The 71450-nt window shown below is 50.5% G+C and overlaps 2 protein-coding genes across 2 annotated transcripts; both read right to left on the bottom strand.

Moving 5' to 3' along the window:
- Nucleotides 1-43101: 43101 nt before the first annotated feature.
- copb2 (COPI coat complex subunit beta 2) lies at nt 43102-51482 on the bottom strand. The gene is made up of 22 exons (XM_048980998.1): nt 51324-51482; nt 49938-50075; nt 49756-49842; nt 49544-49670; nt 49266-49414; nt 48943-49089; nt 48740-48839; nt 48503-48645; nt 48160-48359; nt 46905-47015; nt 46724-46812; nt 46532-46638; nt 46299-46442; nt 46041-46171; nt 45746-45953; nt 45539-45649; nt 45224-45438; nt 44569-44661; nt 44294-44474; nt 43943-44014; nt 43661-43816; nt 43102-43444 (listed from the first exon to the last, which is right to left on the bottom strand). The coding sequence occupies exons 1-22, from the start codon at nt 51324-51326 to the stop codon at nt 43349-43351; spliced, it is 2808 nt and encodes a 935-aa protein (XP_048836955.1). The 5' UTR covers nt 51327-51482; the 3' UTR covers nt 43102-43348.
- Nucleotides 51483-52922: 1440 nt separating this feature from the next.
- Nucleotides 52923-54702, bottom strand: LOC125711756 (retinol-binding protein 2-like). The gene is made up of 4 exons (XM_048980997.1): nt 54569-54702; nt 53744-53922; nt 53348-53449; nt 52923-53179 (listed from the first exon to the last, which is right to left on the bottom strand). Exons 1-4 carry the CDS (start codon nt 54639-54641, stop codon nt 53129-53131), a joined length of 405 nt encoding a protein of 134 aa, XP_048836954.1. The 5' UTR covers nt 54642-54702; the 3' UTR covers nt 52923-53128.
- Between the last annotated feature and the right edge of the window lie 16748 nt (nt 54703-71450).

Raw genomic sequence — 71450 nt, 5'->3', positions numbered from 1 at the left:
TAAATAATACATTTGTAAACAACAACAATAATAATAATAATCTAAAGGATACATTTATTATTTGCATTATAGCTGGTTTATTCAAGGGCGTGTTTACAGTCCGCGCTCAGAACACCGCAAATATCAAGCACATTTTTTCACTCCACATAATTTTGCCTTTTAACTACATGCAAGAGACTTCATTTTCAATATGATGACATTTGTATTTTCAAACCAAAATGATAACCTCTTTATCCAATACACAATTTCTATAACCTCAATAAATACTCGTAATTTTCCCAGCGGATTTCCTTGCAAAAACGTAACAAATATTTTTTTTCCGAACCACTTCAACTACTGTTTCATAGCATTTGTATCTTTCCTTCTGACTCCGTGATTTCCATTGAGTTTAAAGCCCACTGGCCAATAAGAGGATGCATGAAACGGGAGGTGACTTCGCTCACCTGGCCGCGGCATCTGGGCCAGATTGACTTCGTAACGTCACGACAAGCAGTAAATAAACACGTTAAGCATGTCAAAGCGAGCGGGACGCGAGCGTGAAACCCGAACTCATCTTGCATTAGTGCCTTCAAGGAATGTTAATTGCTTGTCGTTTGCTTTCTTTGCGACGAAAACAAACGCCTTTTAAATGGGATATAAACGGATAAAGACCCTGCAAAGCTCCGAAATGAAAAGCTTGCAAGGAGAATTTAAATGGATATAGGAATATTAAATAGATGGAGTTTATCTGTAACTGCTTTCTTAAAAAATTGCACTCCCTAAATTTATTACATTAATTACATTACAAATTAAATACATTAATTTATTATCTGGAATAATGCATTTCTATAAACAAGATTTTAGCACTAGACTTAATATTTCAACAGTTATGACATAGCATTCTATTTTCAAATACTAGTTTAATTTAGCAAACAATAAGATGAATATTATACAGGTCTCACATCACTAGGCAATACTCGCGTATAAACAGTTCGTCAGAAGAGACGCAACCGACTGTAGAAAAAAATGTCATGACATTGCGTGTTTACCGGAACGGACTCTGGGCTGAACAAAAATAACAAAACGGCACAAAAATCAGTGGATCCTTTTGGCTTTAACTCTCTCCATTCACACACCATAAAACAAATAATAATTTTATGTAGGTCAATTTGTGCAACTAAACCAGTCAAAATGAAAGACAAAGTTTCATTAATTTGCATAAAATATTACAGTTTTAGTAGTATTACATATTATTAGATTGCGCATTATTCAAAACGCGTTTGGACGGTTATGCTCACATTTATAACCTCTAAGTTCTGATTATTGTAAAATTTCACTCAAGGTTTGACATAATTTACAATAAAAATCTAAGTGATCAATGGGACGCAACTGTAAAATAAAATGTAATTTACAGCATTTAATTGAGGTGACAGAACACGACAGAGAAAAACTTTATATGGATTCATTGTTAATTTTTTTTCCATGATTCACAGCTCGTGCGCGCATATTCACTCCAGCCGCAAATTGACGCCGCAAAACCGCAATATACATCCACTTCCTGCAAGAGTTTATTTTAGATTTTGACAAAAAAGATAGTACTAAAAGACAATTTCTTACATTACAAAATGCTCACACTAGACAGACGATGTGCGATGTGCTGAAATATGGAAGGATTTGAGATACTGAATAAACGTTTTGACGAACGGTATTTCGAATATAGGCCTGTATATGAAAAATATTCATTTTTAACGTGTGCTACCATGATTAAAAGTTAAGCCTTGACTATTCAGAAAATTAATAATGTATAGGCTAAAAATCGCCCTAGTAGCAAGAATATGTATGTGGTTTTGCACATAAAATATTAGTGACTACATTTGATATTCATTGCCATAAATTCGACTATAGTATATGGTATAATAATTCATGCGATTCAAATGTCACTTTTTCAGTAAGTGTGGAAGTCCAAATAATATCACAGATAACGATGCAGCACACGGACTTTTCTTGGTATTAACAACTAAATAATATAAATGATGATAATAACAGCAGTCATTAGACGAAGGGTGTGTGTGTGTGTGCGCGCGCGCGGGCGTGGCATGACATAGCCCGCATGTAAATAATAAAACGAACACGGCTCTCTAACTGGACCTCACCTCTAATGGATTTTGAAAGATTTAAATTCCTGTCTTTACAGACTTCCTGGCCTCAGTTTGAAACGAGGATGTTTATCGTTTGGAGTACGGCAGGAATGCGGAGGAATAAACCCGTCAGGTCAGGGCAAGGAACTGAAACCGGCGAGTGGCAAAGCCGCACTATAGGTGTACTTTAGCAACCGAGGTAATGCTTCACTAAGTGACGGATCAACGATAAAAAATTATCTGAAAAAAATTAACGAAATTTTCTGACAAAGAGCATCAATAATAATACCTTAATCACTGTCACATTGATTTAGTGCATTATTTCCTAAATTTAAACACAGCGCTTATGCGAGCCTTTATATATATATATCGATCAAGAAACAGTTATAAGTAGGCCCAATAAATGCGTTATACTAAATTAGTTATAATTTCTCCAAAAAACGTGTGGATATTTGTACATTCATATATAACAATTTCATTCACTGGCGATCCCAAATCGGAAAAGTCGGAGCCTTAGTTCAAGCATTAATTGAAATTCTCAGAAAATTATACCCAGTTTGAGTTATATAAGTAAAATGCTAAATACTGTGAAGTGTAATGATGACGTATAAGCGGCCAGCGAGCGCAAAGCAGGATATACATTATTCAGAATTAGATTCAGAAGTTCTAGACCGTGATTATAATAAAACGCTAATCAAAGTGGAGTATTTCGAGATGGGGGGCGCCAGGAGCCTGGGGGGTGTCGTGGTGAAGTGAATCGGAGACGAAAGTGGCGTATGCGGCGATCGAGATGCACACAACTGCTTTGACAAGGAGGAACGTTGTTTCAAACCCCCTACTCCTAAACGTTGTGTAATACTATGACTTTAAGGCGAAAAATGTAAGGATACGTGTTTAGAAAAAAATACACACAGGTACAGATTTCGCGGCGGAGACGGTGCTTTCCCCATACTCGGGTTTAAGGCGACTGCTGTATGAGCAGCTTGAGAAACGCAGAGCCAGTTTTCCTTGATCTCATTGAATTTTCAGGTTCATCTGCATGTCAGCAGTGCGGTATGGATGTGGCACAGAGCGATCTGTCAAAATACAGCCCCCGCTGAATGGCCCTTTATGTCCAAAGCGAGGTTACAGAGAGGATGTACCCTCAGCCCTCATGCCGCCGCTCCACAAATGCTCTTGTTCCACCAGAAAAGAAGAGAGAAAGACTGTGAAAATAAACCAGGCTCACCCCTAACCCACACAGATAAGGCCCCGCGAACATCAGTAGGCTCCTCGCTGAAGCCCCCCCCCCCAAACTTTTCTGCCACCCCATCGCAGGAAGTGCCCCAGCGCACCTGACCTTCCTTCACTGCGCACCCCCCCACCCCACCAATCCCTCCTCGGAGTTGAACATTGTCTAAAATTAAAAATGCCGGTTAGGGCTGGGGGAGGTGTTCCTTCTGTATTGCACCCCCCCCCCCCCCCCGGAAAGCCTGAGCGCGCATTTTCATCCCGTCCAGGGCCAGCTTATCGCGCAGAGGAAACCTATGGGAAGCTGTAGCCGATCCATGTACTGCTCCCTGTCACATAATTAAAATACATCACAGCAACCCACTAGGGTCCTAGACGGGGCAGCCGGCATAGCGAGATAACAATGGTTCACTATGGAGCAGCGCTGGCCTTCATCAGCTCTGCCTCCATTTTTCGGCGCGAAACAATGCACAATCTAGCTGTTCGGTGCGGAAAATAAGAAAGAAAAAATGTTCCCGGTAACCTCTGCTGGATGGTGGATTATGGGAGCGTCCTGCCAAAAAGACTTGCTGTGGTTTGATTCCCGGCCAAGTCTTAAATGCTTCACAGCAACTGTATGGGAAGAAGCAGTGTCGCGCCATACTTCAGTGGAGATCCCAGCTCTGCTTAGACAAGACACATGTCACGAAGAAATATTTAATAACTCTAAACGCTCCCTAGAACACTTGTAGAAATGCTTCCCGGCTTTTTCTCTGCCCTCAGCGTTCGGAAAAGTATTACATTTCCAGCGAAATCAAAACAAGTCAATTTGTTAAAAGTTATTACTCAGCCTGCCTACTTACCCGCCCAAGCAAACATCTTTGTCAAAAGACAGTCTGCCAAGGGATCAAAGACGGGCTCTGACAGTGATTTTGTGCAACACTTAAATGTACATAAACACTTGCACACGCGCAAGCCCTTTGTGTGTACCTGTTTACTGTGAACCCGTAGTGGGCTGGCTTTCTATAGCGCTTCATGCTAGCACAGGGTAAAACGCTTCAATTGCAGGACTTTGCGTTGTGTGCAAAACTGGTCATTCTGCATTTTTTAAGAAAAAAAAAACATTGCGGCAGAAAAACATCGCATGTGAAACACTGCACTCGCGTGCGTTCCATCCCTGTACTTTAAAAATCAGGTTATACAATTTCTAATTGTAATTGATGGCAAATTGGAATGCCATTACGGCCTGTAGGATTTCAGTAAGCCATCCTCTGTTAAAAGAAGAAAAAAAAAACCTCAATCCACATGAGAAACATTACAGGCCAGCGGAGCTAAGCGGCGGAGAATGTAAACAGAGTCACTTAGCGAAGACTTTCATCCAGCGACTCTCGGTGATATAAGCTCTGCACTGGGGCCATTTACACAGCTGAAGATCCCACCGCACGCGGACAGGCACCTCGCGGGGCGGTATAACAGAAAGACCCGCCACGCGGCTTACCCTACTTCCCGCTAAATGGTCCAACGGGAGGCGCGCGCCCTACGTTAAGTATCCAAGCTAACTGTGTTTGCCTAATTAAAATGCCACCAGGTTCTGTATAGGGAATGAGTACTTGGTATCAACACCTCACTTGTCAGGACTGTGGGCTCTGGGGAACTCGCAGTTCATAATTTGGCATTAGTGGCATGCCCCCCCTACCCCCCCCGGGAATGACATTCCAGGGTCAAGGCCGCAGGGTGTGGCAGCCAGACGCGTGACCACAATGGTCCGAGGGAGTGGGGTTGAACCACACTAACCCAGGGCTGGAAGGGTGCAGGCAGCGTGCTCGTATTACTGGGAAATGAATGACAGGCCCTTACCATATACCCAGGCAGCTGAAGAGAACAACTTCATAGTCTGCGAGAGAGCAAGTCGGATGGAGTGAGTACAGGGAGAAGGGAATAGAGAAGGGCAGGAGAGAAGGTGGAGTAGAGAGGAAGGATGAGTTGGGGGACAGGGTTGCCGAGAAAGAGAGGGAGAGGAGTGGAGAGCTTGGGGACAGCGGTACAGAGAAAGTGAGGGAGAGAAGCAGGAGAGGAGGGAAGGGGGTACAGAGAAATGAAGGGATAGAAGGAGGAGAGGAAAGGAAAGTTTGGGGACGGGGGCACAGAGAACGTGAGGGAGAGAAAGAAGAGAGGAGGGGAGAGCTCGGCAAAGTATCCCTATATGCTCTCAAAATCTCACATCTCCAGCTCCCATGGAAACTCACATCTCCAGCTCCCTTGGAAACTCACATCTCCAGCTCCCTTGGAAACTCACATCTCTGTCTCCCCTGGAAGCTCACATCTCCAGCTCCCCTGGAAACTCACATCTCTGTCTCCCCTGGAAGCTGATATCATCAGCTCCCTTAGAAGCTCACATCTCCAGCTCCCCTGGAAGCTCATATAGCCGTCTCCCCTGGAAGCTCACATCTCTAGCTCCCCTGGAAGCTCACATCTCCCCTGGAAGCTCACATCGCTGTCTCCCCTGGAAGCTCACATCTCCCCTGGAAGCTCACATCGCTGTCTTCCCTGTAACCTCACATCTCCAGCTCCCCTGGAAGCTCACATCACCATCTCCCCTGGAAGCTCACATCTCCCCTGGAAGCTCACATCGCCGTCTCCCCTGGAAGCTCACATCTCCAGCTCCCCTGGAAGCTCACATCTCCGTCTCCCCTGGAAGCTCACATTCGGTACCCCATGACTGGCTGATTAGGGAGGGCTTTTGTGAACGTTGTTCAGCGATGCTGTAGTTCAGGGTGAGAACCAGACTGATGTTTTAGTTTGTCCGAGAACCTTAAATTATCAGAGGTTTCTGTAACAGGATACATGGTGGGTATTAATGATACAGATAATATGAAATATTACCTGTAATCTCAATATATTCTCACCTGTAATTTACCAAGAAGCAGATGATGTACTGAAATTTGGAGAAGGGTCTGTCTCCGGGTTGTGAGTAAAGGGTAGAACGTGAAGGGGGGTAACTTGTGACAGGAAGCATGTCTGGTACTTCTGAATCACATGGTGATAAAATATCACATATCTCTTCCAAGCCTTAGCCTTCTGTGGACATGTTGGTAACTATGCTCAGCCCACCCTTAAAGACTGGCTATTTATGTAGCTTCTTCATTAGCCTATTATCTAACCTAAATAATTTTTCCTGTTCAATTCGATTTCATTGGATAAAATCTATTGGTTAAAGCCTAGTATATTTATCAATATGTTTGTCCTCAGTTCATTTATTGATTGAGTGTTCAGTCGATGTTAAACTTCACTATTTCATATCTTGCAGACTTATCAAATCACCATAGCATGTGTGATTGGGTAACATGCTATCGAGGCCTGGTAGTAGGCCTAACACATTTTTGGTTTATCTCCTAGTCTTGTGAGCTGCAGATGGACAGTTGAGCAAACATTTATAAATGTTCAGAAGATGTTTTCCATATAAATAACGTAAGCTTTATTGAAATCAAAGTTGAATTTGCTTATGGATGAAATGGACGGCGCCTCCCACTGGTGTGGAGGTCTCTCCCGTAGTCCAAAGACTTGCACATAGACTGACTGGCATATCTAGGGTGTCTAACTGAGGGCAAGTGTCCCCTGTGATGGACTGGCTGCAGGGTGTATCCTGCCTAGTGCTCTGTGAAGCCTGGGATAGGCTCCGCCCACGTAAACGGTTGGATAGCAGGAAGGATAATGAACTAGTCAGTCGATAACCAGCCATTTTAAGTTTAAATAGGTGAATCTGAATGGTCACTCTTCAGCAGCTACAGAGGAGGTCTGGGATCATCTCAGTGATCAGTATGACTTTCTGATGGCCATGGATCCATGGATTTTCCATGGATAAAAAGAGTGCAGAATGACCTGCCGCTGATCTTAGAGCAGTAATGCTGCAGGGCGGCTCTTCCTGTTCGGGTCACACTGCCGCACACACACACACACACACACACACACACACACACACACACACACACACATACACACAGACACACAGACACACACACACACACACACAACGCTGGGTGACTGAAGGGGCTCCCAGCACGCCATCCTGCTATCGCACAATGGAGCAGACTGCATACGGGTGCCTGTGAATCGAAAATCGAAGACAGAGGAGATGTTATCAGACCGGGGGCTGAAAAGATAGCCGTGCAGGCAGCGTCGACGTGCAGCCCCCGCCTGCACAGCTGTTCCTCTGTTACCCCCCCCCCCCCCACTCCTCCCCCACACCCCACCCACAGCCCCACATTGATCTGCTTGTTTTCTTTCGTTTATAATTTACAGCTCGGACTTGCGAGTGACACTTAGCTCATTAGAGCTTTTCATGCACCTCAAACACCTGTGACTCGGTAGCGTTAGCGCTACATGCTAATGGCTGCGCTCCTCCTGCTCCTGACGCTCACCAGAGCATGCTGGGTACTTGAAGAGCACCTGTAACTGCCCGGACCTGAAGCACAGCCTTTACTCTTTGGGGGGGGGGGGGGGTTTGGGTGGAAAGGAGAGTACTGATTGGGTGGTTAGTTAGAGGGGGAGAGCTTATTGGGGGGTTAGGGTTGGAGGGGGAGAGCTGATTGGGTGGTTAGAGTTGGAGGGGGAGAGCTGATTGGGTGGTTAGAGTTGGAGGGGGAGAGCTGATTGGGTGGTTAGAGTTGGAGGGGGAGAGCTGATTGGGGGGTTAGGGTTGGAGGGGGAGAGCTGATTGGGTGGTTAGAGTTGGAGGGGGAGAGCTGATTGGGGGGCTAGGGTTGGAGGGGGAGAGCTGATTGGGTGGTTAGAGTTGGAGGGGGAGAGCTGATTGGGTGGTTAGAGTTGGAGGGGGAGAGCTGATTGGGGGGTTAGGGTTGGAGGGGGAGAGCTGATTGGGTGGTTAGAGTTGGAGGGGGAGAGCTGATTGGGGGGTTAGGGTTGGAGGGGGAGAGCTGATTGGGTGGTTAGAGTTGGAGGGGGAGAGCTGATTGGGTGGTTAGAGTTGGAGGGGGAGAGCTGATTGGGTGGTTAGAGTTGGAGGGGGAGAGCTGATTGGGTGGTTAGAGTTGGAGGGGGAGAGCTGATTGGGTGGTTAGAGTTGGAGGGGGAGAGCTGATTGGGTGGTTAGAGTTGGAGGGGGAGAGCTGATTGGGGGGTTAGGGTTGGAGGGGGAGAGCTGATTGGGTGGTTAGAGTTGGAGGGGGAGAGCTGATTGGGTGGTTAGAGTTGGAGGGGGAGAGCTGATTGGGTGGTTAGAGTTGGAGGGGGAGAGCTGATTGGGTGGTTAGAGTTGGAGGGGGAGAGCTGATTGGGGGTTCAGCTTCAACATGGCACAGATGACTGTGCTCAGTGCCACGCCGCCGGAAGGGGGTGAGGGGACCCCACAGACGGCCGTGTGCAGGCCGGGCCGGGCCAGGGATGGCAGGCGCAGGATGGATGAGGTGCTGACAGAGTCACCCATGAGAGTGATACGCTGCGGCCCCCAGAGGGGTAGGGAAACAGGTGTGGTCACACCGACCCCCCACCCAGTGGCCCCCAGGAAAATGGCCAACAGAGAAACTAACCCAGGCAGAGACCCAGAGCTGGGGAGACCCCAGGTGGCCATTCGGTCCCCGACCTGCAGAAGCATCATCATCCTGGCTGCCCCCCTCCCACCGATGACAAACACTCCAGACAGTCGCTGAGCTTAGTGGTGGAGTGGACACAGATCTCGAGAGTGCGGCCGGGGATGGGGATGGGTTTCGGGTTACATCCCGGACAGCTGCTGCAAACGGGTCCGGACCCAATTATCATCACCTAATTAGTGTAGTACAAGGGAACAGGCTTCCTGTGAGGGTGGGGCTCTCCATGGGGGGGGAGGGGGGGGGCATACTGGAAAAGTTCAAGAAACAAACCTGCCATCAAAATGAACGGACCACAGATGGGTGTTCAAGCATGGGATGAATATTTAATTCACAAGCCAAAGATGAGCTACCTGGCAACCTCCCCGGCAACCGCAGCCCCGGCAACCGCAGCCCCGGGGACCGCCTGCGAGCGAGCAGCTTCAAGGAGGAGGACGAAGGGAGAGGAAAGGAGAAGAGGAACGTGGGGGGAGAGAGATTCCTGTGTCGCACCCCCTGGGAGGGAGATGGGGATTAAGGCCCAGGCCAGCAGGGCGGTCAGCGTCCTGTTTACAGCACGGCTGAGGCCATCTTCCTGGAGGAAGCTGTGTCATGCTGTGAAGAAGCACAGTCCTGGTCAAGGCGCCTCGCTTGGTCCCCGGCAGCTTCACCCCCCCCCCCCCCCACACACACACACACACACACACAATTCATATAAACCTGCATTTGTGGGGACTCTCCATTAATTTCTATGGACATCATAACCTAATCCTAACTATGACAACCTTAACCCTAATCCTAACCTTAACCATAAGTAATCAAACTAAATATTTTTGGTGTTTTTATAAACATGATATTTGTATAAAAATTGAGGTTTATATTGTGGGAACCTGAAAATTGTCTCCACAAGCAGAAAAGTAACAGGTTTTGGTACATTCTGGTCCCCACAATGCGGTAAATGCGAACCTACAGCCACAAAGAGCTGCAATCCCCACACCAATGTCTCCCGACGTCTCTGGTACCCGGCCTGCTTTCGCTCCGCCTCCATCCCTTTTCAGGTTCTCCTTTTCGTTCGAGGTCTTGCCTCCCCTGCACATTCACCCTTGCTGTCGCCCCCCCCCCCCATCTCATCAACATCACGTCCCTAAACCCACGCGCTCGTGGGACTTTCTGACCGTCGGTCACTCCCCTTGTCCCTGCAGGGGTCTGCGCTTAATGTAATTACGTTTACAATATCAGGCACAGGATCTGCCACTGGGGGTGCCAGTGCAGTGTCAGCGGGCAGCCACACAGGCAGAACTGAGTGCAGCTGAACCCTCCTTAGCCTTAGCCAGGTGACCCCCGGGGACGAGGGGCAGCGTTGTGGCCCCTTATCGTGTGGTGGCAGAGAGGCAGGGCACCGGCAGCGGGACGTAAGGTTATGCCGGCGGAGGCAGCGGCGGGTCAAGGCGCGGCGGGACTCTCCTCGGGCGTGACCCCGAGCCCCTGCCGGCCAGGACTTCTGAGGAGAGCAGAGGAAGAGGCAGGGGAAGAGCCCTGAGAGTTGAGCCCAAGAGCAGGACCCCCGGGCCGCGCTGGCCAATGTGTTCCCAATCAGAGGAAACACAAACATGGCCTTTATTAAGGCGAGGAGGCTGAGGGGGGCACAGATCTCACACACATTGCAGCACCCATCGGGGTCCCTGGGAACCCCCCCCGAGGGAGGGAGGGAGTGCAGGAGATGAAGGAATGTAGAACAGAGAACGATAAAAGCCTCTGGACACCGACAGAAGGACACAACTCAGTCTGTGCTGTTTGTCAGTAGCCATTTACCTCTCTGCAATGGTGACAGTGACTGTGACAGTGACATCTCTCCAGGCCAAACCCCGATTCCTCCACTCAGGCCACATCTACATGATTTCACTCTCTCCTATAAAACTATATCCTGCCATTTTACCAGATTGTCTCCTGTCTTGCTCCTCTCCGTCAAAGCAAAACCCCCCCCCCCCCCCGACCGTTCCTGGCTCACACATCTCTCTCCTGCAACCTAAACAAACAGTGGGATTAGGAGCAGTAATGGGGGGCAGGAAGGCGGGGGTGCACGTGGACGGCGGTAATGGTGCGGACACCTCAGACGTGTCCTGAGCCCCTCCGTTGGCTGCCCTCAGACTGAAACAGCACCTTTGAAAGTCAAATCCAATTTGGAGTGTTTATTTGAACAAGCAATTATGAATCTTTATCAGCCTTGTAAGGTATTAATACTTATACTTGCTTAAAGATGAGGTCTATCGTAAACAAAAACATTTTTTTCCATGGCAGGAGTTTTAAGAAGACCCCCCCCCAGCCCTGACAGCACAAAAAACTTAATGACCGAATACAACTGCTGTATGTGTGGTTGGTAGAAAATTACACAAGAGATGCATTTGAAAAGCATTATTTCCTTGGTGAGTTACATGCCTAGATGAAAGTCTGTCATTTGCACAAGCTTCCTGTCTGTTTTTAGTGAAATACCTTGACTGAGCGTGCTAAGTTTCAGCGGCATTCAGTGCCACGAGATTCAGAATAAGTCTGTATCAGAACCGCCGAGGTCAGAATGCAGATAGCCTATATTTTGTCCGCAGTGCCACCTAGTGGTACCGAGACAAACTCGTGCAACGATCAAACGGTATCTTCTTGTTTTTTTGAAGCCTGTCCAATTGTACCAAAGGATAACGTTTATGCAATTAATGAAAATAGAAGTTGAATGAATGGTTGGTTATTTAGGAGTAAACCTACACACTTCTGAATGTATATCCACAGTGTGTGAAGGAGGGGATTTTCATACCAGGTGACAGACTGGGCCCAGACTGGGCCCAGAAGTCAGGGAGCCTTTTGCCATTTCCTTCTGCAGGACTGTGTTTCCACCTTAATGTGGCACTTTTCAGGAGCAGAGCGAACTGGAGCTTAAAGCAGGGATTTAGACGGATTAGGGCAGCGGGCTCTTCCTGAGGCGGACCCCAGGCTGAGAGCGACGTAAGCCTCCATCTTGGATCAAATTACCATGTGTTGAGCAGGACCCTCAAAGTGAGCGGGCACTGCAGTGTGGGGGAGACCACCAGCACCATCTCACCAGCCCCCCAGGGGGCCGCGCAGGCTGGCTGGGAACCCCACGGCGGTTTCCTCCCGGTGACTGGGCACCTCACTGACATTTTAATCAGGTGGCTCTGGGGCAACATGGCACCAAATGCCTGTGAAATTTCATTCGCTGATGTTCACACGATGTGCCGGCCGGTCATGGAGATGATGGCCCAGGTGAGATGGGCAGGAGAGCAACTAGCAACAAGAAGAAATAATAATAATAATCATCATCATCCCATGGCTCTGACCAGGATGAGCAGTGGATGGATGGATGGATGGTTATGGTGGCAGTAATTTTGTTTCACTTTCCTTTGCTGTCTGGGGCCCTCAGCTCACAGCTGCCTTTGATGAAGCCGCTTTCCATCCTGCTCTCTAATTGGGAGTAGGAGGCAGAGAGGAAAACAGGCTCTTTGTCAGGGCAGCAGATAAGAGCGGCAGGCGGGTCTAAAGCCCCCCCCCCCCCGCCACCCACTGTCTCCCAGTCACTCTATCACCCCCCTCCCCACTTGACTCTGAGATGCCAAACCTTCACAGACACCAGCTCCGATACTGGGTCAGAATCCTACAGATTACTACTTCAGATCATCTGGAACTTCTGATCCAGCACAGGGTTGTAGGGCGACCTGCAGGACATCCCAGAAAGCACAGGGCTGTGAAACATTCTGAACATTGGGGAACATGTCAGTCCATCACAGGGGCCCAGTCTGACTGCACTACACTTTGGCCTGGGGCAGGAAACCGTCCCATCGTACAGAGAAGACACAGGCACAGGGAGCAGGGCGGGTTCAGGCACTCTGCTGCAATCCTCCAGAATATCTCATCACTTGCCCTAACTATAACCTTGGGGCCTCTAGTTTAAAACAGAATAGTATCTAAGATGCTGTACATCTTGGCCAATATTTCAAGACTTCCAAGGCTGGTGGAAGTTCAGGTTTCTGCTAAAGGTCTCTGCTCTCTGAATAAACACACAGCAGATCAGAACCCTGAAGATGTTCTGTCTGTTGCTACAGCAACTGCAGTGAGACCCCCCCCCGCCCCCTGCCCCGCCCTGCCCCGCCCCAAACCCAGCCATCCGAACCGAAAGCCTCGTTGCTGATGTCTTGCATCCATTTATCTCCTGCGCTGATACATTTCACACCAGCCATAACTATTTTGTTTGACATTCTTGCTCATCTTTCCGGACCTTTCCGCACACCTCGTCTGTGATGAATGCAGAGAATGGCTCACCTCCTTTATGGGATATCTCCATGGCCTTTTTGGGCTGGCCCAGACGGGACGCGGACATGGCGGGGAAACAGTGCAGCAGAGAAACATGCAACACACTTAGTCATGCTGCAATCACGGGCGCTGCAGCCTGGAAGCGTGTGTTTATGTTCGCACATCAAAGCGTGCACACGTACCCAGATAAACTAGCTGGAAATGAGAGGCCTAGGACAACAAAAAGGGCCCTTTGTTCCACCATCCCCAACCATGATCAGCCCGGCGACATGCCCGCTCGCCATCAGCCGGCCTATTTATATATAGAGGGACGCGCAAATAGGTCTTTGAAGAGCTGGGACCATCACTCGGCAAGCCCCCCGGGCAGGAAACTCGCCCAGCGGCCCAGGGTGTCCGTTGGCTCCAGTGGCACGAAAGCACGCTTGATTAAAAGTTCACAACCCCCCCCAGTCTTCCGGACAGAGAGGACATGGCAGGGACCTCCCCCACGGGTCGGTGACGTCTCTGCCACCACTGACGTGACCCACGACATCAAAGCCCCCCCCCTTCCCCTATCCCAGCAGTCCTCACTGCAGCACTAAAAGGTTGTCATTAAGGAGATCCAGAGTGGGATTCACGTATCCTCTTCTCTAACCCTAACCCCACCCCGGGCAGAGGAATGCCCCCCGAGGGAGCATCTTCCCAGGGTCGCTGGCAGCCCCGGAATCTGCACCCCAGCACAAGTGAGCAGCTGGGGGGGGGGGGGTCACACGGGGCCAGTCCATCGGGCCAGCAGGGGGGTGGAGGGGTCTGGGAAATGGAGAACATGGCCGCACACTTCAAAACGCTCATACAGAAAGACTTAAATCTTTTCAAATACACACGTGTCTCAGGACATTGTTAGCCATCTAAAGCTACGTCTGGTTTGGTAGGGATTCTTTTCATTCAGGTTTTAATAAAAGGAAATTGGTACCTTCCTTTTTATGTTTAGGTCTTTAGATGAGATCATTCTTTTTCTCTAAATAAAAAAGGAAAAGGCAGCTGAACTTCTCCGCTTTGAAGCCAGAGTCCAACGTCTGAGATCATTAAAACAAACGTCTGACATCTGCTTGGATGGATCCTTTGAGAGAATGGGATCCAGAGATCAGCATTTAGGAAACAACCCCCCTCCCCCAAAGGTAACCTTACACAGGTGAAGGGCCACAGGTCCTGTGCCCATAGCTTGGAAGAAAAAAAACACACCTGTGCTTGAAAACATCACCTTGAAGACACTGAGAAGAACTTCTTAGACGTATAACTATTTTTCTATTTGCATGTGTTTAACTTGGAGCTTAAATCACTTGCTGCAGAGAAAGTCTGTCTGAAGCCAACGTGTGGAATTAGCCTGAGATGCCTGATCTCAGAACCTCGTGTTCCTAGATGTTCCTCGTCAGTTCAAGGTTGAAACCTTGGTCTATTATCTCCCAATACAAATTTCAGGATAATGGTTGTTCTCCTTGCTGGAAATAAGGGAGGAACTCTAACACTCTGCATGTGGATTATCCAGTTCAAGATAGAGGAAGAGCTGTTTAGTCCCACCTCGGAGTAAAGTCTCCACGCAACTGACAGCATTCACTACAAACAGTGCTTACAAATGAACATGAAATGACCAATTGGCTGAATTTGTGTTAAATCACCATGGTAACCTGGTGTCACGTTTACCCTTACTGGATTCTCTCTAGCTCAGAGTGGTCAGCTACACTGTGTGCATCTGAAGGCTCTTTACATTGTGGAGACATGAAACACGTGACCCTAATTGTGAAGGTAGGGTTCAGATCTTCCTGGGTATGGAAGGCACCTGTAAGCGATGGGCACATTGGCTGCTGGCAATCTGCCCCCAGTCAGTCATTACTCACCGTGACCCTGCCAACTGATGAGACATTCAGGGTAAAAAAAATATACCAGTATAACTCCTCAAACACAGCCATACTTGGGCCAGGGACTCTTGGCTTCCCATTGGATGGCAAAACAGTGTGAGACAGTGCTTGTCACATGGGCGAGGGTCCGGCCCCCGCAATTGTGTCTAAGGGGACCTCGTCGCTTAGCAATGGGCGGCTCGCTATCTCGTGGCCAGAACTGTTGAGGCTCAGCGTGTTCTGGTATCTGGGGACAGTGGGCGGGCTGAGGGTGAGCGGGACCGGGTGCAGAGACGGAGGCCAGCAGGCCTTGTGGGAACGCGGCCCAGCGCGGCCTCATTATCGCCTGGCTGATACGCCGATACCCTTGCAAGGGAAATATTGACATTCCTGCAGAGCCTTTGCACCTTCTGCCGCCTAAGCGGGATCCTATTTACACCACGCCGAGGTAAACAGCTCCTGTGTGAATGCCTGTTACTCCGGGGGGGCTGACAGGTGCAGAATTAGAAATTTTGTCCCCCCCCCGCTCCCCCCCAACTCAGGCTACCGGTGACCATCAGGGGCCCCTCAATGAGGTGTAATGGACTGGTTTGTAGCTGGACAACATCCAGCATTCCAGCATCCCAACAAACCCCCCCAGTTATGGGAAATGTGGTAATTCCCACTTAACATTAATTTAACATCCATCTCTGTGCCCCTGTGCTTTGCACGGTGAGGGGGGGGGGGGTGACAATGACAGAAAGTGATGGTAAATATGAGGCTTAGAACCTCTTAGCATCCACGAGAAACACCGCGGTCCTTTTCTGAGGAGTGTAAATCAGAATGTGACAGGGAGCCCTGTCTCCATACCCCCCCTCCCCAGCACCACAATCAGCACCCCCCTCCCACATTGTACATGGCCTTGTGTATGAAGGAAGGTGGCCATGTAACCGGAAGGTCGAGCTTCTGGCTTCATCTCCCACAGCGGGCCTCAAACTATTCTGGAATTTCCCTCATGGGTTTGGGTCTCACAAAACATCTTTCGTACTATAGCAGGGGCAGACTGGCTGCTTCTGTTCTTTAGTTTCAAGAGTCTCCATTTAAGAAGGACCAAAAAACCTCAGCATTTTTAACTGACTCACAGCTGGAAGGTAAGTGAACCTTAGCAGCTCCAGGGCGTGAACTTGGACCAGCATGACACCTGTGAATCCGGCTCCATGTTCACTGACCCTGTATGTGTGAGGAGTCTAGCCTCCCCCTCGCTTTACCTGATCTCCTCGCACCCCCAGCCCAAGCCCCGGAAAGGGAGCGAACCCAGTTACATACTCACACCCCCGGCACCCTCATACCCCCCCCCCCACCCCAAAGGCCAAACAAGCACACTGTTCGTCTCACATCCAGTGAGATGTGTATTGTTAATTAATTTCATGGGCGGCAAGGTGGTTGCTCAGTCTGTTATTCAAAATGCCAACAACAGTGACTGAATTGGTTCAAACAGTTCAACCAATCAAAATATGGACCGCATACACCCAGCTTAAACAATTAACCCGAGGCTTGGTTTTTGGCACCGGTGACTAAACCACTGTCTAAATGTGTGTGCGAGAGCCTTGCTGTGTATGTACGGGGCCCCCACCTGAAAGAGACACCTCAGGCATCACAACAGCAGCTCTGCTCACATGCCGCAGACAATGGGGCTCGACACCTGCAAGTCAGAGGTCAGGGGTCATGAGGCCAAGCCTGTCCTGTCTTCCAACTCGGGCAGGGGCTATCTGCGTCTCTCGGTGGGTGTGGGAGATGAGATTCTACACGTCACTGACTTTCCACAGCACAGGTGTGAGCCACTATTGTGCAGGGAGTGGTGTTAAGGGACCACCCCCCCCCCCCCTTCGCCATGTCATCTACCTGGCCCTTTGATGTCGCTGTGTCTTTAACAACTTCCATTGTGGCTCGACATTCCTGCTGTTCAGGGGTGTTTAAAAAAAAAAAACACAGGAAGGAAGTTCAGAAGCAAAGAACCGAAAACACGGGATCACCTACTGTAACCGTGACGGCCGCTCCTACACGCGGCAGACCAGGCATGTGACGGCACACGCATGTGAAAACGAAGAGAAACAGAAGTCTGTGCTCTGCTGACTCGCAATGGCACTGATAACGAGCCCTACCCCAGCGCGTACGATCGGGAGGCCCTGCTGACTGGACGTGGCGCTCTGCTTACGCAGGACTGCAGCTTCATGCACGCGGCTCCTCTGTCATATGCAGTGAGCACCCCTGCCACAGCCTTCACCCCTCTCTGCTGCGAATTAAAATAGCTCCGGCGTCCTCAGAAAACACCGTGACGAATTACCAGGCTGTGACACGCCAGTGACAGAAAACCCAGCTGAGGCCTTTAGGCCGGAAGCCAGGAGGCGGGGCGGGGGGTTGGCCCCCATTGCAGTGGTAACCAAAACCATACTGGTAGCTCTTTTGCACAGTGCAAAATGGTTCAGAGTGAAAGGTGGCTCGCTAATGCTAATCAAGAGCTAGCGGAGGCATACTAATGACAATCAAGAGCCAGCGGAGTTATGCTAATGCTAAGCAAGAGTCAGTGAAGGCCTGCTAATTCTAGTAGAGAGCCAGTACAGGGTTGCAAGTGCTAAAACCCAGCTAAGCCATGCTAATGCTAACTGAGACCCAGTGGAGGCCTGCTAATTGTAGTGGAGAACTAATACAGGCTTGCTAAAGCTAACAGAGAGCCAGCAGAGCCATGCTAATGCTAATCGAGAGCCAGTGGAGGACTGCTAATTCTAGTAGAGAGCCAATACAAGCTCACTAAAGCAAATAGAGGGCCAGCGGAACAAACCTAAATCAGTCAAAAGCGTGCAGAGGCCTTCTAATGTTACTCGAGAGCCAGCAGAGGCCTGCAAATGCTAACTGAGAACTTGTGAAGACCCATCTGCAATCAGGGCTGATCTGCTTTTAATTTCATTTGATTCCCTGTTAATACTGTGGGCCAGGTTAAAGATCACTTAAGCATGTCTGTGTATCTGTGTGTGTGTGAGAGAACAAGTGATACCAGAACAATTTACAAGTAGCTTCCATCCCTATGAATCTTTAACAAACAACACATCACATTCCCTTATGACTTTTAAAACTGGAGACTCTTTTTGGTGATTTCACCTCTCCTACAATATCTCCTGAGGAGTTGGAGGGCGGGGGGGGGGGGGGGGGGTCATTAAGCTGAAGTAAAGCTCTGTGAGGTATGAAGAATGAGGGGTTTGAAGGTTAAAGACAGAGCCAGCTTTGGGAGGTGGAGAGCTGTCACCGCACATCAACACCTCCGGCTGGATCCCGGCGAAGATGGAAGAGGCGTCAGATGGATGCCTGAACGAGATCCAAATCAGGGCTGTGCTAACGATTAACTCTGATGAACTCTCTCTCCATCCCTCAGGCCCTTACACTTCCATAAGTGACTGAGCTGAGTCCTGCTGCTCACTGAGTCTCTCTCTCTCTTTCCTGCTCCCTGGGTCTCTCTCTCTCTCCCTTCCGCTCACCAAGTGTCTCTCTCTCTTTCCTGCTCCCTGGGTCTCTCTCTCCTTCCCTGTTTCTCCCTGGGTCCCTCTCCCTCCCTCTCTGTGTTTAAAGATGTCCGTCACAAAGCGGTTGTTTGTTTTGCTGTGTGTTCGGTTATTTTCTCAAGCCCAGCGATGTCGGCCTACCCCGGCGATGACAGACCGCCTTGTAGTTGTGGTTTAGCCACTGAGCAAAGAGATCAAACTGAACCCAGAGGAAACAGAGCATTTCCACTTTGAGCCTGAAAGGACTTACCAATCCCTTTCTTTCTCCCTCGTTCTCTTTCCTCTTTGTCTCCACACCCTTCAGGCAACCCATTGCAGTCCCATCATCCTCTTCTGCAGCTGATCATACTCTGAGACACCTGAAAACTGTTTCTAGATGCTTGGGACTCTGACAGATTTGGATTTAATGGGTAGGAGTGAAGAAGAAACTTCAGAGTTACAGTACCTGCTTAGCGGAGGTCAGGCAGGGTCACGGCCGACGTGGCAGAGGGAGAACAACTCAACAAGTGCCTGTCACGCATCAGTGAAGCACCTGAAAAGACATGCAGCACGCAAGCCCTGGCAGAGAGCTTGTTCAGCGAAGCCCGTGAGACCATCCTGAACACCGTCTCCCTAATGAAGCCAGCGAGGTTGCTACTGAACACCGATGCCCCAATGAAGCCAAGGAACTTGCTATTGAACATCAACATCCTACTGAAGCCCCAGAATTTGTTCCCGAACACCAACTCCCTAACGAATCACGGAAGAAGCTGCATTTGCAGTCAGTTCAAGAGTTTGGAAAAACAGCTCTGTTAACTAAACGTTAGGAGGTTCCTTGAAGTAAAGACCTTCAAGTCTATAGGATTACAAAAATTATGACTGCAAAAATTATCCATGAAGATATATGGCTGGATGTATTAGGACCTTGTGATGTTGGACCTGAAGGCCTGGTTCGCAAACTCCATTCTAGCTGGGTTTCGATGGGGTTCATTAAGAGTTCCCTTCACTGGAACTAAGGGGCCCAAACCCAGAAACCCTGAAAAACAACCCCATACCATTATCCCTCCTCCACCAAACTTTACAGTTAGCACAGTGCAGTCAGGCAGGTAACATTCTCCAGGCATCTGCCAATCCCAGACTCGTCCATCCGGCTACCAGACAGAGAAGGGTGATTTTTCACTGCACAGAACACGTTTCCACTGCTTGAGAGTCCAGTGGCGGCGTGTTTTATGCCATTCCATCCAAAGCTTGCCATTGGAGTTGGTGATGTGAGGGTTGCATGCAGCTGCTCAGCCAAGGAAGCCCATTCCATGAAGCTCCAGGTGCACAGTTTCTGTGCTGGAGTTAATGCCAGAGGAACTTTGAAACTCTGTGGTTACTGAGTCAACAGAGCGCTGGTGACTTACGCACCATGCGCCTCAGCACTCGGTGACCCTGCTCTGTTACTTTACGTGGTCTGTCACTTCATGGCTGAGTTTCTGTTGTTCATAAATGCTTCCACCTTGCAATGATACCACTTCCAGTTGACCATGGATTATGTAGCAGGGAATTCTACAAACTGACTTATTGCAAAGGTAAGCATCCTGTGACAGAACCGTGCTGGAATACAGTGAGCTCTTCAGAACGACCCATTCTCTCACAAATGTGTGTAAACCTGACTGCATGGCTTGGTGCTTGATTGTATACACCAGTGGCAATGGGTCTGAATGAAACACCTGAATTCAGTGATTAAGAGGCGTGTCCTACTACATTTGTCCATATAATGTGTATACACATGCACCACGCATTTGTAGGGCATACTTATCCTTATGGGGCCCGCTCATTCACTTCTATGGGAAAAATGCTAATGCTAACTATGACACACACACACACACACACACCATTATTGGAACATTTAAACTTTTTCAGATATTTCTGAATACTTTTTACATGTGTAGCAGGGAGCGAGGTGCCCCCTGTGAGGTGAAGAGGTGCCTCTTTCGGAGCCTCGTAGTTTCCTGTCTCCATCCGTGTTCTTAGGTTAAATAGCTCTGAATCGCCCAGATCTGCTGTCCTTGGATCCCAGGTGTGTCATGCAGCTTATCCGGAGTGCTGCTGGCGGCATGAGAGGAATTCTCCCACCCGGCTCTCTGCAGCTGCTGGGTTGCCCCTGTCCTGCACCCCCCCCCCCCACCCCCACCATTCCCCCCTGCCCTGCCCTACTGACAGACAGCTCCCAAAAACGCCGCCACCTGGACCGTGTCACCCTGTGAGGGCCAAGGAGGGAATAGAGGGATCAGCGGAAAAGTGGGGGAACAAGAAAAGGCCAGATGGGAGAGAGGGAGGAGAGAGAGAGAGAGAGAGAGAGAGAGAGTGGCCTGTTTGGGGAAGTGACTCTGAGAGGAGAGGGTTAAAGTGAGCGGCCCGTCCTCGGCGCTGACAGAGTCAGTGCACTAAGCGTCCTGTCAGCCTTACATCCTGTCACACGGCTCTCTCCCCCGGCCCCCCCCTGCGGTCAAGCCGCTGTCCATCACTCCGGCTTGATGCGGCTCAAGTCCACACTTTCTGCGGAGGGGCTGGTGGCCGCGGCCAATCTGCCGCAGGGCCTTCTCGCTTAGCCTCCATCCCCCGACCTGTTCTGGGGGCTGCGGAGGCTCAGACTGGCGCAAAACCGGAGACACGGCACGTTCTTAGGAAGAGGAACAGGAGCGGGACGAGTGCAAGACTGCAGCACATGGAGCTGTGCAGCATGTGCAAGACTGCAGCACGTGGAGCTGTGCAGCATGTGCAAGACTGCAGCACGTGGAGCTGTGCAGCATGTGCAAGACTGCAGCACGTGGAGCTGTGCAGCATGTGCAAGACTGCAGCACGTGGAGCTGTGCAGCATGTGCAAGACTGCAGCACGTGGAGCTGTGCAGCATGTGCAAGACTGCAGCACGTGGAGCTGTGCAGCATGTGCAAGACTGCAGCGCGTACTCTTGCCTGCGGCTTTAAACACAAAGGACTGCCTAACTCAATGTAAAAAAACATTCTGAGCCAATATAAAAGAGTTCAGAGTGAAGCTGACTGCGCTGAAGGTAGCGGAAGGGGCAACGTGAGGTGCTCAGGGCTGCTCTTTCTGCGGCTGCATGCTTGTGATGGACTCACTGCTGTTGTAAAAACCCAGGAGCCACATTTGTGGCGTTTCTGCGCGTTTCACGTGCCACAGCTGCTCCGCGTCTCCGTGGCACCCAGGCCGGGGGGGGGGGGGGGAGAGAAGTGGGGGTTGCTAATAGGCTGAGCAGGAAAAGCCCACTAACTGGGGGGGATAGTCCCTGGGGGGCTTCGATGGACACAGGCGGACAATGTCAACCCCTGAGCCAGGCCCTGGGGATGTGGGGGGGGGGGTCTGTAATGTTAAGGGCAGGAGTGGGGTTATGCTCTGTGGCTAAAGCCAGGATAACAAGCCTGCATTTAAGGCCGATGGAGAAAGCAGGAAAAGACGGATCCCGAACCCCCCCCCCCCCCCAGGCAACCCCATTCTCACTGAAACAGAATGAGTGCAGCGAGACGCCCCTGGGTCATGGGGTCCCTCACTGGGGGGTCTGCCCCTTCCCTAAATGTGAATATCCCCAGCAAGGAGCCGCACACACGGGTGGGGCCACTGACCATTAATCAGCATAAACGGGATTAACCAGCAGCCCGTAATCATGACCCGGTGCGGCTGTTATCTCTCCATCATCGAGGTGCCACCACTCAATTAAAAGGTTAGGCGGTGTGTACTCTCCCATTACTCGCATCCGGAAACATCTACAGGCATGTGTTTGTAGGACATATGCCCCCTAGTGGTGATTTAAAGTGTGTGAGACCGGGCTCCCAGACTGCCACCTGCAAGTAGCATGGTCACCATTTAACACAGATACACACACACACCAGGCCTCTGTTACATCGGGCTATTGCTCGTGGTTTAATAATCCGTACTTGTTGGATGTGTGTGTTTTGTCTATGTGAGGGAGTGGGGTGGAGTCTCACAGGGGGTGCGTCTCTGTTTGGCCACACCCACCTGTGCTGGGTTCCAGGAAGAGTGTGCTTACAAATGCACATCCTGCCTCCCCCCCCCACCTCACCAGGAGGGACAGGACAGCAGCGCAGCACAGTGCAACCTAAACGCAATTGGCCAATTTAGATGGGTAATTGTAATGACATCGGTTTACTTAGCTGGCTCATTGCAGCCGCACGGACATTAAAGCTCTCCTTTTAAGTCGCTCTCCTCATGCTCCGGGGCCTAACCACCCCCACCCCCTGACACCCCCTGAGCGCACACACACAAAACATCTAACGGCTGTGCTGTCAGCGCCAGATCACATCCATATGTGCCGGGGTTGTCCGGGTGACCGGCGGGAAGGGGGCGGGGCCTGCAGCCACAGCACAGGCCGGTCTCGATCCCCTGGCCCGCGGACCCCACCCCATCCTCATCAGCTCCATATGTCCAGCTGGGCCGGGCCAGGTTTGGGGGGGGGGGGGTGGGGGGTGCAGTCAGCCTGGGGGGTGCCGTAGGGATGCCGTTTATGAACGAGGTTCACGGGAAGCTGCTGCCCTCGTTCTAGGCACTTGTATGGGGTCGGGGGTGGGGGACAAGATGGGTACTGACCCAGCGGGACGGTGGAGACATAGGGGACGAGAGAGATGAGAGAGAGCCGCAAGGGCAGGGGAACGGCGGCCGTCCCAGAGATGGCATGACGCCATCCGAACATTCTGTGGATTGGATTGCACACACACACGATGAACTCTGCCCTTTCGGGGAGGGCTGGGGGTGGGGGGACTGTCCCGACTGGAGTCAGATTGGCTTCGACAGGGTCTGATGGCTCTGACAGTGAACTCAGGGTTGCCTCCCTGGCCTGCCTCACATTCTGCCCACCAAACTTCTTGCATTTTTTAAAATTTAAGTCAGGTCTCACTCCTCTCCCCTCTGAGGATCCGCAGGTGTGACACCGTCACCCATCTGTAGCTTCTGCACCTCATTTTCCAAGTCCTTGGGGCTATGAAGCAGCAAAGGGAGGCCTAGAGCCAAGTGGGCCAGTCCAAGCTAAATTGGGGTTTGGGGAGTGGGGCTTTATTGCAGAAATGACCTGCAGTCCAGCGGCATGCGCATGCTGCCCTGGATGATGGAAAAAGGAGGCTAAGATGATCCTTTTAATAATTACAGAACTATTTTTCTTTATCTGCTTCAAGGTCACAATACAGCATGAAGCTATTAATTTCACAGATTGAAGAACTACAAATTTCCCCAGTAGAATGACAAGCTTATGTTAATATAAGCCAATGAAATGTCAGGGATCCAGAAAGACAGCTAACTATATAGTAAATAAGAAGCCTGTCCAGCCAGTTGTAAGATGCACACTGGATGTCATACGTCAGTGTCTTGGCAAAAGCTCTGAGTATTTTCATATCAAATTTCTTCAATATTTCACAACATAAGAAATGAAAATGAAAGTGAGGCGTCGGTTTCACTGACATAACTACGCTTGATTAGCAGAGGTCCAGACTAGAATTACTTCTGTCTCCTTACTGTCCTCCTGCACCCACTGCAGCGGGTAAAAGGGGCACATTAACTGCCCCAAACCAGGCTGGGTCCTGCACCTGTCGCTACTATGTTAGTTGGGGAACAGCTCACCACCATCACCACTCAACTCCAGACTGCTTTTCTTCAGTTAAGGCTCTTTCTGGGGGGCTGTTTTCCACATTCTGCTGTCCTCCCCCATTATATTTCCTCTTTCTTTATGCACCTGACAGAACATGGGACTCCATAAAAGGAAGATCTACTTATCGAGACCTTCCTCTGGACGCTTTGATATGGATGGAAACCGAGTGGAATCATGGAATAGGGAACGATATCCCCCCCACCCTGGACAGAATGGGACAGTTGAATGGAAAACTCAAAGCCAGTAAGTCAGGGGTGGGCAATGTTATCTGCAAATGGTCAGTGTGTATGCTGGTTTTTGGGGCAACCTTTAGGTACGCTGTTCAAATCCAGCTGTGAGAACTCTTCAGTCAACCAGTTCTCTAATTAGTAATCTAATTGCAGCGAAAACCTGCAGCCACACCGGCCCTTTCTGGATAAATCTGCCCACCCCTGCAGTATTCAAAGAAAGTGTCAGTGTTTGGTCTGGTTTTCATTGCTCTTACAAATTGAGCGAAGCGGAACACGTCCAGAATATAACAGACACCCCTCATAATGTGCAGAGCATTTCAGTGGCTGCTGCGTGTTTATCTTGTGCCTCTCTCTCTCTCTCTGTCTTTCTCTCCCTCTCTCTGTTGCTCTCTCTCTCTCTCTCTGTCACTTTCTCTATCTCCTTTTCTCTCCGTTTCTCTCTGTCTGTCTCTCTCTGTCTCTCTTTCTCTGTGTCTGTCTGTCTCTCTCTGTCTATCTCTCTCGGTCTGTCTTTCTCTCTCTCTCTCTCTCTCTTTCTCTGTCTGCCTGTCGCTCTGTCTCTCTCTGTCTGTCTGTTTCTCTCTCCCGCGCGTCCTGCCTGCCATGATTCGGACGTGCAGGCACACTGACCCGATCCTCCATTCCATGCACGGACTGTTTCCCGGCAGATGGCAGGTCTGATCCCGTTACCGTAGCACGGAGGGTTTCTGTGCCCCCCCCCCCCCCGCCAGCGATGGCAGTGCAGATAGGGTTACAAGGGCATTGTGGGAGTCTCAACAGGAGATGGCAGCGTGTTGATAGTAACTATGTGGGGGCAAAGAAAACAGGCCTTCATTACCAAACCTCACAGTCAAACAGCCGCCGGCAACAACTGCTCCACCGTGGTCACCATATTTTGTGTAAGAAAAATGTCTTCTCGACATGAGATTAACATGGAGAAAAAAATAAAACATTTTCTCGCTGTCGGAGAGGGACGTCGCCCTCCTGATCGAGCAGGACAGAACAGCCTCTCAAGGTCCTGCTGAGCTTATACATTTCACCGCACTGCAGGATCAAGAACGAGAGAGGAGAAGAGAAGGGTGAGAATGAGAGGCTGAAGCGAAAGAGGAAGCTAGGGGCCAGAGAGAAGGCACCCTTTGTGTGAGCCGTGAGTCAAGGGCCGTCCCAGCATGCTACACGCCTGGCGGCCGCAGATAGGCATCGGCAGGGACCCCACAGCGTGAGCGTCTGTGACTCCGCCCACGCCGGACGGCCACAAGAAGCAGACGGGTCGGCGGCTCTGGAAAGTGTGTGCCTGATCTCTTTGACACCATGAAACTTCAAGGAAGATCCCTGAGGCTGGATCCAGGACCACAGGAGGAGATCCAGTTGGGGGGGGAGGGGTGTTGGGGGGTCAAGACACCCTGGACACTCCAAGAAGACAGAAGGATACCGATGCTGTCGCTAAAGTGACATATCTGCTTGGGAATGAATCACAAATATCTCAATTCGAAAAGAATTTAGGTCAAGGAGTCTACTGAAAGTGGCAGATCTCTGTGGTGGGGGGGGGGGGCACTGTCAGTACTGGGCTCTTAGTTGGGGGGTGGGGTGCCCCGGTATAGACCTCAAGATCTCCACAAGTTGCTGGAGGCCAAAGCCACCTTCATGCATCGAGTATGGAGAACCTCAGGGTGATTCATCAGAAAATGAATCACTGGCAGAGCGCAGCCAGACACACCCCTAGGGGTGTACTGAGAAAATTCCCCAGGTGAGCTGGCAGGCGGAGCTGGGGGGGCGGGTTTGGCTGGAAAACAACCAAAGAGGAAGTTCAATGCAATGTGATGGAGGTGATAAGGGAGCTCGGGGGGGGTGGAGGGGGGGCTTTCTAGGATGGGGTTCAGCGGCAGGACAGCGGCGCGCATGCTGGTATTCGTGAGAGTGTCCCGGGGGCGGGGCCGGCCCAGCGCGCCATCGGCTGGTATCATAGTGGCGCTGCGGTGCTTGGAGCACTTTGATGTTAGAGCTCATTACGGGACACACACGCGCAGCGTCGGAGGTAGTCACCATGGGCTACAGACCTCATCCCACAGGTGAGTCAGCGGTGGTCACCATGGGCTACAGACCTCATCCCACAGGTGAGTCAGCGGTGGTCACCATGGGCTACAGACCGCATCTCACACGCGGTGTTGGTCACCATGGGCTACAGACCTCATCCCACAGGTGAGTCAGCGGTGGTCACCATGGGCTACAGACCCCATCCCAACGGTGAGTCGGTGGTTGGTCACCATGGGCTACAGACCTCATCCCACAGGTGAGTCAGCGGTGGTCACCATGGGCTACAGACCCCATCCCACACGCAGCGTTGGAGGTGGTCACCATGGGCTACAGACCCCATCCCACAGGTGAGTCGGCGGTTGGTCACCATGGGCTACAGACCCCATCCCACAGGTGAGTCAGCGGTGGTCACCATGGGCTACAGACCCCATCCCACACGCAGCGTCGGCGGTGGACACCATGGGCTACAGACCCCATCCCACAGGTGAGTCGGCGGTTGGTCACCATGGGCTACAGACCCCATCCCACAGGTGAGTCAGCGGTGGTCACCATGGGCTACAGACCCCATCCCACACGCAGCGTCGGCGGTGGACACCATGGGCTACAGACAGCATCCTGCAAGAGGTTTCAGAGCCCTGAGCTGGCATGTTCCTGCCCCCATCTCCCCACCCTCCTGCCCCCTGCCTGGGTGGGTAGCAGGTGTCTGCGGTGACAGGCAGGAATGTGGCCCTGGCAGGTCACACAGGCGTGGGGTGTGAAGGGACGCATGCATTTCGCCTGTCAGTCTAATTGGCCAAGCTCTCAGCGGCCTCGGGGGGGGGGCAAGGCCCAGGGGGCCATCAGACCTGCTGAGAACTGAACATGGACCTAGTGGGGGGCGGGGGCTGACTGCACTGGACTTATTTACCTTCAAATATAGATATATGACAAACTATATGACTGATTCACTGCTGTCTGTAAGTGTAGCTTTGAATCCTCACATAGATCTGTGTTTATTATAGAAGCACATTTGAGGCAACAGTCGCAGTGACTAGCGGGAGGGATAAATTGCTGAGGGGGGGGGGGAGTTGATTAACTGCGTAAGTAGAAAATGCACAATGCAAGCAGAGAGGCCCTGTAGGTCCTGCTCTGCATTTGAGGGCTTTTAAATGCGACGTGCGTATGGAGATATCCTGGCAGAAAGGAAGCAGCGGAAACCACTTGGATGGAAGGAGCAGTAAGGGCTTTAAAAAGGCCTGGCTTTCCTTCCTGTGGGCGCGGCGGTGGGCTTGCTCAGTGGGGGGCGCTGTGCTCGATGATGGTTATTGTATTTTTATTGTGCAAACTGTTATGAAAACACACTCATCCGGCTGTACGCTCGGCGCGGGCAGATCTGCAGTGCCGCTGGAGTTTACGCTCGCTGTCAACATGTCTCATTTAAGAGCTCAGAGGGGCCCAGCCCCACTGCGGTCCCCAGGGCTCACAGTCCCATATGAACTAACACTCTCTGCCCAATTATTGATACACGGGCAATCAGATAGACATCTAAAAGGGGCCTCGCAAACAGACGAAAGCAGGGTGGCGAGCGAGAGCTGGGATGAAGTAGATAAATGAGGAGTGAAAGGTAAATATTTATAGCAGTTAGCGCTGATGTTTATGTTAAGTGTTGCAGTTGTTTGTTTGAGTCCTTTTGTTAGATGTGTAAACTTGGCTGCCAGATAAAGACGAAAGGCCTGACTGAGCAGTACCAGCAAAGGGAGCAGGAGCGAGAATGCCGTGGAGGAAGGGAGAGGGGGGAGGGGAGAGAGAGGCTGCCGAAAGAAAGCGGAAAACAAAAACAAATGCTGAGAAGGTAAGAATACTCCGGTTCTCATCTTTCCTGTCTTTATCTGGGACTGTTACTGTAGCGTCCTACAACAAATACTCCAGCAAGAGCAAAACTAAACATAAATAAGGGGCAGGACTGAGGGGCAGTGCACGCTCACCTGGCAAGCAGATCAGGCACGCGGAGAGACAGCCTGCCCACTGGAAAGGCCCCCATCGTGACACGCTAGGACCCGGACCAGCACATGGCTGCCTCTACCAGGCACTCTCTCTATGCAACTCCAGCAGCTGTTTATTCAGCAAATGGGATCCAGTTGGAGGGTCCGAGACCCCCCCCCCCCATGGTACGTGATGCCAGTGCAAAGAAGCTCAGGTGTTTCCACGCCTGGTGCTGATTCTCAGCTAACAGCATTAATGTAACGCAATTACATCCCTGCTCCCCCGCACCCCACCCCACCCCCCGGTCTCTGACCCAGCCAAGCCTCGTTCTCCCAGAATCCCTATGGTAGACCCCACCCCTGCTGGGCACAAATGGGTCTCTGACATACCACCCTAAAACAATGCCTGCTAACTCTCTGACATACCACCCTAAAACAATGCCTGCTAACTCAGCCTACCCCCCCCCCCCCCCAATAATGCAAAGACCTCATTTCTTAATTTCATCAAGAATCAGTCATTTATTTCAGGATATCACACTAAGATTAATATGACATTAATACATTAATACACTGCACCTCCATTACTGCACTTTGAGTCTCATAGCAATACTTTGCAATATACATCTATGTTTTATATATATATTTATTTATATATATATGAACACCTGTGGGAGTTTGGTTTGAGTCCCCCAACTACGTTCTGTTTGTGGAGTTACCATGTTCTCCATGTGTCATGGTGAGGTTACCTCTGGGTACTCCGGGTTCCCCCCTATGGTCCAAAAATGTGCAGAGGCTGATTGAAGTTACCAATTACCTATGGGGGGGTGTGTGTTTGATGGGTTGGTGCCCCATTGGCTCTGGACCCCCTATGACCCAGAACAGGACAAGTGGTTACAGAAAATGAATGGATATGTTTAGCCCTGATAAAACAGTTATATTCTGCATTTAGCAGCAGCAGCGTGAGGGAGGCCCTGACACTGTACCTGGCCCCGTCCCGTGGGTCTGACACTGCCGCTCACCTCAGCCAACGACACCAGTGGCTCTTCTGCTCTTAGCATTCGCTTGTCATTCAGAGCAGCCGCTCCGTGAGCATCTGAGGACTGCAAACAAGAGCCGGCTCTGGTAAACAGTCTTTGACAGTGTGTGTGAGGGTGAGGGAAGAGAAACATCGTGCAGTTGCATTCTGGGATATTTACGGGTGGGCAGTGAGCTGATTCAGCTGCAGGGTATTGTCCAGAAGACTCTCTTACAGTGAAAATATTATGATACATCTGCACTCATTTAGCACAGGCACCCGCCAAACATGCTCCATGTTCTGAAAAAAAGGAGGGAAAAATGACATGGGAGAGCTAGTACAGAGGGAGAGAGGAGAGAGGGAGATGTGTTTTAGGCTGATTGACAACAGGACATCTTACTGTGCAGATCTCGTTTTCACAAAATAAAGCTATTACAAAACCCTGTGATGGCGTGCCATCTGACTGTGACTCCCTGATCTATGGTTTCACTAGAACCAGATACAGACGGCTTTAAAAGTAGGGGCCCCGCCCATTCTGTCACGTGACTCTGTACGTCTGTCAGTCACGTGTTTTTTTTCCCCATTCACCTTTTATTACTCTTGTCACCTCTTGTGAGGCCCTGAAGACTAAGCTGGTTTAGATTGAGCCCTGATTTCAGTGTAAAACCATATTCTTCCCTGCCCCCCCCCGTTTATTAAACATTAACGTATGAGAATCTAAACCGCTTTCGGATGGATCGAAGACCCAAAAAACGTTTTCAGACGGCCAGTCCACGCTACACAGGGGGCCCTTGCTGAATGCGACAAACACACGGAACTGGAAGGTTGTTAGCATTTTAAAAGGTGCTTCATAATAAAATTATACACATCATTTCATGTGGTGAAACAGAATATGGAGGACTGAAGAAGCCCATTCCCTTCACAGAGCTGTCAGGAGAGCCGCCGGAGCGGGCCCTGCCCCACTCGTTATTTGTTCAGTATGTAGTACAAATTTGCTGATGATGAGAGAGGTAGGGATTATTGCCCCGAACTATGGGCAACCCCGATGCCTTATGGAGCTGGTTACGGAGCACCAGGTTCACCGCTGACAGACTCAATAAGCGAAGAAACTGCTCGCAGCCATCGGAGCCTCAACCCGCGTTTAAAGCACGATCCTTATCGTAATTAATTCAATAAAGCAGTAATACGCAGCAACCCGGACCCTCGCAAAAGGGGGGGAAAGCCCACAGATCTGGACGGGGATAAACTTACAGGCACTGCGATCTGCAGGCACCCTGCCGTAATCAGGAGCATGACTGCGCCGCCGCAAATAAGGAGGCTTAATCACATTGTTTAAGATTTAAAAAGGCACTTGTGGGGTTTCTGTTAATAGCCTAATAACAATAAAAGACGAGAAAACTAACCCAAGGTCAACACTGCGCGGACGTCGATTTTGATTATGAGAGACGATGCGGTACCATGTCACGGGCTGTAAATGCTACGGGTTAAAAGGCCCGCAAACAATCCACAAATATGAGGTCCACAAACAGTCAAACGAGCAAATATATTCACAAAGAGGTGCAATCAACTTAACGTAATGGGTAGGGGGTGACACGTATAGTTATATATACTGATGAATAAATGCGTGTGGCAAACATCTTGGGAGTGTGGAATAAACCTGGGATTCCTCAAGAGTTTAATACCTGGATCTGGACAGTAAAACGCCATATTCATCAGCATCTGATGAGACGCATTTAGAAAGGGGATTCTGCAATGCCTCATTTATCATTATTGCTTATTATAGGCTAACATATTAGGCTATGTCGTATAAATGATGTAATAATGGGTCGCCACACACACAATCATGAACAATTGCCTTGCGGCGATTGTGTGTGTCTGTGTGTAATTTTATTATATATATATATATATATATATGCGCGCATATAAACTTAATTGATAAACCCCGTAGCCCCTTCTCCCTTTCGGTCTCTGACCACGCCGGGGTGCCTCAAAGCCCGGCTTAGGTACAGTCCAGCCACCTCCCCGTCCGCCGTGTTTCCAATTACAAACCCACTCACAGCCTCCCCCGCAGCGGCGCTAAATAAAACCGACACCGCTGGATAAGCCACCTTAAAACACCCCCTTTGTAATCCTATTCTTTCCCTTTACCATCTATCAAAACGCACTATAGCTGCGTCAAAGTTCGAATACACAAGTCCCTATCTCAAAGTGTATTATTTGTAATAATATAAATATTATTTTTAGAAACATTGCTTATCACAACTGCGTAATAATTAGCCTAGGGTTTCCGATGATTCCGATGAGAGGGAACTTTACTCCGGCAAGTATACTGATAAAATGAAAAAAAATAAAATAAGATCAAATAAACTACATTTCCATCATTACTTTTACTGGGGTGTGTAAATGTACAGTTTGACCTCTTAAGATGTCATTATTGGCGCAATAACCTGCGCATTGCCACACTGACTTACCGCTTTCATTCCCTCAACCCCCTATAAAGTGTCAAAAGCACCACCCGCGAAGTTACTGGGGGTATGAACTTTGTAAATACGTCTGCGATCCAAGAAGAGTTGCTTTTAGGTTTAAACGGCATGATATAGACCTAACGATTGCAGAGAAAACGCATTGCGTGAGAGGATCTTCACAAAAAATAGAGATGCAAACTCGTTGCACATAATCCTAGTCCCCATGCAAAAACCGCCAGAGACCCACGGTGACTTTTTTCTCACATATGCAGCCCATCGTCCAACTGATATCCGTCCTTTCGCCTTTGTTCCAGCAGACGTGCGCTCATGTCGGGCAGAACCCGGGGACTAGGCGTTGGGGCTTCGACCATGAAGACCGGGGAAATTGGGTTAGGGTTACCGCCCTTCTGGGGATGATCAGTGGAGAGCCGTGACAGGATCTCGGGAGGCCGGTCCGCCAGTAGTTAGCATAAGGCTGACTCTGGTGCTGGCATTTGACCGATCAACTAAAAAAACATACCGCCAAACAGAGACTGATTTTGCATAGTCTAAAAAAAATGTGCTACTATTTTTACCGGCAAAATGCGGTTTATATGAAAATTTAGACCAATTGACATCTTACAGTTTATTTATGATACATCTGTCCATCAACACGATTAATTGACATCGGAAACACACGTTTGCTTTTGCGAATAAGGGGCTGAATATAGCGCATTTGCCCCTCCCGTCAGTCAAACGCGCGTCTCTGTGGTGGCGTTGCATCACAATAGCAGCAAATTGTACTATTTTTATCAGTCTTGTAAACAGTCACATTGGATGGATGCGGGAAAATGTTTGTGGAAACGACTGTGTAAAAAAACATTTAAACTGAGCCGAGGGACCCAGCTAACCTCATCGGTGCTGGGGCTTTCAGCGGCGGCGCGAGGGGGGGCGGGATCTTTTTGAGGTTCTTCGGCCAGGATATTTGACCAACATTTGCACCCGCCCCCCTTCTCCAATCCCCCTCGGATTGATTAAATTGGATCAAGATGACACCAATAATTGGCTCAAGCTGCAGTCCACGCAGCTCTAGTGATCCATATCTAACTCCTTTGTTGCTCGCGTCCCTTGCCGCTCTGTGTTAGATTTGGGATGGTTTACCTTGGCCCCATCACAAGCATTTTAACACAATCCCCCCTGAAAACTTAGGATTGGTGACATCATGAGATCGACGGAAAGGTTACATTTTTCACAGATGTCTGGACAATTATCAGCTTTCAGGTTTTATGCCATTTCGTTTAATTGTTCTATGTTATCTGAGGTAGCACTACCAAGGAAATGTGGAAACGCTGTACTCTGAGGGGGAATTAGATATTCATGGAAAAATTCAGGGGCTGGTGAAGGAGAAAAATAGACTACTCTCAGAAATGTAATGGACATTTTAAAACATTTGCAAGGAAGATATCCTGAAATATCCTGTAGATATTTCATAACCCGCGGCAAGTTGCTACTTCTTAAAACAGCTACCTTTGTTAATTGCACTATTCTGAAACTTTTGTTTGTACATGTTTTCTAAACATCATATTAATGAATTATTCAACTCCTTTTCCGGGTTCATTAGGATGTTTACGTTAGCAATAAACCGAAAGAAAATCATAATAAAGGTAGAAGAACGAGGGAGAAACGTCAACACGAAATTAATTAGAAATAATACACTCCTCCCATATTCCTGAACGTTGTCCATAATTTAAGTCGCTAAATGGATTTGACATGTTTGTTTTGTTTCGACATTCCTGACTACTGGAATCTACTTTCCCCCTCAAAGTTGTCAACTTTCCCTACCGCTATGCCTAGTTTCACTAAGCAAACGCTATCGCTTGATTTGAATCAAATCCAGTTGGCATAGCAAACCCAAAAACATCAGTTCCTCAAACAATGACCACGAGCCTATTGACCAAAAAAAAATAAATTTAAAAAGTGTGTGTGATTCGTGTTATTTTCGTTCCTGTGGATGGAGGGGCACGGTGAGCGACTTAATACTCAAATCCGGTAATGATCTGTCTCCAAACTCCATTTTCATTTCCGATGCATTTAAATACCTGTATATTATCTTAACGCGACTGCTTGGGACAAACCGGTGGGAGCGACTCATCTCTTTGTCACGATCGGATCTGGCACCGAAGATGCCTTGAGGAAGCACGACAGCCTTGGGCCAGCAGTCTCCGCCATCATCCAGCGTGTTTCATGTGGGCTGGAGTCACGGTCGCTATGGTATCACGAAAGAAATGTTATAAACCCACGTTTAGAACAAAACGACACACTCGTTGTTTTAACTCATTAAAGAGACAATCCGACAATAAAATGCATGATCATTCAAATCGTGTCATAGCCGCTCTAAAACAGGCCTCTAAAACAACGCTCCTGCACATCATCATGCATTGGTTCTGACCCCCGCGCTCGCACGTAACACACCACGTTTTCATTAAGTTGCTGTGACTTTGTGACGATGGAACGGCCGCTCTGTAACGTCACTAAAACGCCGTGAATATGTCATGAATTAGTCGAGCCTCTACATCATTTAGCGTACAGTGACAAGTGTGACACCGGCATCCTGCGCTCTCAGTAAACACCCGGTACTCACCAAGATGTGTCCGGTTCATGGGGGTCCCTTCGTGGCCCGATCCTAAAGCCGGTGTTTATTTACATCAGGAAAACATTTAAAACCGGAGACTTGCTGCTCTGCGCTACGAGATTAGTCACGGTAACTCAGTGTGTGTGTAAGCTTTGCCCCGGGGTAAATCCCACACGGTGGCGTGCGACGGCAGACAGTCATGAACTGAAATAAATGTTTTTTTTAAACAAGTGGAACGTGATGAGGTACATTTTAAAGCAGATATTTTACCGCAAATGTAGCTGTACAGGAAACTTTCAAATATGCATCTGAGGAATAGTTTTTTAATAATGGATGTTTTTCTGCAGAACAGAAGAATTATTTCAGAACAGACCGCGAGGAAAAAAAGAGAGGTGACGACAACAAAGATGATTAGGGACAGTTGGCAAATTTCGGGACTTTACAGAAACAGCTATTATGCCCTAGAAAAGTAAAACACAGCGACTATGCTGACACTGAGAAAACGGGGTTTCAGAGTTTTTTGTTTGTCCATCCATATGTGTCGTAAGTAAGGAAATGGAGCTTGCGTATTTATTCCAAAACCAGCAGCTGATCTAAAATATATTGTCACGAGATGAAACAGCCTGAGAGAATGAATTTCGGTTGTAGCTCAATTTTGATAAAATATGCGGTGCTTTACCTTTGAAGGACAGTATGCAAGATTTAAAATGCGAGCAATCGTTGTGCTGTTAGTCTGGCTGGCAGAGGGCGGTTCCTCGTGATTAATGGAAATGGACAGAGTGAAATAGACGTCAGATGACAGTGACAGAGTGGGACAGCCTCTGATTGGCACTGTGTAACAGTACCTCGGTGTTAGTGCCGAGGGAGAGGATGCTGGGAGGCCGAGGGTCACATTATTACCGTCCGCTATGAGTAGAAAATGAAGCAGAGGTCTGGGTCCATCGCAAACGCTGTGCGTTTGGGGTCGAGGTGATTCTGTTACACTTAATGTAACCTGGGAACAGGCCTGACAGACAGCCGAGGTCAGGCCAGTCGTGTAAACGGCTGTCAGAAAGTTCATCTCAGACTCATGTCGTAAGCGAGTCATTTGAGTCCCGTCGTCCGGGAGTGTGAGAGGCCGCCGGGCTGGGAAAACGGGCCCTGGCAGGCTGTGAAGGAAAATCGTTGGCCGGGGCCACGATCCGAAAGAAAGGAAAGTTATCTCCAAGTGAAAAGTTCACAGCGGAGAAGGAAAACATTCTTGGTTTTGGGGCATCTTTAGGTTTCCTGCCAGGCAGGAATACGCGTCACGCACGGCCGGGTTGCTCATGGCCCCCTTCTCCTCAGTCACATGACCTGGGTGTCTTCCCCTGATGGTCCTGTCCTGTTTATTGTTAGCTATGCCGGGGACTATGGCCGCACAATCATAGTGATACGTGTTACATTGTACTTAGGTGTGTGAACAGCACTGCTAGTACTGAACATGTGACCATGTGACCTGGGACATGCCCACTTCCCAGGCTTAAATATGCCGGACACATCAGTCACTGGACTCATATGCATGCACAAACAAAAAGCGTGTGTGTGTGTGTGTCTGTGTATGTGGGGGGGTGGGGGGGGGGGGTCGCCTTCTGCTCTAAGGCACGAGTCGTCGGCCAATCACATGCTCGGGGCCGGGCACAAAGCACCGCAGCAGAAAAGTTCGGTGGAAACGGGCTGGTCTATTCCTTAGGGGGAAGATCAGAAGAAGCGGCCATAGCTCCCAGTTCCTTGATGCTGCCATGCTCCGGAACATTCCACTTGCATCTGGGTGCCCACGCTGGGGGGCTCAAAGCTGAGCATAAATGCCCCACTGAACTTCAGTTGCTGCTATTCTCTTCTGCAGGGCGGAATGGGCCCCACCCCCAAAGAGAATCAGGCCGGGGGGGGAGTGGTAGCATCACCCTGCTCCAAACTCACTTGCCAATGTGGCTGTGGGGGGGTGACCCTTCTGGGTGGGCGGGAGGCTGACATGCGTTTTCAGTTCATGTGTGCCGATGCATGCATGCAGGGACACACACACACACACACACACACACACACACACACACACACACACACACACACACGTGTGGCAGCACCCCGAAGATCAGGCCCCTGCTGCATGAAGAGCGCGGTCCATCCCGCTATGGTAATGCGAGAACAAAGGAGCCGTTTGGGAGGAAAGCAGCAACACGCTAAGTAAATGCAGCTGATGTTGCATCATACTTCAAACATTCCTCAAATTAACAATAAGTCAAGGGGCGGCCTGCAGGGGGAGGCAGCGAGGGAGGGGGAGCCGGCCCCCCCCGATAAAGGACTTAGCCTGGCACCCTGACAGCACCGCTCTCCCGCCTGAGAGAAACAGCATTGGGCCGCGACCCCCGGGCAAGATGGTGGTGGCGTGGGGCGGAGAATCGCGGAAAAGGACCCCCAACAGAGACCCCTTCAGGACACGTGCTGTGCGGCCTGCCTCCGGAGAGAGGAAAATGCTCCAAGATGGAATATTTTGTTGGGATAAAATAACATTCCCTACGGGCCGGATGCAGGGCTATGGTGAACCGCCCATCTCCACCTTGGACGGACTAGGGTCCCTCAAATGTGTGCGCTAGCCTGTTAGCGCGAGGGACATTATCTCCTAGGGGCCAAAACTACATAGTGGCTCATTTCATGTACGGGCCAACACTGCACAGGGGCCAAGACCATGCAGGAGCCACCACCTCAAAGGGGCCAATAGCACATAGGGGCCAACACCGCCTTGGAGCCAATACCATGTAGGGGCCACCAACTCATAGGGACCAAAGTCATGTAGGGACCAACACCATGTAGGGGCTGGCTGTCTTACAGACTATGGGAAATCCTAGTTTGACTGCTAACTAACGCTGGTGGGGGGGGTTGTTTACGCCTTGATGGGCCAGATAGAGAGAGATGAACAAGGCAGAGAGGAGGGGGAGAGCGAGAGTGAGATATGAAGGAAGAGAGATAAGGGTACTATGGGTGGGGGGGGGGGGGGGAATCATGCATGAGTCACATACTGCTACTTGTATAGACAACAAATTCTAAAATAAGAGATGTGTCATTGAGCGTGTGTGAGCAAAGAGTGTGGTGAACATCACTCTGGGCTCTAAGGCACTGGAGGGTAAGCTGCATCTCAGGGATACTTCAGAGTAAAACGGAAACAGAGCAATATGGTTTTCAGATATGAATTTGTTGTTTTAGGGTTCAGTCTGAAGCTGAAGCTCTATATTTTCTCACCAGTGCGGACGGCGCAGATGTTCTCAGCCAGCTGCTAGAATGTTATTCCTCCACATGAAAGGCCATGAGCGGCTGCCCTGGCCTGGTCACATGACCTGGTCACATGATCGCGCCCCGGCATCGACGTTTGCTCACGGAACCAAGCCGCGTTGTGCAGATGTTGCGTTGTGGAGGCATGAGGGTACCGAGCACGTGCACTCATGCGTGCAAAGACGTACAGACAGAGTGACACACACATACATGCACAGACACCATCTCCAGTCCACAGCCTTCAGCTTTGGCAGCTTTAAAGCAAAAGTGTTTGTTTCTCTTCAAGTAGCACTTTAGTAAGGCTCTCGTCTTCATGCTCAGGAGCAGCCCTTACATGCGCCGTGAGCCTGACTGTAACATGAATGACACACGGAGAATCCACATGCATATCAAAGATCACTGAAAGTCAGGTAATTAGGCTAATTATAACGGGGCAGCAAATGTGTCCAGACTCCAGGGGCAGATGTGTTTGATAACGTCCAGCTTATCCGCTAAATTAAAATGAAAGTACAGCACAGGCCATGCAACCCAGGAGCTGCGGCGGAAACTGGATCCGCTGGCCGGCAAGAGGGGGAGAGAGAGCCTGAAGGACAGTGCAGCCCAGGCTGGGCTCATCTTACTGCTGCAGCTGGCCGCTCGGCACGCAGGGGCCCCGGGCCGGGGGTGGGGGGCTGCTCAGTGGCCAGCCTGCATATGCCCCTCTATATGTATCCTGGCTGCAAAGTGGAGATTCACCTTGAGGCACCTGACAAAAGACACGCCCCCTCTAGTGTCCGACTTGTGTAAAGACACCCAGGGAAGGCGATTCCATCTACTGTAGTGAACTGTACTGTAGTAAAGACAAGCGGCCATTTTCCCCATGCATTCAGGGATTTTAAATGCATACTGGTAGTAATGGGAGAAAAAAGGCCTCCAAACTGTCAGTGAGTGGAAGGGATTACTGTGAGCATCCAATCACTTCCCAGTTTAACCCAATGGGAACAGAGAAGCCAGCAGGAACTGGGTTAAAGGGCCGTCGACAGTATGCGGTAGCCCTTCCCACGTGAGCATCGAGCCCCCCCCCCCCCCCCCGAGTCTGTACCCCACTTCATGTAGCCAGCCTCCCCAGCGTGGGCTGATGGGAAAAAGTACATGGTGGCTCACAGGCTTCAAGGTCTCAGCTGGGGCTGCGATTTGGAGATTGCACATTTCCCATGATGCACCTGCCAGCAGTGTCTGTAAGCAGATACAAGGAACAAACTTTACATAAAACTCGATCTCTCCTTTCCTTAACCGCTTGTCCCCCTGCTGCCTGTCGGGTTAACGGCAGTTAATGGCAGTCTCTGACCCAAGTCCTACTTGTCAGTTTTAGTAAAAAAAAAAAAAACCATATACCCAAAACACGATTATTTTCCCTGACCAGCGAGTGGGTGTCCTGGGAAGGTGCAGAGACGGCATCCCATCTGCCCCGCCTGATCGCTCTCCTCTCAGACGCTGTTGATAAAGCCCGATGTGGCGGACGCCGTGTTCCCGCTTATCGTGGGTCACGTGAGCCTGTCCCAGCTCTCCTTGGCCTGTGACGGCTCCCGGGGCCTCGCCCATCCGGTCCCGTGCTGTTTTATGTCGTGCTGCTTCCGAATATCTGGAAGGAGAAGATCCTGAGGAGCTATCGACACGGCAAACAGATGCAGCCACTCCCCCGGCCGCACACGTCATTCCCAGCACGACATCCTGAGGCGGCAGCACTGCCAGTCTCGCGGGGCGGGTCCAACCCCAGCGCCTCTCGGCATGCAAGGATGGGATGCCGATTCGTTACCATCCCGCTGATTACGATTCACAGCTGGGAATGCGACACTGAGCGCGCAGGCAGGCGGGCAGGCGGCTCAGGGAACGAGCGCCACTAAAATTAGCAGTCAGTTCAATCAACGGGGCAATTTGGTGGTGCGGAGTGGGGGAGGGGGGCTAGTGCGAGCTATCGGAGGCCCAGCCCTCGGGATTTCCTGCCCAAAGTGTTCCTGTGGGAGATTCTATCCTAATTACTGTCACGTCCATGGGGTCGGGGGGGGGGGGGCCTCACATATCGTTCTCCGTCTTTTTTCCTTCTTCCGCCTACAGGATCCATGAAGGAGCACGCAAGCTGCACATCCCTCTCCGAGTCCCGCCCCCCTAAAGGGCGATCCATGGTTACGGCGCAGTATGGCATGATCTCTCGTTCAGGGGCCAGGCCCCCGGGGCGGCGTTACGAGGCGAGTGGCCGCGGCGGCCTCGCCACGGGGCCAAGTTCGAAGGTGATCGTTACGGCTCGCAGCGGAGCGTGTGCGTGAGGGTCTGGGTTTGGAATCCGGTGAACATGAACAGATGTGGCTGTGTTTGGTGCAGGAAGAAAAGGTGAAGCAGGAGGCTCGGGTTACAGGGGGGTGGGGGGCAGCGATGAACGCCTTGACCCAGGCAGAGCACCTCAACCTCCACCTCCTCCTCCACCCCCCACTTTACCGGCCGGTGGCACTTCTCTCACTCTTTAATCTCGCCGCCGGTGGGAGACAAGGCTGTATCTGCCCCCCAGCTGGCGGGGAGACTCTGCCGCTATGTCACCGTGCCCTGCCGGACCCTCCCTGTCCACACAACTCCGAGAGGAGGAAAAGAAGAACGGGGGGGGGGGGGGAGAGAAAAGCACAGTCCTTGAGGCAGTGCCCCCCCGTCTTCACCTCTCCTTGAACCCACTCTCTCATGTTCACCATGCACACGCACCTAAGTAAATAAGCACAGGCATGGCACCGCGTGGCCTTAGCGTGTGCGTGCTGGGCTCGGATTTCCATGCCCCCCGGTACCGGCCCAACTCGGGCGAAGGGGGGGGGGGGGGGGCGGAGGCTGCACATAGTGTTGCCAGCTTGTTTTTAAACAGTAAATGATTTTGACAGAATATAACAGATGTGTGAGGATCTGATCATCTCATTAGTGGGGTGAGCCTGCATTTCCCAGGATGCAATATGCATAGACAGAAACATTTCCTTCACTCAGGAGAGTCGTCCTATTTGAATTACAGGCCTGTGAAGTGCAAAGTATTCAGGAATGGAGGGAGCAGGCGAGCGTACTTGTTTATAAATAGTGTGAGATTTCAGGACACAAACGAAAGCGGTTCTGAAAACAAGGCGGGACCCCCCCTACCAACGTGCACAGAGGCTCTGCCCTCACAACACAGCGGCATCAGACCAATCAGGTGTGGAATTTGGTGAGGTGCTTATCACGGCTAACGAGGTGAGGATGGAGTGCCGGCAGCGGCATCAGCTCCAGATGCACGCAGCTGTTAGGGGGTGAAAAACCTAATCCTGAGACCACTAAGCAAACAGCTTGTTTTCCCAGAGAGAGAGAGAGAGAGAGAGAGAGAGAGAGAGAGAGAGAGAGAGAGAGAGAGGCAGGTAAGAGGATTGGCACAGGCAGGGCTGTTTACGTGGCTATAGTGTGTTAAGGCTGACTTACACTGAATAGATTCCACGCCATTGGTGGCTATGCAGCCACGCAACTTAGGCTGTATAGCCTGAAGCCTGTAGTTACTGCATCAGAATACAGTGGAGGGAATGATGGGATGGGCAGTGGAAGAACGCTGACAGCAGAGCACAACTCACAAACCGGATCAGCCCTTGCGTGAGGAGCAGTGACCTCACGCCGATCTCTCCCGTCCACCCCGCAGCCCCCCCACCCCAACAGCCCAGATTGCGGTTCCGGCGTCGGCTGGCCTGTTTACAGAGATTCCTGAAAACAAGCGACACCCGTGATTGTAAGGAACTAAAACAGAGAGAGCCGCACGAAAACAGGGCGTCGGCCCAGTCGGCCTCACAGCACCGCATGCGACACGATCTTCAGAAGCACGGATGGAGGGGCAGGGGGCCGGTCGCCCCCCTCAAGGCCGAGCGGCTCTGCCCAACACTGACAGACAGCCACCTGCCGGCCTAATCTCCCATAATTCCCCTCCTCTGAGGTCGGGATACAGAAAGCGCACGGACCACGTTGCCAGGCAACGGCAGGATTTAACAGGCACGTTTCTGCTTTCCTAAACACGGCCGGTGTCCGGCCTCATAAATCGGGACAAAACAAAACTGGATAGAGCATTCGCTGCGAATCAGTTTTCATGCAGTTACCGTTTTCCTCACTATCATAGCTGCAGCTAAATAGATAATAAGCATGCGTTCGATTCCGGGTACCCCCATGTCCTTCATCGCCGCATTCCAAACATGTCCAAATACCCAGGTTCAGCTGCGACGGGCGGGCAGGGGCCTCCCCTTTCCCCCAGACAGGATCCCCATATCAGCCGGCGCGGGAACGTAGTGTGATGCCGGGCAGCCCGTGCGCGGTGACTCACGCCGTGTCTCAAGGCCTGATTACGCCGCCGTGCCGCGAAACGTCCTTCCCTCGGGGAGTCGGACTCGCTCCGCAGGACTTATCAGAAACACCTCGTTTAAAAAAATAAGGAGCGACGAGCTCCCTGTGACGGACAACGGTTTGACGTGTTAGTCAAAAACTGTGCACATTTAACCAGCAAATGAAGATTATGCTGTGCCCCGTAACCTAACGGATATTAACAGAAATTATAAAACACTTTCACATTCTGGACTATCATCGTACTCAAATAATGTTTGAAGTAACAAGATACAACGGCGTATCTAATCTGGCATTTAGCAGGGCGAATTGCAACCATTTAGGCAGAATGTGCCATTAAAGATGGCGCTCTGGCGCCATCCACTGGCAGCACCAAGTCATCACACCAGTATGTAAAGTAAACGATCTTACTACCGCTTGGGGGAACATGACGTTTATTATTAAAACGGGAGCTGTCGATTAAAAAAAAAAAATAAGAGGGCAGACAGTTTTTCTCCCAACACCAAAGTGTTCTCACCCTATAAGCCCCCATTTTCATACTACATTCAATAAGACACTGAAATTGTGTGCATAATAATATCTAATATCCAGTATTCATCACTAACCACTGAAATATTATGAAGTCTGGGAATCATTTCAATTTTCCTGTCATTTCCTAAAATTCAAAGCCGTCAAATGTCTGCCTCGTTTAGCATGCTTTTTAACAGCACAGTCACAGTTCCACCTTACCGTGACTGCTGCATGTGCCTGTTTGAGCTCCAATTCGGCACCGGAAGCTCTGCTGAGTAAGTGCATCTGCTGAGCTCGCATTAAACACTACTGGAATCACAGTAACGGGACAGTGTGACATGTGCGGCTGAACAGAAGCACGTCAGATCCACGTTTCAGGACAAGGGCTGGTTTATTAAGCTATCAAACACTAACAGGCACACAACATTTAGCATGACACGCGAGAGCTGATCGTTAAAGCCAGATTTTCCCAGTATAGTACAAAACGGTGCCCAGCACTGTGCAGGCCCCTCCCCCCACCCCACCCCACCATCCAGTCCCTCAACCCCTCCCATAGCAGGAACTAGAAGGTATCAAAGAGAATCATTTGGTCTCTCGGAGCAGATCTTCTGCAGGAGTTTTAATCATCTAAGAAGTCATCGTCCAGGTTAACATCAGCCGTGTCGATGTCCTCCAGATCGAGGTTGTCCAGGTCTGCATCCAGATCATCGAGGTCCTGGAGACACAGTAGAAGGACAGGGTGCGGGCTGTCAGGACCCCAGATGTCACACTGATGTCCACAGCAGCTTCTCATACTGCTACTAAGACTACAACACTCCTCTGAAGGCCCACAGGACAACACATTATCACAGGGGTACCTGCCAGCATGACTCACTGAAGACCCGAACCCACACCCCCACTTGGGGTCCCAGGTCGAGACACTGCTGCTTACCTCCTCTTCCTGTTTAGCTTTGCGACCCGCTTGCGGCTCCTTCCCCTTCATTTCTCCGCTGCCCAGAGGTTCTGCCAGCTGGGTAGGTGGAGCCATTCGTGTCGCTACGGCGACATCTGGGGTCACGGGAGCGCCCATTTTGAGCTCTGTCGCTTCCTGTACACACGTCGGTACGAAGCGGATTAACAAGATGTGGATATGATGCTTGTGATTTAAAGGGTACAATAGTCCATGGGGGTTGAAGAGGACAGGAGCACAATGAGAGACCCTCTCCCCCCCTACCTCAGCTGGGGCAGGAGCGGCTGTTGGCACAAAGCCTCTGGCTTCTTCAAGGACGTTCCTTTCCTCATTGGGCTGAGTGAGACAGAGGGAGAGAGAGCAAACAGAAGAACAGTTAAAGCAGGGGGGTGGGTTTATCCAGGGAGCTGGCAGCCAAGCCTAACGAACCATCCCGCCTCCCCCCCCACCTGCCCTTTATGTTCACTCACGCTCGGTTACTTTTTACATTCATCATTATCTCCCAGGAACACACACAATGCCTTAATTACCAATTTAAAATAATCCCCGAAGCAGAGCTGTATGAGGAAGGAGCCCCCAGGGGGCAGTAGTGAGACGCACGGCTGCGCAGCTCACCGTCACCAGCGGGTAGTCTTTGGCCGGCCTCATTTTCCTGGAGGTCTCCTTCAGGTACTGCTCAGCTACGAAGGCCTCCCGCAGGCCAGGAAACAGGTTCTCGTACTCGGTGGGGTCAGCCAGCGCCTCGCCTGCCTTCTGGTTCACCTTGGAGAGGCTCTCCCTCCAAAGCTTCACCACCCTGCGGGAGCGGAGAGGAGGGTCACTGGGGGAGGAGGGAACGCTCTTCTTAGACACAGCCCGATGGGCCTTGGCACGGACGACAGGAGTGATACCTGGACACCTGGCTGGGCAGGTACGTTCGGGCCAGGAAGGCAGCCTCCGGCAAGCGGTTGGTGCGAATCAGGAGCTCCAAGCACTGATCGAGCCTGAGAACAGGGAGAGACGCTCAGGGGTCAGTACTGGCTGCGAAGAAGGTACATACACATACACACAGACAGAGGGACAGAGAGAAAGGACAGGGGGAAAATGACCTACATGAGGAGGACAGAGGCAGAAAGAGAGAGAATGAGAGAGACATACATGTCTAAAGACCACGTTAACATTTGCATCCCTTAAAAACGGGCAAGGCAGATGACGCCTTATATTAGAATACCTGCGTCTTTTTTAAGTAACATCAACAGCCCATCTTTAAAAACATCAGGCAGAACAAACAGCTTTCAGTGCCATACTACTGAGTTCAAATGCAAGGCAGAGATTTTGTTCTGCTACAGAGTGGGCAGAATCTACCAAGGGCTGCTGTCAGTGACCATACAGTCTGCACGCATCTGTGCGTCTCTCCCCTTGTAGCCAATGGGGAAGCTCGGGGCCGCACAGCTCCCGCCTTACAGCCATTCCTATTGGTACATGTCATGCATCCCCCATTCGCAACAAAGACCTCCCCACAAAGACCCCCGCTATTCTCCACACCGGCCAGCTCGGGGTACGTACTTTCCCTGCAGGAAGTAGGTCATGAAGGCCACGTTGTTCTTGCCGTCGCGCTCGGCATGCTCGGCCAGTCGGCTCACCATGGCGGCGTTGCCAGAGGCGGTGGCCAGCAGCAGCAGCCCGCCGTAGTCCTGCGCGTAGTGCAGGCACTCCTGGGCCAGGCTGAACTGGCAGCGGCCGATGGCCAGCTCAGCAAGCTGCTTCCACTTCTGCTCCGACTGGGGGGGGGGGGGGGGGGGGGGGTGGGGATTCATGCATCAGTATAAACACATCGTCGCACTGCAAATGGCGCTTTGGCACACAGCATGCGGGACCCACCTCTGCCTCCATGGCCAGCTGATAAGCGATCTTCAGCTCCCCCAGCTGCAGCGCCAGCTCAAACCGGTGCTCGGGGTCCGTGGACACGGCCAGGGCCTGCTGTTTGAAGCCCTGCGTTGGCGACAGAACACAAGCTGGTCACATGACGCGGCCTCCAGCCTAGTCACGTGACGTGATGTCATCAGGGGTGACCGCGGTTCGCCCCACCTGCTTCTCCAGGAAGTGCGCCACGCGTGTCCTCTGCTCCTTGGGGATAGTAGGCAGCACTTTGTCGGCCATGCCGAAGTCCCGGCGCATGACGGCCGTCTGGTACTCCAGCACAGACACCAGCAGCGAGTAGCTCACGATGTTCAGCTCCTTGTCGCCCAGGTAGAGCCGGTCGTCCTTGGGGATGTAGCCCAGCAGGTACATGGTTCTAACGCAAAGCAGAGGCCCACGAGCGTCAGCCCAGAGCGCCGGCACCGAGGGGCTGGCTATGCAGGTCGCTTCGGATCCGGCCTACCTGTCCAGGTGAGCGATGGTGACGATCTCCCCGCCCACAAAATAGTTGAGTCTGTTGACGGAGCTGGTGTATATGAAGCAGTCACCCACCCACAGGCCGGTCTTCACGATCTCCTGGATCTCCCCTTGGACCTAGAGCGCAGACAGAGGCCGGGTACCCCCGTGAGAAGCGGTGAGATGCCTACAGACTTCAGGGTGACGGTCTGTAGCAGCAGATGGAGCCTTCTGGACAGTCTCCTTGGTGTATGACCGGACGTACCTCAAAAGCGTCCTCGATGCCGTCCTCTGTGACTCCCTCGTTGGACTCCTGGGCTGCTGACACCTTCTCAGATAGATACTTCAGGATGAAGAAGGATTCCTCGGTGGCGATGCACACCAGCTCCCCTGAGTCTGACCAGAAGATCTAGGAGCCCAGAAATGAGTCACGTTCCAGTGATCCGTTGGGCAGAATTTCACCTCAAGGGGGCTGTGTGACACGGAGGGTGGACTCACGTGTTTGGGCTGGATCTCGATTCTGCGAATCAGCTCCGTGTTCTCCCAGTCGTAAAACGCCAGGCCGTTCACGGACCGCACTCCCAGCAGGAACCCTCCGTAAATACCTTCAGGAAATAACTCCTCAGAGGAAGATCCGGCATCGCAGAGATGCACACGGCCGCTCGAATCGAACTCGCTTACAAAACCTACCTTCTGCCCCAAAATCTGGTTTGAAGGACTTCTTCTCCTTGAAGTTCTTAAAAATCTTCACCACGCTGTTGCTCTCCCGGATCGCATACCTGCAACACGTCCGACACGTTCAGTCACGTTCAGTGCCAGAACCAGGCCCAGAAACACCACGAGCGCAGTCGGCGGAGACGGGTCATCTTACTCAGAGGAGTCGTGGGCCCACACAAACTCCTGGGCCGAGCCGAAGCTCTTGTTCCTCAGTGCCATGGCCGTGTAGATGATGTACTCTCCATCTCCACACACCACCACGAACCTGCAGCAAAATACAGAGGCATCCCACACCAGACAGCCAGGAGATTAGAACATCTTCTCTGGTTAAGGTTCTAAGCAAAATATAACCCAGAGGAGGAGTTTTCAACCTGGGCTGCACAGACTGTAGGAGACCCCCCTACCTCGGGGGAAAGGGGAACATGTTCAAGAGGAAGCCGTCAGAGAAAGAAAAATTAAAGCCATATTATTTTCATGAGCACACATGGGAAGGAGGTGGGAACTTAGCACTGGTCTATTTTCACTTGGGGGGGTCCCTGGATGAAACCCCCTTACTCCAGCAGAATGAACAACAGAAAAAAAAGACAGATTTAGATCAAGGATGGGCAACTGACGGCCTTTCCCGCCCGCTTACTGTGCGCAAATATTAAATGCATGTTTCATAAATGAACAGAAGGATTATGAAATAAATACTGGCACATCATGCTGCCTTACCACTAGGGGGAGCTAGAGATGGTTACCAGAGGAAATATAACTATATGGATGAGTGGAATGTCCGGATAGGAAGATGTCAGGACGTCAGGATGTCCGGATGTCAGGATGAATAATGCACTCTTTACAAAGCTGACCGCCATCTGATAATTACTGATGAATTTCCATGCCTGTCTTCAGATCTTCTGTCCGTATTCTGTTGTATTACGCGTTTTAAAGCCAAATTTAGGTGACTTGTGTACTTTGTATAGTTCATGCTGCACTTGCTGTTTCTCCATTGTGTGCATTTTATGTAATAGTGCGGTATTTTGGCACTATTTTCAAACAATGTGTTGATTTCTTCTTTCGTGTTAATGTAAAGGTCTGTGTATATTTAAGTTACTTTATGCTGATTTATGTCCTGCAGACTAAAGTACAGAATGCTGGAGAATTCAGTTCTAAACATATCACATCACGAAATAAATACAAAAATAGCTGCAGTACAATTTTATATTGCTCGCATGTGCTGGGTCAACACAAAAAAAATTTAACTAGTTCCATCATAACTGTTAATAATATATATATGGCTCGACTTTAACCTAAAGTTGCCCATCCCTGACTTATATCACGGGGTAAAGCGACAGTCAGTAGCTGAGGCTGTGTGTGTGTGTGTGTGTGTGTGTGGGGGGCTTGGGGGGGGCACGGCCTGACAGCCCCACCTGCCGTTGGGGTTGTGCTGGATCGTCTGGGGGTAGATCTCGCAGCTGCCCATGTCCTTGACGGCCAGGGGTAGCCGCTCACCGTCCTTGATCTCCGCCTCGCCCATGGCCTTCAGGTTGGCCTGCTGCACCTCCGAGTGCTTGGCCCAGATGATTTTGCCGTTGGCGTCCATCGACATAGCGGGCTCCTCGCGGCCAAGCTGTGAGGACAGTAGACGGGCGGGGGGTCAGGTGGGTGACTCACAGGTAACAAAAGCCAGCTGATCCAGGGAATAAACAGAATCAGGAGGAGGGAGCAGGCTGCTTGGACATTGATGGGCAGATAGACGCGGCATGGACGCACCTTAATGATGATGCTGCCCTCGTCATAGCCCAGGGCCACGCTGTTGGAGCCGCGCAAGCCAGACACGCACCACACGCGCTCCATGCCATAGTTAAGCGTGCTCTCTAGCCTATAGGTACTTGAGTGCCAGATGCGTACTGTGCCTGTGTGAGGGGGGGGGACAGGGGGAGGGAAACTGGTCACATGAGCAGATAAAGATGGGTGGGACACGGCCGATGGTCCCAGATCGACACCCACCATCCTCAGAGCCCGTGATGATGATGGGCAGCTCGGGGTGGAAGCTCACGCAGGACACGTTCTGGGCGTGTCCCTCCAGAGTCTGGACACACGTCTTATTCTGATTGGAGAGAGGGCCCGTCAGTGTCTCGGGCGCGGGGCAAAGCACAGCGTCGCTAAAATAACTATGAGCACAGCACCCCCTAGTGGCAGCACACTGATACCTGGTAGTCCCAGATCTTGACGAGACGATCGTCGGCACCAGAGATGAGGTAGGGTTTGTCGCCCCCACTGTAGTAGTCGATGCAGTTCACCCCCTTCTCGTGCCCCTCCAGGGTAAAGTTGGGGGAGGAAGAGCCAAGCTGCCAAACCTACAACGTGCTCAAGAGTCAGAACTGCAGGACGCCCCTCAACTGGCCTGACTCCACATCCAACGCAGAGCTACATATATATTTACAACGATACACGTGCGTGTTCTCTAGAAACATGCCAAAAAGGGAGTCTGCCATGTGTGGTGCGTCCCTCCACCTCCCCCCAGGCATCTTACCTTGATGGTCCTGTCGAGAGAGGCGCTGGCAAACTGGTTGTTGTCCTTGGGGTTGATGACGATCTGCATCACGTAGTGAGTGTGGCCCTCGAACACCTGACTACAGCACCACTTCTTATCCCAGTCCCACAGCTTGATGAGCATGTCGTCTGTATCCAGACACAGAGACACCCTGTCACTGGCAGAATACCTTTCTTATATAAGATGCACAAGCCGATTAGATTAGCGATAACCGGAATATGCATGTTTGTGAGCAGGAGAGCGCTGGCTGTCCGCACCGCTGCTGGTCAGGATAAAGGGCTGCGTGGGGTGAACGGCGATGCAGCGGATGTAGTCCGAATGTGCCTCGAACATGTGCACGCGCTCCAGGGTGTTGTAGTTGAACACACGGATCTGCATGTCGTCCTGCAGTGGGTGAGAGTGTGAGACGGGGAATGAGCAGTGACCACAGCCGCACCAGGTCCCCAGACAGCACCGCAACGGCACTCACCGCCCCCGTGATGACCCAGTTTTTTCTCGCGACGAACTTGGCGGCCCTGACCGGCAAGTCGCACACCTCGAAGGTCTTCACAAGGGTCTAGGAATTGGAGAGAGAAGTGATTAAATAACGGCAGCTCCAGGTCCGATGCCCCTCCCAGGGGGTCACTAGAGACTAGCAGCAGTGGCCCTTACCTGCGTCTCATGGTTCCAGACGCAGACGCTGCCATTGTACAGGCTGGCCAGCATCCATGGCTCGGTGGGGTGGAGGTCCACACTCTTCACACGGTCCGAGCGGGCGGTCAGCTTCCGCTTGATGTCTAGTCTGAGAGGCTGAAGGGCGGCAGTGACAAGAGATGAGTGACCCTCTCCATACGCATTCTTAACAGGCACCCAGCCTGCGTTAAACAGGGTTAAAGCTGTTTATTTGGGTATTAAATGCACATTTGCCAGATGAAATTTAACATTAGAACATGCGGAAATTACAAGTAACACAATAAAAAGAATATAAAAAAAGTTCTTCAGTTCTCTAAAAAGTTACTGATATCTAGTTGGATGGCTAGATGAACACCGCTTCAGTTCATCTCCTCAGGGGACCCCAGACATTCCATGCATGTATTACATTTCACCACCAGCTCACTTAACCAATTAGTTAAAAAAAGTTGATAACATATTGATTAGATATAGGTGGTGTGTTAGTGGTTGAGGAAAAAAAAAAAAGTGTATTGCAGAGGTGGGGAAATTGTCCCATGGAGTCCCGACGTGGGTGTGGGGTTTAGCTATGACCTTTCAATCAGCCAGTAACTGTGGGTCCACAGGATGGGAGATGAGAACCACGGTTTTATTACTGGCTGATTGAGAGGTCATCCCAAAAACCCGCACCCACACCGGCCCTCCATGGGACAGGTTCCCCAGCCCCGGTGTACTACGTGGAGGCTGCAAAAAATGGGGCGATTTTAGCAGAGGTTTTGTAATGGCTCAGCTAACACACTGACAGGCAAAATAGCATAATTTTACACCAATATAAAGATCATCAAAAGAATTTTCTTTGACAGACTTTGCCACAATACTGTATATTTGGATTTTACACATTATACAGTTGAACAACTACATAATACCGGTAAAATATTTAAACATGTCAAAAAGTAAGTAACGGGTCTTGTTCGGTAGCAATAGATGTTACATACGGAGGACAATCAGGCAAGGTTAGATCTGAAACGTAGTAATTGTACTTTAATTTTTCTGATTAGCCATGCCACGCAGCTGTAAGGCAAATACACCAAACTGAGGCTGAAAATATCATTACGTTTACTAATAGTTAACGCCCATAGTTCTGAAAACAGAATAAAGTGCAGCAGACATACAGATAACTTATTACATACAGATATAATGTACGTAGAGATCATAAGTCAAAACGTTGGCGATTCGCGGAAGGATCGCCGGGCCTGGGCGGAATCACAACAAGCTGCCCGGCTCTGTGTCACGGTCGCCCTGACCGAACACCACAAGCTTTACAACTAAAGCGACCCAAACAGGTCGACAAGCCCACGGCGCATAAAACGCACATTTACACCGACTTACCATGGTTTCAGGCACCGGCCGTCGATTTCACTTTATCCGGCTCCCTCAGTCTCTCAGTCCGCTGGTATGCCTGCGTCGCTACAGTAGACGTGGAGTTTCCTGTTTATCGCGAGATTTACGGTTGGGGAACGAGTTCTGGCGAGATTTCTGGTTACCGTAATAACCCGAAGATATGTCACGCTGAACGTGTTGCCGTCAAAAAGTGATGAACAAGTTTGTACCGTACTCTTCCGCGTAGAATATTACAACTGACTGAAATAACTACGAAAACTAAATTTTAATACGTATTACATGGGCATAAAGGGTTGATAGAAAGTAGATTAAAACATTTTGCTTTCACCACAGTGCATGTATGGAATTGTTGATCCGTCATCCTAATCTGAAGTGACTCTCAGAAGTATTTTTTTACAGTGCTAGAGTTGGCTAAAGCAATTCATACTAACAGATCATCAGTTTCTTCAAGGACTCCAAAGTATGTAATTGCACTTTCCTTTACAAATCTTTGGTGTGATTCTTCCTCTTCAAAATGTAATTAAACAAGATCTCTGTGGTAATCATTCTCTCATTTGCATCACCGGTGAATTATTATAGTGCGTTTCCATATCAATAACCCATTCGTTTAATTATTAAGTCATAAAGATTTTTAACTTTATTGTTATATGGGTTGTCAGCTTCGGTCAGCTGGCTGGCGTGAGATTTTTAATTTGTGACAAGTCTGCACACGCATGCACAAACATTTACATGTATGCAACAGTCTGATTACCTTGTAGTTCGCTTTTAATGTGGTTAATTTTAGCTTTATAATGAATAATGCAGATTTATCGTAAGACGTATTGTGTGAGAATGAGAGTCTGAAAGCGTGAGTGTCACGCCAGATGTATGAGTTGGCAGGCCTGTGTTATATGCCGGCCCTTACGTTCCAGGCCCCTCCACGACCCTGGTCAGTATAAGAGACTAAGATGGATGGATATATATTTAATAGATATGAGTAAATGTGAATACAGTACACCCTCAAACTCACAGTCACACTAACGGCATCAGATGATGAAGTGCACTGCAGGGGACAGGATCTCCCCCCTCTTAGCTTGACAGCCTCGTTCGGCGTTCTTTTCCTGTGTGACGCGGCACGCTTCTAGCCCCCCCCCCCTCCCTTTTCTTTCAGCAAACTTCTGCATTAGCAATCGCTTTCTACCGACATCCCCCAGTTTCATGCTCAGCTAGTGACGTTCATTATAATCTCTCCCATTATCAGATTTGCAAAAGTCTATTAATAACATTGACGTGTGTGTGTGTGTGTGTGTGGGAGGGGGCGGTAATGTCATGTGACACGTTTACTTGTATCTCATTACCAGACATTATTACCCCCCACTGTTTTTGTCCCTCACTCCCACACTTCGATGTTCCAGCCTGTCCTTAATCCAGTGCCCATTTTACTTCCCCGATATGTCTTTTTATTCCTCTTCACTGATTTTGGACCTATTTCCACTCGCCTCCCTATTCTACTTCCTCATCCCCGGACTGCGTGGTTCGTTTTGCCTGGAGCATCATGGAGTCTTACCCACACCCTCACATACAATGAATATCACACTCACACCACACAACGTGTCATTTTTTTAATATAAAATGCCATTTAATCACTTTACATACATATAAACATTCCGTCCAAGGTGTACCCCAGCCTCGTGTCCAGTGCTGCCTGGGATCGACTCCGGGCTGCCTCTTGTGATGCTCCCCAGCGGTTGGAAGGTGAATGAATAGATGAATGTATAAACATAACAATAAAATAAGCATGCTAATTACACGCTTTATTTTTTCTTGAACACCTGATGACAAACTTTGTCTCCACATGTTAGCTCCTGAAATGTAAAAGAAGCCAATTCATTCAGTGCAACTGGTAATACGGAAGAGAAGTTACAGAAAACTGTCTGCAGTTCCAACTCTCTCCAGTAGAGGGAGAGAACCCATTCCCTAGCGCATTGCCTTTAATTTCTAAATAAGGTCTATGTCCCGGGTAGAACACTCACTAAGTGCAGCAGGTCCCCCTCTATCCAGTGTTTCCATCCCCGGCTGGCCTTCTCACCCTTCTGAGTACACACCAGCGTGTCTCCATCCCAGGTGACCAGGGTCTGAAACAAACACAGCAGCACAGTCACCACCGGCATCGCTTGAAGAGAGTCAAGCTACTCCCCCCGATGGATGGAGGTCTAAAAGGCGTCAATGGCCCCAGCAGTGAGCAGAGCCTGTGGCTCAGTAACTCATTGCTTAAAGCATTACTGCACAAAGGCTGGATGGAGAAAACAGAGATCTCTAGAGATCAGGGTAAATAAAGCTTAAGAACATCCAGCAGAGTGAGCAACTGGGGAATGATTCCAGTTGGAGGCTTTGGGGAGGGGGGGGGGGGGGGGGGCGGGATGTCCCACCTTGACCACCCTGTTGTCCAAGCCCTTGGTGTGCTCCTCAAACTCTACCCCCACTGTGAAGTTCAGCTCGTAGTTGCGGAAGGTGCTCAAAGTCTTGGTCTCAAACTTATCGCCATCCTGAACAAACACCTTGGTTTGAGTCAGGTGTTGGGCAATCTTTCGGGTGGCAAAGTCGATGTCTGCAGGAGGAATGCAAGAAAAAGCACCTCAGTTTATCACCACAGATGCTGCAGATCGCAGCCTGGTCATGCTCTGATTATTTCTCGTGATCTTCCAGGACTGCTTTGGCATCCGGGTCGTTTGGGAGGATGAATATTTTCATGACACAATAACAATCAGCTCAAAAGTGCGGTGATATTCATGCCACATTTCCCAGAAATAAAAATTCAATTCCACATTTTACATTTTCATCACCTCCTTATTTAGCCTTTCAAATGATGTTTTGTTCCACCTCCATATTGGTGCAATTTACAGTCTCCCCCAGGGAATCAAGGTACCAAAATGAAAGTTTAAGGTGCAGCTGCAGGGAAGAGACAATATGAATTGCAGATAAATAGCTGAATAACGGAAGACCTCAGACTGTAATCGACGACGATGGCGAACCGCCAATGGGGCTGGCTTTGCATTAACGTGACATGTGAGCCAGACCTAATGTTTCACAGAGGGATAAAACTGCAGAGGAGGCTAAATCTGTAATTATCGGGATGGATCTGTGTGCTGAAAGTCATGCAGTGACGACAGAACTAAGTGAAGCAGTGATAGAATGCTCTGCTCCCCACTTTCTCTCCTTTTCCTGTAGATCATGTAACCGGAGACGTCTCTCACCCAGAGCCTTCATGTAGTCCTCAAAGTTATCGTTGCGAACCATCTCCCATTTTCCGTTGTAATCTGCAGGCATGTTTGTGTGATGGTGGGGGATGCGGAGTCCTGTGGGTCGGCGTGGAGACGGTGAAGAGTGGTGGAGGACAGCTGCAGTCCTTGCTGATCCTTTTATATGCACTCTCTCCTCCATTAGTGAGTGCCAAGGTGCAGAGGTCAGCCGATAAGGCCGTTTATGGCTGAGGGCGGACGGGCGGGGCAGGGGGCAGCCAGCACCGCCATGGCACAGGATGAAATATTAATTACGGTGCAGTCAGAAGGGGGGAGAGGAGTGGAGGTGGGTATGAGAGCAGGGGGGCCTTCAGGAAACCAGGACGGCTTGCCTTGTTCTTTAAACTCCGGCTGAGAAAGAGTCTGGTACTATCAATCAGACCTGAGCAGCACAGCGACCCACAGGGGGCATCTGAGTTTAAAGAGGTGTTAAAGTTGTCAGCAGCGTACAGATAAATCTTTCCAAGGGCCACTTTGAATTGCACGCCCCCGACAGGGGTCCCCCGTGCCATGGCTGTGGAATCCGCTGTTGCGAGGGACCCAGGCCTCACCAGTGCCGTCTCTTTGACCCTGGGGATCCGCCTGCCCGGGTCACCTGACCATGAGGCCTGCTCGCCGGCCCATGCCTTTGCACAGCGGGCCTCTGGCACTTCGGAGGGAAGACTCATCACGACCTGCATCCTGCAGAGTTGCTGAGGAGTGCTGAAGTGTGTTAGTGGTGTTTCTGATGCACCTTAGAATCATTAGTCGTTAAAAATGCATGAGCCAAGTGTCACTACGTTTCAGAGGTTGGGCTTCCTGCTTCGGGACAGGGCTGCTGAGGCCGTTGGGGAGACGATCTCCAGACCACCCATTCCGCCCCCCCTCCCGGTCCTCAGAGGCCCGATTTCGACAGACACTAAGACAGAATGATGCTGCCGCGATGCTCCAAAGCCCCAAAAGGTCACCCTGTTCTCCACCCAAGGGGCAGATGCCAGGGAACATTATGCTTCTGTCGTTTTTGCCACGGTTGGCAAAGAATCCTGTGGAAAGGGGCCACAGAGGTCGTCTCTCTTGAGCTTCGGAGTGTGAGGAGCCAAAGGTCTGACATTGTAAGCTGCTTCCTATCAGCGAGATAAAGGCACTGATGCAAGTGTGAGAGTGGGGAGGACTGTGAAGGCTGCACCCCCCCGCTTATCTCCCTGCTGATGTGCCGCCTGCACGGCCCGCTTGACCTTCGAACCCGACTCAGCTGGCATCTGGCACCAAAGCAGGCTGTCTGTGTTGTCGCCGCTTAACACAAAATGTATTGCATCCTGCAAAGTGCTGCGTTGCTGAGTCAGCAAACCAGGCACATACGGCTCATTCCAGGCAGGACAGTAAATAGGACGGGGTTCAAAACGGGCTTGACGGATTCGGGGGAGGGGGGGGCAGATAAAGAATGGGTCAGGAACATGGTCAGCTGACCCGACTGCGATATTCACCCATCCCTGTCTCTCTCACATCAGCATTCACATGACAGATCTCACTCCTGTACAGAAGACTCTGAAGCACTGGTGAATTATTAAAGTGCTGCCACCAAGGATCAGCAGGCTGTTTGAAAACACTGCCTGCTAAATGCAGTGCTTCCCTCACGTAGAACTGCGCTCTGCCGAAACAGGGCCTCAGTCTGACTTAGACAGCCTCACACACTGACTCAGATCTCCTGCCCCTCCGTGCACTCGCAGTCGGGGAGAAACCACAGGAGTTAACAGGAGTTAATCTCTGACATGAACTGTAAAATGAACAACCACTGACACCCCCTTAGCTCAAAGTGGGAGAAGCTGCAGTGGAATCAGGGGTGTGATTTGTGACGGGGGCGGGATTTAAATTTCAAGGGAAATTAGAGATGATCTGCCTGAATGTTTCTCAAATGCGTTTTGTGTGTTTAATGGTGCTGTTCCTTTCTGCAGCGATTTTCTCGCATCTTCGTAAGAAACGGCCTTCTGTTTACTCCCAGTGTTTTACAATCGAGTCTGGAAATACCTCCCAGCAAAGTCAGGTCAGAACGGCACAGACAGGCTGCTCTATAACTCAGGGGCTGAGGGTTAACAAGCATATTGCCAATAATTAAAATTAATAAGGTGTAGCTGCAAGGCCAGTTTAAAAAAGCTTTTATTACGGAATCCTATTTCATGGACGTGTGATGAGACCGCACTGCTGTTTGGCCACAGGAGGCCACTGCTGCTGTCTGCAGTGCTAATGACTTGCAAGCTGAGTTTTGCCGCCTGTCCTCCCCGGTCCCAACAAATATATGAATTATTTGTGTGCATGCCGTACCCTGAATTATCTACATGAGACAGCACTCTGGAAAATGATCCTCCCGCAAAACATCAATTTTTAGGACCCCTGCCCCTGAAGCATGCATGACAGTGGTGGGGGTGGGGGTTGTTGTCACATGATAAATAATTTTCACATTCCGCAGAGGAGCATCGGGAGACAGGTAGGATATAATGCTGGTTGTGGTTTCGGCCTTCAGTTTCAATCCCGGATGGGGAAGGCTGTTGGCCCTTTAAAGGAGGCCCTCTCCCTGGAAGCTCGTGGGAGTCCCAGAGAGATAACCAGTTAGATTATAGAGGAGGTGAGTCCAACCAATCAGATGTCCTGGTCCTGCCTCTTCTAGTTGCTCCTCTGCAATTGGTTATCTCTCTGAACCAATCATTCTTCATTCTACCCTCAGAATATTTTTGTGCAAGTAAAACTTGTGTGAGCACCTTGGAATGTGATGCATCAACGTGGATAATGTAGAGCTTGAATAGTGTAACAGGGACAGAGGGCAGGTAGGGGGTAATGCCCGGGCGTGGAAGTCCGGGTACATGGCAGGTGGGGGGGCTTATGCTTATTAATGGTCTAACAATGGGGTGATTGATTGCCCATTAATAATGCACAGCGCAGACACTGAGTGAATCGGGGGTCTCTCTGTGGTAGGGACTGTTTATCAAGAGCCAGTCTCAGGGCGAGACAAGGTGCCATTAGCTTCCTATTAAAGACATGAAACAGCCCCCCAGGCGCGTCACCATCAACGCCACGTCCGCGGCTGGCAGTGTCAGCATGGAGCCAGATCGCTGCTTATCCTGGATCACTGAGAAGTATGACCACCGTGTTTTAGGATCCAGCCTCATTTGTATGATAATATAACGTCACCGCTGAACGGGGGTGACAAAATGACATGGAACAGTGCTGCTAAGACAGCCAGTGGGCACACGTCTAAGGCACGGGGGTCGGCTCAGACCCCCGTTTAATGTCTCTCCGCGACTGCGTGCTCACTGAACGCATCAATGGGAGGTGTAGCCATCTGAGGTAAGCTCCATCGGGAAAATCACACTTGCTACTCCGCCGTCGGGAGTGTGAATATCACAGATGTGTTTGACCTTGTGCTGAAGATCTTTAAGCCGTGTTGAAGGAGATTATAGCATGAGACCGGAGAAGCTTACAAGCAGAAATGCATTCCCCTTTAAAAGAATATCTTATGTAAGAATGATCAATATTCAGAAAAGTATTAATAATGGTATTATCAATTATAGACTGGCGTGTGAAGGTGCCCTGCAGTGGGTTGGTGCCCCATCCTGGGTTGTTCTCTGCCTTGCACCCGTAACCTCGGGGATAGACTATAGAGCCCCTGTGACCTTGAATTGGACAAGTGGTTCCAGAAGATGAACAGATGAATGGATGGATGGTTGGATGGATGGATGGATAGATGGATGGATGGATGGATAGTATCAATAATAACATTAAATGAGAATGCTATAAACATTTAATGGCTTAGTTGTGATAGTAAAGCCAGACACTTTACTTACATTATATTTACTTAATTTATTTACAGATGCTTTTATTCAAAGCGAGGCAAACAGCACATCACACACATTCAGGAGTCAAGGATTCGATTAGGCCTAAGTCGGCTAAGCTGAGCTTCCACTGAATATCCAGGAATGAGTGTAAGCAGTACTGGGGCAGGAGGTACAAAACCTTTTCCAAACAGAGCAAGAACCTAATAAGACAAGTATTCAAAGCAGCAGACTCAGTCACCACGGACATCCAGGGAGCGTGGAGGGGTGCAGGTTAGCTGAGGCTTTGCATGCGAATCAGTGTCAAAGGAGCAGGGTCAGAACTTTTCCAGAGCAGCCGTGGCGATTCTGCATACTGGGGATCTGCCACTGGGCCACTGGACATGCCTGCATACCGGGAATCCGCCACTGGGCCACTGGACGTGCCTGCATACCGGGGATCCGCCACTGGGCCACTGGACGTGCCTGCATACCGGGGATCTGCCACTGGGCCACTGGACGTGCCTGCATACCGGGGATCCGCCACTGGGCCACTGGACGTGCCTGCATACCGGGGATCTGCCACTGGGCCACTGGACGTGCTTGCATACCGGGGATCCGCCACTGGGCCACTGGACGTGCCTGCATACCCGGGATCCACCACTGGGCCACTGGACGTGCCTGCATACCGGGGATCTGCCACTGGGCCACTGGACGTGCCTGCATACCGGGGATCCGCCACTGGGCAATGGGATGTGCCTGCATACCAGCTATCTCCTGCTGGGCCATGGGACGTATCTGTGTACCGGCTATCTCCCGCAGATCAGTCAGTGTTTGCAGTGCAATAGTACTCTAGCAGATCACGGTGTTAGCAATGCAGTAGTACTTCCTCAGATTAGAGTCAACCTTCCAGTGATGATGCCCCTTTCCTGCCTTCCTAGCACAGCCACCCATGCCTTAAGATGGCTCGATGGAGCTGTAGTTGTTCCTACTTCCTGCTCTGGCTTTCATCCTGGCCCCATGTTCTCATGTGCTCTTTCCGCTGGGTTCCCTTTACCAAAGAAACACCTTGGCAATATCAAACAGCTTCCACATATCAAACACCGTCTCCTCCTTTTGCACTCTGCAGGGCTCAGATTCTACACTGTAAATGTCTTCTAACACTCTGCTAACAAGTCAATCATCTACTATGTCTAGAACGTTCTCCAGTTTCATTCTCGCTTTGAAGATGTTGACCATGGTCTGAACACATCAGGTTTTCAGGATCAAGTGAAATTTTGGATGAAATCATTCAAATGTATTAATTTTACCCCTGTATGTGGTTTATTTTTTATTTTGAAAAACAAAAGTACAGCAGAGATTTAATCACATTACCCCCCAATGCGCTCCGCCCGGCATCCTCCTCTGGAAACAGGTCCCTCATTACCCCCAAATACCCTCTGCCCGGCGTCCTCCTCTGGAAACAGGTCCCTCATTACCCCCCAACATGCTCCGCCCAGCATCCTCCTCTGGAAACAGGTCCCTCATTACCCCCCAACACGCTCTGCCCGGCGTCCTCCTCTGGAAACAGGTCCCTCATTACCCCCCAATACCCTCCGCCCGGCGTCCTCCTCTAGAAACAGGTCCCTCATTACCCCCCAACACGCTCCGCCTGGCGTCCTGCTCTGGATCCAGGTCTCTCATTACCCCCCAACACGCTCTGCCCAGTGTCCTCCTCTAGAAACAGGTCCCTCATTACCCCCCAACACGCTCTGCCCAGTGTCCTCCTCTGGAAACAGGTCCCTCATTACCCCCAACACGCTCCGCCCAGTGTCCTCCTCTGGAAACAGGTCCCTCATTACCCCCAACACGCTCCGCCCAGTGTCCTCCTCTAGAAACAGGTTCCTCATTACCCCCCAACACGCTCCGCCCGGTGTCCTCCTCTGGAAACAGGTCCCTCATTACCCCCAACACGCTCCGCCCAGTGTCCTCCTCTAGAAACAGGTCCCTCATTACCCCCCAACACGCTCCGCCCGGTGTCCTCCTCTGGAAACAGGTCCCTCATTACCCCCAACACGCTCCGCCCGGTGTCCTCCTCTGGAAACAGGTCCCTCATTACCCCCAACATGCTCCGCCCGGTGTCCTCCTCTGGAAACAGGTCCCTCATTACCCCCCAACACGCTCCGCCCGGTGTCCTCCTCTGGAAACAGGTCCCTCATTACCCCCCAACACGCTCCGCCCGGCGTCCTTCTCTAGAAACAGGTCCCTCATTACCCCCCAACACGCTCCGCCCGGTGTCCTCCTCTGGAAACAGGTCCCTCATTACCCCCAACACGCTCCGCCCGGTGTCCTCCTCTGGAAACAGGTCCCTCATTACCCCCCAATACCCTCCGCCCGGTGTCGTCCTCTGGAAACAGGTCCCTCATTACCCCCAACACGCTCCGCCCGGTGTCCTCCTCTGGAAACAGGTCCCTCATTACCCCCCAACATGCTCCGCCCGGCATCCTCCTCTGGAAACAGGTCCCTCATTACCCCCCAACACGCTCCGCCCGGCGTCCTCCTCTGGAAACAGGTCCCTCATTACCTCCCAACTCGCTCCGCCCGGTGTCCTCCTCTGGAAACAGGTCCCTCATTACCCCCAACACGCTCCGCCCGGTGTCCCCCTCTGGAAACAGGTCCCTCATTACCCCCAACACGCTCCGCCCGGTGTCCTCCTCTGGAAACAGGTCCCTCATTACCCCCCAACACGCTCCGCCCGGCGTCCTCCTCTAGAAACAGGTCCCTCATTACCCCCCAACACGCTCCGCCCGGCGTCCTCCTCTAGAAACAGGTCCCTCATTACCCCCCAACACACTCCGCCTGGCGTCCTGCTCTGGATCCAGGTCTCTCATTACCCCCAACACGCTCCGCCCGGTGTCCTCCTCTGGAAACAGCTCCCTCATTACCCCCAACACGCTCCGCCCGGTGTCCTCCTCTGGATCCAGGTCTCTCATTACCCCCAAACAGATTTCTTTTCAACCAATGTCTCTTTGCACATCATTACAAACAATATGGAATCTGACACAAGCTCAGCAAAAACATCAGTAGGCCTGGTGTCACATGGGGCTGTTTTAACTGTGTCCACGCCTTCAGGCTGACAGAAGTGAAGGGGGACCCGGGGACATGTCGCTCAGGGCCTCCGGCTGGAAAGGGCCTGTCACCGGTGACTGATTTCAGTTACATGGGCCAGCTCTGGAGGTCAGCTCTGAATATGATGAGTCTGTTTTCAAAATGGATCTTTTATTTCATATACGGCAAAATAGGGCTCAACGGCCCTTTGATCTGCTTCTAATCTCTCGTAAATCACAGGGGAGATTGTTGTTGTGGCACTTTGGATTTAAAGGCCATTTGGTAGGCAAATAAATATGAACGTGATAAGAGCCAGTTAGAAGAGAATGAGATGCGTCTGCATAGCCTGGTCCTTCAAGGCTGCCAAAGGGGGACATTCTTCTCACTTATTTTCTTCATGATGTCGATAAAACTGCCCTTATTACACCATCATAAACAACTTCTGAGGCTGCTAGTTCTTCCTGAGGTGCTGGTGGGGGGAGGGTGGCTGGAAGGAGAGCCACTGTCGAAACATTTTGCACCCTGCTGCCTATAGTAAACCAGGCTTGCTTTATACCATAGATTTTATGCTGAGGCAAATTCGTTCCCTGCCATAAGGGGGTGTATGTGAGCAAAATCAAATTTCCCTAAGAACTTATCATCTCCTGCTGCCATCCTATGTAAAGCTATATCTTCACAAGCAGATTTTTCTTATGTTACTCTCACATAGAAAAGTCAAACCGCACACCAGACTGATTCTACATCATGTTCACGCTGGTTTGAGCCTCATAAATGTCAGTGTGTATCACTGTGTGTCTGTGTGTGCGTACGTGTCTCTGACTAAATCGGTCTAGATCAAGGATAATACTCAGAAAATTCAAAAAGGCAAAAAAGAAACCGAAAAATGAGAAGTCATCAGCTAGCATGCTGTGACTCAGAAACGATGGCGACGTGCCTTTCATTGTAGTGGGATTCCATTGGCCTTCTTCCCCAGAAGCGGCACAAATCAGCCAGGACACTTGACAGCAAGGCAAAGCATCTCCTGCCATCCTGATGAGCGCCATGTGGCTCTGCGGGTTAGGCAACTTTCGCCGACATCACGTTGTTAAATTCCGAGCCCAGCTTTACTGTGGTACCGGGCTGGAGCTGTTTTTTCTGGCCCAGGGTGGAAACGCGCAGAACTAGTTTTCACTGGGAAAATGTATGGCAACGTGTTGGTGGAAACAGCGGAACTGAGGCCCTTAACCCTCAAAACTGCTCTGGCGTGTCGGATACATGGCTGACCCTGACCACAGACCCCACGCCTGTATAACTGTCCCGCCAGATGGGATTTGTGAGAAGCAAAGGTGCTCATGTATCTGTACACGTATGGACATTACTCTGCCATACACAAGGCACCGAGAGGAGCACATGAGGCAGCGGGACAGCTCCCCCCCATCGACCAGCTCCATGCTGACCCAGCCCCCTGACCCCTGAATTGCTCCTTTAAACTGTCCCGACTGATTCCAGGTTGAAACGTTTTTCATGACTGATGCTATGCTCAGAAGAGAAGGAGGCATTGAATTGCTGACAGACCAGATCAGACCTCCTCACTGCTTCATAAGAACTTGTGCATGGTACTTGAAACCAGTGGTCCTGCCCAGATGTTCTCAGATCCCCCTGGGCCTACTACAGGCTGCTGTAGTTTCAGAGCCTGGAGGGCCAGTAATAAGATCATGAAACACCGCTGCGAGGTACAGAGGCCAGAGAGGGCCCTTCAAGTCTTAGGCGGCACAAAGAAAGCAATTCTAATGTTTGGGGGGACACCCCGAGGATTCTCCCCTCCCTCTCTTAATTTCCTTTCTCCCTTTCTGTGCATGCTAAATAATTAACTGGGCTTAATGTATTTTCACAAGCATGTCGCCCCCTCCCCCCCCATCCCATTTTGTGAGGTCATCGGATCTAACATCTGCGAGCCAGGCCACATACTGGGGGGAGGGCATTAAGGAGAGGTGCAGTTAATTACAGAGGATCAGATCTGTTAATGAATAGCACAGTTATCTGAGAGGCTGCGTCATGGAGAGGAGGATGGGTGTGAATTGGGGGAGACCCCCGAGGGGTGACTTCTGTGCTGTTTAACGGACTGCAGCCAATGGATAATGTGGTTTAAACTCAATAAACACAAAGGCTGATACACATCGGAGCGATCTATATAAAACAGACACCTTGGATAATATACACCTTCAGTGTCACAGCCGGCTCCTCGCTGAATGCTGATGAAGACAGCAAGACGAAAGCGAGTGAGCTGCATACCAGCCGGGAAGGCAGCAGACGGCCACTTGATGACTGCCCCCTACTGGTCACGCCAAACGACTGCAGTGTGCGACACAAATGTGGGGAGCTAAAATGTGGCAGCGGCCAGCTGCACATGGGCACGCTTTACTGCACCAGGAGGCGCGAGGCCAGATCACGGAGAGGCAGGAGAAGGACACGGCCAATGGGAACTCATGAGGGAAAACAGAATAAGAGAGTGCCGCCGATTGGTTCAACCACAACAGATGTTTGGAACAGCCCAAGGAAAATGAAGAGGTGGACAAACAGGCCACTGTGCTTTCCATGTTTTGGAAGTGAGAAAGTGATAGTCAGCGGGTCCGTGCTTTTCCTGTTTGAAGCAGTATGTCAATATCAATAACAACATGTCAGATATGCAGAAGGGAAATGTAAATGTTAAGTGTAAGGTGGGCGCATTCATAAATATGTAAGCCTAGCGGAGCACATTCAACCATGTATGTCTCTTTGAATTTCGACCAACACCTTAATCTTTGAGCGATGATGGAAAGCCAGCCACTGGCAAAATGGATTGCGGGTCTTGTTTTCCGTGCACCGAGTTGTGAAACACATCAACACATCATCTCCCGGCAGGACCTGCCTGCCTCATAACTAACTGTCTGTAAAATTCCTGCTCACTCGTCAGCTTTCGCCAAAACCAAGACCTACCTTGTACCTGAAACATGTGTGTAGAGACAACCCAGGTGATTGATTATCATTCTGACGGCCGTTTTAGTAATCGTGGAATATTTAATGACTTCATTACGTGCAGCAGTGCAGACCTCTGACGGATTTTGGGATTCCCCCTCCCAGCTACCATGTCAGTCTCGTTGTACTTTCCTTAAAGTCTAGGGTAGGGGGGCATTCTCTTCAGATGGGTGCTCCCCCTCGCCACACATTTGCTATTTGATATTTCGCAAGGCGGAAAACTGGTCATATTTTATTTTTGCAAAGCCAACATTAATTTGCTAACCTTGAAGAGAGCAGAGTACCGCGATGCCTCACCGGGTCCCGCGACACGGGGAAGCCATGTGCCATCGTGTGAGTAGCCACCTGGAATCTGGGGCCTTGGCTTGCGATGGACAGGAAGTGCCTTGGCACTAATGAGGAGGACGATAGAGCCGGCAGCTCATGGCTTGCCTCTCAGCTCGAACCCACACACTTCACCCCAACGCGCCATCTTTGTTTTAAGTCTTGATGCCATCCAACCTCGCTTTCTCAGCGGGGTGGGGCGGGGGGCTGGGAGGAGAGTGGATCATGCGGGAGGACATGAAGTCCCATCCTGTGACATGCGATAAAGAACCAGGCCCCTGTTGAGTGGCGAGGCAGCCCCACTGACACGTGCATATCCATCTGTACACTCTCTGAGCCAGCCAATGCGTTTTCCTCACATGCATACATTGGGGGGTATGGGCTTCATGGCGTGTAAATAAATGCATGAAAATAGGTTGTTGTGCAGGTCCAGGGTTTCAGCTCAAGAATTAAATAAAGATGAGATGGTGCTTTTTTTATTTTTGGGGAGGGGGGGATTAAATGGTTCTGTAGGTGTGATTCGCTTCACCCAGGAACACCAAAGGGAGGCATCCCATCCAGTATGTGCAGGGTGACGCAGGATCTGCGGGGGGCGGGCGGGGGGGGGGCACGAGTCCCCTCTGCTATCTGGGGCTGCTGCAGGATCGAGGTGTAAATGTGCCAGCTGTGGGTGGGGGGGAGAAAGAGTGAGGGAAGTAAAAGAAATTATGTGTGTGTGTGTGTCTGTGTGGGTCTGTATATGTGTGTGTGTGTGTGTGTGTGGGTCTGTATATGTGTGTGTGTGTGTATCCGTGTGGGTCTGTATATGTGTGTGTGTGTGTATCCGTGTGGGTCTGTATATGTGTGTGTGTGTGTGTGGGTCTGTATATGTGTGTGTGTGTGTGGGTCTGTATATGTGTGTGTGTGTGTGTGTGTGTCCATGTGGGTCTGTATATATGTACGCGTGTGTGTGTCTGTGTAGGTCTGTATATATGTATGCGTATGTGTGTTTGTGTGGGTCTGTATATATGTGTGTGTGTGTGTATCCGTGTGGGTCTGTATATGTGTGTGTGTGTGTATCCGTGTGGGTCTGTATATGTGTGTGTGTGTGTGTGTCCATGTGGGTCTGTATATATGTACGCGTGTGTGTGTCTGTGTAGGTCTGTATATATGTATGCGTATGTGTGTTTGTGTGGGTCTGTATATATGTGTGTGTGTGTATCCGTGTGGGTCTGTATATGTGTGTGTGTGTGGGTGTCCATGTGGGTCTGTATATATGTGTGTGTGTGTGTATCCGTGTGGGTCTGTATATGTGTGTGTGTGTGGGTGTCCATGTGGGTCTGTATATATGTACGCGTGTGTGTGTTTGTGTGGGTCTGTATATATGTGTGTGTGTGTGTATCCGTGTGATTCTGTATATGTGTGTGTGTGTGTGTGTCCATGTGGGTCTGTATATATGTATGCGTGTGTGTGTCTGTGTAGGTCTGTATATATGTATGCGTATGTGTGTTTGTGTGGGTCTGTATATATGTGTGTGTGTGTGTATCCGTGTGGGTCTGTATATGTGTGTGTGTGTGGGTGTCCATGTGGGTCTGTATATATGTACGCGTGTGTGTGTTTGTGTGGGTCTGTATATATGTGTGTGTGTGTGTATCCGTGTGGGTCTGTATATATGTGTGTGTGTGTGTGTGTCCATGTGGGTCTGTATATATGTATGCGTGTGTGTGTCTGTGTAGGTCTGTATATATGTATGCGTATGTGTGTTTGTGTGGGTCTGTATATATGTGTGCGTGTGTGTGTCCATGTGGGCCTCTTGGTGCTGCTTCTTTTGGGGACACGCTGAGGGGGACTCATCAAAAGACCCTCGGTGACAGGATATTCCATCAGCCACCCGTCGACCTGCCCTTCTCTCTCTCTCTCTATTATGGCAGCAAAGGCCACCCTCCCATCTCACTTCCCCCTCAAATAGCCCCCCTCACATCTCCACTCGGTATCTTTATGCTGTGGCTCAGACATATGGGGGTGTGTCTGGGTTCTCCCAGGCTGCCGGTCAGGATCGGGATGTCTTCAGCACCACGGGATGGACCTCCAGTGCGTGTCACCTACTTCCATTATTTTATCAACTGAGAGACAGTTTTGGGACGAGATGGTGACTCGTGAGCCTGCTGGGAGACATGGTCTCCTCCCCTAACAAGGAAGTCAGCACGACATCTATCATTCAGCAAGGGTGCGGAGATCATTTTTATTTCAGGGTTTGGGAGGACTTTGCTGGACGTCCTTACTCCCAGAGGCGGACGTGACTGGTCCAGAAAGTAAAAATTCTGACCAAGATTTTGTTTCGTTTGAGTATCCTGTGACTTTTTTTTGTTGGTTGGTTGAAATAAAATTTTAGTCCGGATTTTTAGTTTCTGGACCAGAAATGTCCACCTCTGGGAGCGAGGACTTCAGGATGGGGTACTGAGAGCCAGAGAAGCAGAACTCTAGGTTACATCTATATCCAGAATGAGGGCAGAGAGTGTATACCTGCAGGGGAACTGAATTACCAACAGCCATGGTCACCTGGCCATACCTACTGAGATGGATAGCAAACCCCCACTGTCCTCGAACTGGCTAATTTGTAGATTTTAATTAGTTCCATGGAGCAGAGATGTGGGCAGGGGGTAAAGCGACAGCACTGATGGCGTTAAGGCAGACGCCGCGTGTGGTGGAGGTGTGTGTGTATGTGTGTCGCGCCCGTGGACCCTCCTGTTTCGGGCCCCTGAATGGAGGCAAGCGGGAGATAAAGGACATGAATATGCACGACTAGACGGGAAGACGGGCACCTTCTCGCCGGCGGCCTCTCCTCGCCGTGCATTCCTGGCGTGTTCGCTTTCAGATCTAACAGTCACAACCCCGGACGCCTCTCCCCGCCGGAAACACACCAGGGCTCGGGCGCATTTGAAGACCCCATCACACGCGTGCCATGCTGTCGCAGATGCCCACACTCCTGGATACACCTCCGCAGGGCGTGCGCAGGGTGCAGGGGTCAGGGAGGCGCATGCTTAGTGTTGATGCGGGAGGTGCTGGCATCGGCCTCCATACAGCAGACACGTCTGGTTCTGGGTGATACCAGCGATGATCCCAGCAGCGGGAGGCCGGCCCAAGCTTCACACCTCTAATGAATTTCTGTACGCCCAGCCGCTCTCCTTCCTGCCGGATAGCTTGGCCGCCATTTGGCTTTTATGATGCTCCGGAATCTATTTGCTTCACCTCCTGCTGGCACACAACGATCTCTCCATGAATCAGGCATAAAAAATATTATTATTATTATTATTATTTTGTAAGAAAAAGGATGTAAACAATGAAATGGGTAAGAGACCTCTCAGAGGTGTTGGAGTGGGAGTCCCGTGTCATCACGGAGTCCCAGAGCAACCGGATGGCAACTGAAATTTACGGAGGAAGACTTTGTGTGCGGTTTGCCGCACCGTGGAACAGGTAGCCGAAATAGCTTCCATCAAACAGCATGAAAACAGCATCTGCCTCTTCACCATTTGGAAATTCATTTAGCGATACCATCTCTCGCCCGACTAAGGGAGGAGAATTTATCAATGTCTGTGAGAGTGGAGCCACGAAATGTAGAGCCGGTAATCAATGCGAAATGGTGCGTGTGTGTGTGTGCGTGTGTGTGTGTGTGTGTGGGGGGGGGGGGGGGTTATGGGAAAGGTTTTGTGAAATGATCACTTGGATCCTGCTGTGGGAACTTAAGGCTAACTGCGGAGGTGAAATCAGTTCATTAGCGCCGCAGACTGTGACTTCCATCACAGCGACTCTATCCCAAGGAGCAGGATGCAAACATCACTGAATCCCCCCCCCCCATCTCTCTGTTACACACGGACGTGTGTTTAATGGCCACTTCCTCTGGGGCATGCTGCACCTGAGCCCCCACACCGCAGGGGATGGGCACCAGCAGGGCTCACTGCATGTCCTCAGCTTCCACCAGGCACAGACCACGGGGCTGCTCACCAGGAAGCCGTGAGGTCTGCTTTCAGGGAGAGACGTTTTCTCGAGGAGTATACGCTCACATTTTCTACACGGAGTTTACAAGGTCTCTTATATCACCATGGCGATAGCTTTACGAGGTCCAGTAATCCCACATTTAATTAAGTGTTGCCACAAAGATTTGATAAAACGGGGCTCAGGTTCCATGCAGTATAACTGGACCGGATTCTCCAAGCTTCCTGAACTGGTACCTGTGTGTCAGTGATGGGGGCATTTAGCGGACCCCCCCCGCCCCCCCCTTTGCATGTTGCTCTGTGGAGCCTGCGTTAGAGAGCATTTCACACACAGAATTTATTCCATTCACGCTTAATGATCTGATGATCTAATACTAATGAGGTGACTTTGCCCCCCAAAGGGAAATGACAGGCACAGTCACCACCTCTCAGAAGTGTCCCTGATGTGTGCCGAGAGAACCGCTGCCTTTGGGGTGATCTGGAGTGATCCGGGCCCCGCTCAACCTGCCTTTCGAAGCAGGCACACCTGGGATGGCAGAACTGAGGCATGAGCTCGCGCGATCAGACCTTTATTACGGTTTTAATGAAGTGTCCGCTGCCTTCGGAGAGCGGAGGAGGGGAGACCAGCAGCATTATTACCTTTCATGTGAGCCCCGTGTACAGCCTGGCTTCTCCTGGAAAAAAATACGAACAAGTACTCTGGGTGTGTCCGAAATCACATACTTGTATACTATGTAGTAGGTGATATGCAGTATGCTAAGTGAGCAGTATGTCCGAATCCTCAGTATGGATGAGACAGTATGTGAATGGCACCTGGTCGACATACTACATTCTACGACATTCCGAAGTGTGCAGCTGCTGGAGGCTATGCTATCACTGTGTCACTGATACAGATCCAGGTCAAGTAAACAGCGATCACAATATGCAGAGGTGGAGATGCAATGAGTACAAAATCTCCACCTCTGACAGAGTGCATGCATCCTTCTTCTCATGCATACATACAGGACATTAACGGTCGAAAGGCAGTGCTTCTCTCAACAAGCCAATAGCAGCCTAACTGCACTGCACACAGCCTAACTGTATGTTACTCAGCCTAACTGTGTACGTGACTCAGACTAACTGTGTGTGGCTCTGTCTAACTTAACAGGTTTATTGCGGCAAGTGAGTCTCTCCTAATGTGTTGACACAACACCATGGCGGTAAAATACCGACATATAAGTGGGTTTCACTGTGTGCGAATGGGGCATGAGTAGGACAGAGATGCGTCGTTGCCCCCCACCTAACTAAATGCCCGTTCTGTTCATCTGTTTTTCTTCTCCTTCGAAAATACGTAAGTAAGCTCATTTTTATAGAGCTTTGCAAGAGTGTCTTCTAAATGGCAGCTTAATATAGCCTATTAAGGCGCTTAACCAGCTGAATTCCGTAATGCATGCAGAAGCAGGAACTAGGCTTCTCCAGTGAGTTACCAAGATGTTGGATGAGATGACTGATAGGATGGATAGATGTTTTTTTGCTGTGGCGGGAAAGATTTTGGGGTTGCGGGCCACTAACAAGAAATGTTACCAGTCCTCAGTTTTGCTTATACTGTCGCCTGTGCACTGTGACATCACCGAGAGCCCCTCAGCCTCCCGCACATGCTCAGTGGGGCTCATGTTGTCCCTGGTGCACTGTGATGTCACCGAGAAACCCTCAGCCTCCCGCACATGCTCAGTGGGACTCATGTTGTCCCTGGTCAGCTGTGGTAACCCACCACAGAAACTGCCTGGCAATGCTCATTCATGATACCTGAGTTGATACTGAACAAATTCCAACTAGTTTCATTCAGTTCGGATATCTATATCAGCTGATCTAGCTCAAATTTTGGTGTGTCTGGCAGTGGTAACCCACCACTGGAACTGTCTGGCAATGTTCATTCATGATACCTGGGTTGATACATTACAAGTTCCAACTAGTTTCATTTGGTTTGGATATCAGCTGAACTAGCTCAATAATTTGAATTCATTACCACACCCCTCACAGCCACACCCACCACCACGGACCCGGCAGACATCCATTCTGATGAACTGTCATATGCCCCCCGCAAGATTACACTAAGGGAAATTGGTTCGCTTTTCAGCTAGGCTGACCCCTCTGGGCTCCTGGTCTAGTACCCTGAGAGCTCATCCCTGTCGGCGAGCGGATATTTCTCAGCTGCTGCACAGTGCCCGTGTTTGCGGAACATTCTGGAAGCCAGTTTCACACAAACCAGGAGAGCCAAAAGCCATGTCCCTGTAATTAAAGTCCCCCCGCTCTTGATAGTAGGAAAAAAAAGACTTGGATTTGAGCCACGTTGTAAATTCAATAAATCCACTCTACTCATAAAAAGCAGATTGAGAAAAAAAACAGCCTTGATCGTTATAATTTAGCTACTTTCAGAAAATATATGGGCTTCCTGGAGCCATACCAAGGAGAGCTGGCGTCGAGGCTGAGCTCGCGGCCGAGCTGGATTCGCTAAGTTGACTTCGATCCAGGACCACGCAGATATTTCCTCCTCTGCCTAATAATTAAGGGCAGCTAGCAAATGAAGGTGGCAGATAATTACTATCGGCAGCAGTGATGAAAAGCCCTGAATCCCTTAAAACTGCAGCAAACAGGAGAGACTGTTTTGTGGTAACAGGAGGTTATACAGTTTGGCCCTTT

Source organism: Brienomyrus brachyistius, chromosome 17, assembly GCF_023856365.1.
Source record: "Brienomyrus brachyistius isolate T26 chromosome 17, BBRACH_0.4, whole genome shotgun sequence".
Lineage (NCBI taxonomy): Eukaryota > Metazoa > Chordata > Actinopteri > Osteoglossiformes > Mormyridae > Brienomyrus > Brienomyrus brachyistius.
This window is presented reverse-complemented; position numbering and strand designations above follow the sequence as displayed.

What these genes read in the sequence shown, in the direction of transcription:
- copb2 (XM_048980998.1), bottom strand. An exon ending in ACTGGGTCATCACGGGGGCG is followed by an intron (nt 49,671 to 49,755) that starts GTGAGTGCCGTT and finishes CACCCACTGCAG; the next exon opens with GACGACATGCAGATCCGTGT. An exon ending in TCAAGATCTGGGACTACCAG is followed by an intron (nt 48,840 to 48,942) that starts GTATCAGTGTGC and finishes CTCTCCAATCAG; the next exon opens with AATAAGACGTGTGTCCAGAC.
- LOC125711756 (XM_048980997.1), bottom strand. Translation starts at nt 54,641, where the DNA reads ATGCCTGCAGATTACAACGGAAAATGGGAGATGGTTCGCAACGATAAC. An exon ending in GGACTACATGAAGGCTCTGG is followed by an intron (nt 53,923 to 54,568) that starts GTGAGAGACGTC and finishes TTCCTCCTGCAG; the next exon opens with ACATCGACTTTGCCACCCGA. An exon ending in AGGGGGACCTGCTGCACTTA is followed by an intron (nt 53,180 to 53,347) that starts GTGAGTGTTCTA and finishes TTTACATTTCAG; the next exon opens with GAGCTAACATGTGGAGACAA.